The sequence below is a fragment of the Lygodium microphyllum genome, chromosome 23 (genome assembly GCF_053477565.2).
Source record: "Lygodium microphyllum isolate KBCC chromosome 23, Lygodium_microphyllum_v1.1.10, whole genome shotgun sequence".
NCBI lineage: Eukaryota > Viridiplantae > Streptophyta > Polypodiopsida > Schizaeales > Lygodiaceae > Lygodium > Lygodium microphyllum.
This window is the reverse complement of record NC_141157.1, coordinates 64067497-64139585: the sequence shown is the minus strand read 5'-3', so window position 1 is coordinate 64139585 and position 72089 is coordinate 64067497. Positions and strand designations below refer to the sequence as shown.

Here is a 72089-nt window from a genome sequence, read left to right as displayed (position 1 = left end):
GCCTATGGAGGGAGGTTGTAAACGCTGCACACAGTAGCCTATGGAGTCCTTAAAGCACTGCTTTTGATCTTATGAGCTTGGATATTTTTCATGGGGAGCTTTCTACTGGCAGGCAGTCAGCCAAGGTTGTCACCTTTTATATGAGGCTGGGATGCAGGACACAATATTCATTATTGAGGCAGGGTCGTGCACAGTGGTTGGTCCGGAGGCTCTACCTATCCACTAGGTATTGGAGCCCATAGTAGACCACTCTGAGGTATGGGAGATCATTGGGAGTCTTACTGGATGGCATATCTGGAAGGTGTGGTGTCAGGAGGTTTTTAGCGGGGACAGACTTTCGGTAAAATCGACTTTAGAAGAGCTCTGGACTTTCATCATCCACTCCCTCCGTGGTTGATGGGACCAGGTGTAGGGTGAGTCTCGAACTTGGTAAGAGCTCCGATCTCATTTCATGCGCACTTGGGGCAGCCAGGACCTATTTTTCGTGATGCAAGCAGGCAGTCTTAGATGGCGATACACCCCCCTCCATTGCTTCTTTCCCCCATCCCCCCCTAGACCGCCCTGAGAGGCTTGTATACTTGATATATCTATGACTCCGATCAGCTCCAGTTAGTCTATTGAGCATGAGCACATCCTTATACTCAAGGTTTTTTCTGAAGTGATATTATTAGCCACATTTTATTTGCAACAAAAAAAAAGATTGAATAATGCTGAAAAATGGGTTTAGAAAGATGCCACTTGGCAAAAATACCCATGCGAACTGAGAAAACGTTTTGGAAACTAGGTCTTAGCCATTTAGTCAGTTTATAGCTTTGGGGCAAAGAGAGAGAGAGAGAGAGAGAGAGAGAGAGAGAGAGAGAGAGAGAGAGAGAGAGAGAGAGAGAGAGAGAGAGAGAGAGAGAGAGAGAGAGAGAGAGAGAGAGAGATGCTAGTCCATTTTCTAATCAAAGAAAAACTTGCTGCAAAAGACAACCATCTAGGGGCCTCACCAGGCAAGGGACAACAAGGAGTCACCTTCGCAAGTCTGGCAACAAAATTGTTGATTAGGTGATAGCATTTTGAATGTGCCTCGTAGTAGGTGACTGCACTCAATGCAGGCCGGAGTAGGTAGTTGGTAGAATTTAGGGTTTTCTTGTGAAAATCGTTTTCTCTCTTATCTTGGCTTTCTCTCACCTTCTCCAACCCATTCTCAAAAGATCCCAACCAAATTTGGTCCCAGCCAAAAGGTCCCAGTGCAGGCCGGAGTAGGTAGTTGGTAGAATTTAGGGTTTTCTTGTGAAAATCGTTTTCTCTCTTATCTTGGCTTTCTCTCACCTTCTCCAACCCATTCTCAAAAGATCCCAACCAAATTTGGTCCCAGCCAAAAGGTCCCAGGGCAGGCGCGAATGGGGGGGGGGGAGGGGAGGGGAGGAGAGGAGGGAGGGAAGAGAGGAGAGGACTGTCACTGCGATGGCAGGAGCTGTCAGTGGCTCAAAGAACGCGATGGTGGATGGCAAGCGAGAGAGACGGGGGACGCGTTGTGTCAACTGGGGGGTTCGACGGGTTGCGATGGCGAGGACGGGAGCAACGGTGTGTCGGTCGGGAGTTTCCTAATAATTCTACCACTCTCTCTCTCTCTCTTGTCAAGTGAATGTCTTGGCGCCTCCTATGGGATAGCTAGAGGCCAAGAAGAGTATCGTATTTTCTATGGCTGGTGGCACATGGAGACCTGGCAGTGGGGAGTTGGTTAGCCCAGATGCATAAGGAGGGAGGTTGTAAACGCTGCACACAGTAGCCTATGGAGTCCTTAAAGCACTGCTTTTGATCTTATGAGCTTGGATATTTTTCATGGGGAGCTTTCTACTGGCAAGCAGTCAACCAATGTTGTCACCTTTTATATGAGGCTGGGATGCAGGACACAATATTCATTATTGAGGCAGGTTCGTGCACAGTGGTCGGTCCGGAGGCTCTACCTATCCACTAGGTATTGGAGCCCATAGTAGACCGCTCTGAGGTATGGGAGATCATTGGGAGTCTTACTGGATGGCATATTTGGAAGGTGCGGTGTCAGGAGGTTTTTAGCGGGGACAGACTTTCAATACAATCGACTTTAGAAGAGCTTTGGACTTTCATCATCCACTCCCTTCGTGGTTGATGGGACCAGGTGCAGGGCGAGTCTCGAGCTCAGTAAGAGCTCCGATCTCATTTCATGCGCACTTGGGGCGGCCAGGACGTATTTTTCGTGATGCAAGCATGCAGTCTTAGATGGCGATACACCCCCTCCATTGCTTCTTTTCCCCATCCCCCCCTAGACCGCCCTGAGAGGCTTGTATACTTGAAATATCTATGACTCCGATCAGCTCCAGCTAGTCTATTGAGCATGAGCACATCCTTGTACTCAAGGTTTTTTCTGAAGTGATATTATTAGCCACATTTTATTTGCAACAAAAAAAAAGATTGAATAATGCTGAAAAATGGGTTTAGAAAGCTGCCACTTGGCAAAAATACCCATGCTAACTGAGAAAACGTTTTGGAAACTAGGTCTTAGCCATTTAGTCAGTTTACAGCTTTGCAGAGAGAGAGAGAGAGAGAGAGAGAGAGAGAGAGAGAGAGAGGGAGAGAGAGAGAGATGCTAGTCCATTTTCTGATCAAAGAACAACTTGCTGCAAAAGACAGCCATCTAGGGGCCTCACCAGGCAAGGGACAACAAGGAGTCACCTTCCCAAGGCTAGCAACATAATTGTTGATTAGGTGATAGCATTTTGAATGTGCCTGGCAATAGGTGACTGCATTAAATGTAAGCCGGAGTAGGTAATAGGTAGAATTCAGGGTTTTCTTGTGAAAATCAGATTGATTTCTCTCTCATCTTAGCTTTCTCTCACCTTCTCCAATCCATTCTCAGAAGATCCCAGCCAAATTTGGTGGATAGCATGTTGGGAAAAAAGGCCCTCATGCCTTTTAATGTGCTTGGGTGTTAACACATCCTTAGCACTTGTACTTACACATATATATCTATCTAAAAACCTAAAGAGGTACACTCGTCATTCTACCCACAAATCGTGCACACTCTCTACTCTACTCTCTCTCTCTCTCTCTCTCTCTCTCTCTCTCTCTCTCTCTCTCTCTCTCTCTCTCTCTCTCTCTCTCTCTCTCTCTCTCTCTCTCTCTTCGCGTGTAAGAAACACCGACTTTCTCAATCTTTGTGCCTCCCGGTCACTACAAACTGGTATCAAAGCTGCAGTTGAGGCGTTTTGTACTTTTCAGAGTTCGTGCAGGTCAACAGGTCACATCTCTCTTAGGCCACAGTTCCAGGGTGCAAGTGCAAGACCAAAATATCATCTTTAGACAGACAACAGGTCATTTTGTGACCGGGCAAGCAACCGTGAATCAGGCAGCATCTTTTCTATAACACGACTGTAGACGACTGGCGGGAGCTATAGGCGTGAAGCAAGCGGCACTTTTTTTTCTACAATGTGACTATAGTGGGGAGTTGTAGGCGTGGCGTCAGGCGGCACGTTTTCTGCATGGTGACTGCAAGGTGATAGATCATGATGACTACGGTTAGTTAACGAGAGCAAATGACAGCAACCCTCCCACGACAGAAAATGAACATGAAACCAAGGTAGAAGCGTGCAAAATCTATGCACATGGCTGAGCCATTAATCTCAAAACTGAAAAGAAACCATAAATCTTCCACTTAATAATGAACAAACTTGTTATCTTCATCATCTTCATCCATAGCTTTAACCATTATACAAGAACAAAAAGGAAAAGAGGAATTTCTGCATGAAAGACAGAGGAGAGAGGAGAGAGAACAACATTTTGCACCACCAAAAAGGAGAATATGCAATTGGACAAGAGAGGGAAGGGAAAGAGGCACATAACCACTTGTGCACTCCACCCCACCTCTTCCCCAAAAAGCACACCTCTTCGTATTTTATTATTTCTTTGAAACTTTTGATACATTTGATATTATAAGGCCTTTGGCCTTTAATTTTGAGTATTCCTACCCTTCACCAATGCATGCACGTAACACTTTTGTGTATACTATTTATTAATTATGGATGTTGATGTGGCCCCCCTCCCCCTCATGTGGGATATTATTTTAGTGATTTTGTAACAATGTAAATGTTATCCCTTTTACCAAAGATGAAATTGTGATATGTGCATGGACATTTTTGTGCCTTGTTTTTATGCTTCTTTTGAGTGTCATCATATTCCTCCCACACTGAGATGTGAAGCGTCCTTGTGAACCTTGTCAAAGAAGAACCAATGTCTAACATAAACAACTTCCAAAATTGTTAGTAATACAACTTCGATCATAAGGCCTAGCCATGGTAGGGTATGGGACTCCAAATCCATGACCACTAGAGTAAGGGAACTCTTGCCTCCATCATACTCCCACACTGAAAAACTTTACTAGTCTTCAAAGAATAGGGTTTTGTTGTTGACAAGGGATCACAAGCACAACTTTCTCCATCCCAATAGAGGAAAGAAAGAAAACTCCATCACTTAGCTCAGAAACACTCAAGGGAATTGGGTTTGGTTTTTCATTTGAGCCTTTGCAAAAGTGCTTTCATTTTAAATGTTACGAATAGATTATGAGGGGTTTTAAGCATTAGCATTTCATTTGACACTTGATTTTGTTGTGTTTTTAAAATGGATTTGTTTTAAAGGATATATTTCTTGTCAAAATAGTGGGGCTTTATTTCAAATTACTCTCTCCTATGGGTATATGTGTGAGGGGAGAGAAAGAAAATGTGGGTTACCATCCTAGGGAGGATGGAATTAAGAAGTATAGAATTAGCGGAGATGGGGATGGAAGGGTAGATGGTGGTAATGTTAGAGGTGAAGGTTAAAGCTACTCTTTTTTTTTTCACTTGTCACATAAAGGAAAAAGCACATTCTTTTTAAAAAAACATTATCTATTATGTTAATTAAATCAATAAGAAACCCTATCCTCCCTATATTGTGGCCACCATGGTTGTCAAAGCCACACTGTAATGAAGGATGAGGAGAAATGTAGGGACCGCTGAGAGGCATTCTCGAAGAGGAAGGAGGCATCTTCTTTTGTTTCTTCTTGTCTTTGTGGATGGGTCCGAAAGGGTGTGGGTTCAATAGATGCTCACCCCTAATGAGGGTAGTTGAAAAATGGGGGGAAAATAAAAAAGGAAAGCAAAGGGGAGAAGATGATAGGTAGAGGGGACCAAGGGCAAAGGGTGTTGATTGCAGACAGAGGATATAATAAATGAGTATTAGGGTTTCTCCTTCTTGTTAATCATCTTCTTTTCCCTTTCTTTTGCTGCATCAGGAACTTTGAGATCCTGGCTATGGCCGCATGAAAGGGTGAGACCTATTGGGTCTATTGCATATTCTTACTTTCTCCTCTCTCATTTCTTATGATGCCATTTCACAACGATCGAATGCTACTCTCCATCTCTCTTGCTCTCTCGCTTTTGTGTATACGATGTTTCTCCCTCTCTCTGCCTACCTATCTCTGTTATAATTTGACCCTCTCTCTCTATCCACAGAATCTATCTCTGCCTTTCTGTGTGTATTGATGACGCGCCCTCGCATTCGCACTCCCCTCTTACCTACCTCTCTCTCTCTCTCTCTCTCTCTCTCTCTCTCTCTCTCTCTCTCTCTCTCTCTCTCTCTCTCTCTCTCTCTCTCTCTCTCTCTCTCTCTCTCTCTCTCTCTCTCTCTCTCTCTCTCTCTCTCTCTCTCTCTCTCGTGCACGGCAAAGGGAAGACAATAGGACCCAATGTTCTCGTGCTCTCTCTCACTTTGCTTTATGGCTCTAACAACAATGGTAATTCCTAGTGCAGTAGACAAAGGGTGAACGGTGGCTCACCAGAAAGAGCCAGAGGTCCAATGACCTCTCACAGTTCAGCAGTAGATGGAGATCTCGCAGATCAAGAGGAGGACGTTGTGACTGAGCTTTGGCAACAAGGGCACCTCTTTTATCATCTTCACAATTCTGAAATAGAACAGAGAGAGTAGCCGTTGAGGGGGTGCGGTTTTCTTCTTCTTTTCTTTTCTCTCTACATGTGATGCATGGAGGCCAAGAGGTTGTGGCGAGGAGGGGAAGATGATGATTGAAGGCATCAACTACTTTGGAAGCCCCCTCATAAACCTATGTCTCTCTATTTGTTTGTGCACGCTATATGTCATTACCTAGTCGAGGACCATGAGGGTAACTTTACACTGGTGGGGGAGGGTCTGGATGGCAGGTGGTGTGGTGGAAGAGGGCAGGGCGAATAGGTGATGGACAACCATGTGTCCTCCGTTGGTAGGTCCCCCAGTAGCATGTGGATGCTGCTCTCCATGTCCTCCTTGTCTCTGCTCATGCACACGTCATCCATTATCTCTCTCTCATTTTGGAGGTAAGGGCCCTATTCTATGGCGGCGATATGCATCTTGATGTCACCCAAGATCTTGCAATTGCAAAGGTTATTATAATTGATGGCTGTGAGGAGACTTGATCGATAGCCATGGACGATGGTCCAGGTATCCGCGCCATGGATGCTGAAGGTCAATGCCTCAAAGCCATGCATAATTTTCTTGGCATCATTTTCTTCTTCTTTTGCTTCTTCTACATCTATTTTTTCTCTCTTAGAGGCACAGTTTTTCTTGTTTGATATAGGCCCCACAACATACCGTGTGCAATCCAGAAGGCCGTCAGGTTGTTGGCCATCATTTATTGTATATCGTCTCTATCACATAGGATTAACTTCATCCCCTCTATTTCTCTCTTTGTCCATCAAAGTATGATGTCAGATGAAGTGTGCGTCTATCTGCCTACTTTTCGATTCTGGGACGCTTCTTCTTCTTCTTCACAATAAGAAACATGAGTCTTCCTCTCATGCTCAAAAGATCTGTGTCATCTGTGTCATCTTCTCTTTCTCCTTCTTCTCCCTCTGTCAGGACCAGTGCTCGTGTCAGGACCAGTGCTCTTGTGCCTCCATGCTAAGAAATGTGATGTAGATAATACAAAGAGCAACATTGTGTTAATTCTGAGCCTTTCACACATAAAGGAAGGATTGTGCTCTGCTATTGGGGTTGTAACACCACCCATGTCTTCCTCCTCTCTTCTTATCCTTGAAAGCATCCCTTATCCTTTCTAGGGCATGAGGACATGAAGACAGAGAGGAGGGCGTCTCGATTTGCCATGTTGGCTACCATATGGCGGCTACCTTCTAGGCCCATCTTGGGCTTTCCACTGAGTGTCACATCCACATTAATCCACCATATAATTTTCCATGTTGTTGGACCAAACTAATGGGGAAGAATCTCTGCTTTGCTAGGTGCTCCAATACTCCACCTATTTACTGAAGAAGGTGGCCAAACATGCCTATGCCAAAACACTGCTGGAGGAATTCTAAGCACCATAGCTAGCCTGTTTCTACTGCTTCTTTGTCCTCCTCTATTTTTTTTAATAAATAGATTTCTTCTTCCTTCTTGAGGCTTCTTCCCCGACCGCTCACCAAAAATGATAGCAACCCTCCCACGGCACAAAATGAACATGAAACCAAGGTAGAAGCGTGCAAAATCTATGCACATGGCTGAGCCATTAATCTCAAAACTGAAAAGAAACCATAAATCTTCCACTTAATAATGAAAAAACTTGTTATCTTCATCATCTTCATCCATAGCTTCAACCATTATACAAAAACAAAAAGGAAAAGAGGAATTTCTGCACGAAAGACAAAGGAGAGAGGAGAGAGAACAACTTTTTGCACCACCAAAAAGGAGAATATGTAATTGGACAAGAGGGGGAAGGGAAAGAGACACATAACCACTCGTGCACTCCACCCCACCTCTTCCCCAAAAAGCACACCTCTTCGTATTTTATTATTTCTTTGAAACTTTTGATACATTTGATATTATAAGGCCTTTGGCCTTTAATTTTGAGTATTCCTACCCTTCACCAATGCATGCACATAACACTTTTGTGTATACTATTTATTAATTATGGATGTGGATATGGATGTGGCCCCCCTCCCCCTTATGTGGGATATTATTTTAGTGATTTTGTAACAATGTAAATGTTATCCCCTTTACCAAAGATGAAATTGTGATATGTGCATGGACATCTTTGTGCCTTGTTTTTATGCTTCTTTTGAGTGTCATCAGCAGATCCATCATTTTTCCTTGCAAAATTTTATTTTTTCAAAGGTTTCCTGCAAAGAAGCCCTTTGCCCCACTGACGGGCATTCGTGCGTGTAGGCACAGTCAAGAATTTGGGTAGATTTAGGCCCAAAAATATGGGGCTTTTCCCGAATTCGGGGATCTTAATGCAGAACTGGACAATCTAACTCAAAAATTACAAAGTCGGTGCACATTTTCTTGGGAATTTTGGGGCTTTTCACATTTTAGTAAAATTCTTTCAATTTCACTGAAATTAGTGCACACAGGACTTGGAAAATTTCGGGATTTGTCCAGATTTGGTGCGAGCAAGATATAACAGTGATATCTGTCTCAAAAATTGCAGAAATTTGTGACATTTTGCATCTAACATTTGGGGCTTTTCATGTACATGCAAAAATTGGGTTGAAATTTACCCAGTTTCTCGACATTGATGCACATTGGACCCCGTGCAATTTGGGGCTTTTGCAGTTTGGGCAAAACTTGTGTGCCATTTGGTCATTTTATGTACATGCAGGTTCAATTCCATATAATTTGGACATCCAACACTCAAAAAATTTGGGGGTTTTGCTGAAATTGCTCTATTTTGGCAAAACTGGCATGTTCTATGCATGAAAAGAAAATGCAGATGTGTGGTTGATGCTTTGAGCACAAAAATTTTGGGGCTTTTGACCGTGCATGTCAAATTTTATGCTCGTGGATACATATACAACATAAATTGCAACTAATATTTGGGATTTCTCATGTTATATGATGTATATGCCCTTGGAACAGCTCTAATCAGTTGTGGAATGCTGTAGCACATGGTTTGGTGCTTCTGAAATTAATTATAGATCTGAAATCTCTGCATCTACGTGGTCATTTATTGTTGATTGATACTTGGTTGTACCTTGGTCACCTATGTGACAGTTTAGGCCTGCATTTGCTGATTTTTTTGTCACATCTGGGCTGCAAATCATTGCTGGCAAAAGTGATAGCAGTAATCTCATGCACATAAAGAAGCTTGAAGTGCACATAACTTTGCATTTTGGCAAAAATAGTGCTACAATATCATGTGGCAAAAGAACCAAGCAAAGCCAATTAAAACCAAAAGGGCAAAGCCCGCGGACATGGAACAAGAAGATTGGGATGAGTTAAATGAGCTTGCATGCTCAACCATCGAGCTATCGATTTCTGATGCCTTGCTATTTAACATTGAAGGTTTGGATTCTACATATGCTATATGGACTCGTGCTACAAGTAAAGTGTATTAGCTGAAAAAGCTTATGTGTATGAAAGAGGGAACATCAATGTCTACTCACTTGAGTGAGTTTAACTCCATTTTCCGCCAGCTGGTTGCCTTGAAGTTCTTGATTGATGAAGAATTTAAGGCTACGTTCTTGCTTTCCACTCTTCCAGAGAGTTTAGATACATTCAGGACAGCTATGAGCAATTCCAATGCAATTCTTTTGTATGGTGATGTAGAGAGTGCTCTACTCATGGAAGAAATGAATCGGCAAAACAATGCATCCAGTAAGTCCTGTAGTGCTTTGCATACTAAGGGTAGATCACAGCAGAAAGGCAAATCTGATAGCAAGGGACGCAGTAAATCACGTGGCAAAGATGTTGAATGCCACCATTGTGGTAAGAAGGGTCACTTTAAACGTGATTGGTACAAATGGAAGAAAGAGAAAGGAAAATGCAAGAATATAGATTATAGCAAGGAAGAGAAGAAAGAGGATCAACCCAAGAAGAGCAATGTCAAAATTGAAGAGGTGAATGTAGTCACTCATGATAGTGAGGACAGTGAGAATGACGTACTTTTGGTCTATTCACACTTTGGTGCACATGCTGTAGTTGCAGATACAGATGAGGACATGCATACCTGGATTCTTGATTCAGGTGCTTCCTTTCATGTCACCCCTCATCGAGAGTGGTTTTCTACCTATACAACGGGTCGACATGGTGTTGTCCATCTTGGGGACAATTATGCATGTGACATTGCAAGTATTAGTAGTGTGTAGTTGCAGTTTCAGCATGGCTCTATCTTCAAACTTCAGCATGTATGGCATGTACGTCTACTCAAGACGAGCTCGATTAGCACAGGGCAGCTAGATGATGATGGTTTTCATATCACCTTTGGTGATGGAAAATGGAAGATTGATAAGGGATCTAGAGTGATTGCCAGAGGTTGTAAAAGTGATACTTTGTATTCTCTCCATGTATCTAGTGTGAGTGATCATGTTGTTGCCGTGACCCAGCAGCCAAGTGTTTCTTTGTGGCAAGGCCAGTTGGGATACATGAGTCAAACAGGAATGAAAGTGCTTTCTCGTTTGAATTACTTGCCTTGTCTTTGTTATGCTAATTTTGAGCATTGTGATCATTGTATTTATGGTAAACATGCAGAGACGTCTCACAAAAAATTTCTTTCGTTGAAATCTTCTCCTCTAGAGTTAGTACATTCAGATGTATGTCAGATGCTAGGATTATCTTAAGGGGGATAGAAATATTTTGTCACCTTTGTCGATGATGCTACACGGAAGGTATGGGTTTATTCTATTCGTAGCAAGGATGAAGTGCTTGACAAGTTTAAAAAATTCTTGGCATTGGTTGAAAATCAAACTGATAAGACACTCAAGTCTCTTTGCCTTGATAATGGTGGGGAACATGTGTCCAAGGCCTTTCATGCATTTTGTGACAACAAAGGGATAAAGAGGGAGCTCATTGCCCCTCATAATTCACCCCAAAATGGAGTTGCAGAGCATATGAATCGGACTGTACAGGATAAGATCCATATGATGGTGTCTGGCTGCGAGGCTTTCGTGCACATTCGTAAAGAAAAACACAACAAACTTGAGCCAAAGTCTTGTAAATGCATCGTCCTAGGATATGGTGACAAGGGTGAGATGGAGTATAGACTATGGGATCCCAAGAAAAGGAAAGTAGTACGTAGCAATGATGTTATCTTTCGCGAAGATCGCATGCATAAACAACCCGAAGAGACTGAGGAGGTCCGTGGAGTTATATTCCGGGAAGAAATACCTTTTGGACAACATAATGTGCCTGCTATACAGCAGGAAATACATGTTATAAATGAACCTGTAAATGCAGAAAATAATGCTAGAAATGATCAGCTAGCTATTGCCCATGATAATGAGCCACTACATGTGCAGCAACAGCCAGGACAACAAGCTGTTAATGCTGATTTGCATGCTAAAATGCCATGACAGCAAACTGAAAATGCTGATTTCCTAGAGGGCACCATGGTGAGGTTGGGTTTCCCCCATGCGTGGATTCACGGTGTTGCCGCACTTTACAGATAGACCACCAGCAAGGTTCTGATAGGTGGTAGGCAAGGGGGGGAGTTTCGGCTGGAGAGATCGGTCTCGCAGGGCTGCCCCCTAGCCCCGTACCTGTTCCTACTCTTTGTAGAGGCGAGGTCTCACTTCCTCAAGTCCCGCGTGAACAGATTACGGGGCCTCCGACTTCTCGTGAGAGAGGAGGCTGAGTTGCTAGACTCATAGTATATAGATGATGCAACACTCTACATAGAGGACGATGAGTTGATGCTAGAGAGAGTGAGGCTGGCTCTTGAGGTATTCTGTTCTGTGCGGGAGCGAAAATCATCTGGCAAAAGTTGGTTGGTTTCCTCACAGACCCGGACTCTAGCATGAAGTGGGGCGTCCACCTAGCATTTAGATAGGTGAGCAGAGGGCAGAGCGTCCGGTACCTAGGGTCTAGGTGGGACTTGACATTACTCCCACCCAGTAGTTTCTTCCAGTCCTCGATTCTATTCAGAGGAAGCTGACCTACTGGAGCACAGCTCGCCTCTCACTAGCCAGCCGAGCCCTGGTGGTTAACCAGGTCCTCCTAGCAACGGCATGGTACATCGCCTCGTGTTGGTGCTTCTCATCTTGGGTAGTGTAGTTGCGCGGCCTAGTGTGGAACTTCCTTTGGTCTGGGTCAAACGGCTCCAGGGATTCCCGGGCCAAGATGGGATGGGCAACCATCATACGGCATCGGTCATAGGGAGGGCTTGGGATCATAGAGCGAGAGTTTCAGAGTATGACCCTCTTGGGTAAGCTAGTTGTCCACGGCCTCACACCGGGAGGGCAGACTTGGAAGGTCCTATTGCAGGAGGGTCTTCAAGATTGTAGACCGAGACTTGGCGGTGAGTGGAGGCTGTCCCTGAGATGGATCTTCACGTCAGTTCAGATCACACCTCCAGATCACCTTTCCTACGCCACCATAATTTTGTAATCATATCACATAGTGTCCCCATCTATATAAGACAACTTTGTAATCAAATTGAGAACTCAATATCAAAGGTGCACATTGGGCCAAGTTGTTAATGAGTATATGAAAGAAATATACTCATCTTTGTATTTATTGTTGTTTTGTTTACAACTGGCACATATATGTCATTGACATAGAAGCTTAGTTTCATGTTGTCGTAATTTCTTTCATATAGGTTGTGGAAAGAGGAAAAGTTGTTTTGTGATAATGTCTTTACATGTAATATTTCTCTCCTTTTTTGTTGAAGGAACCTACACATAAATCTCACAATGATTAATCAATAACAATACTTGTATTTAAATTTATCTAATGTAGTTTTGTATTATGTACTTTGCTTGCGTTGCAACCGTTGTAGTTGAACAAATACATAGTCGGGATAGCTCCTCCCCACTTGCCAGGTTTGTTCGCATGACATAAAGAGATGTTTGCTCTTACACTAACCATTGTTAAGAGCTCATCCTTCAATTAAACCTCTAACATCATAAGAGTATTATCATTGCCATTCTCCAAGTCTTAATCAATCACCAAATATTTCCACTCACATAATGCTATCTCATGTAATAGAAAGTCAAAATAAATTTTTGCAATCATGCACCAAAATCCCAACTATGCTTTTGATAGGTTGCCAATCTTCGAGGTTTGAAGGATATATATTTACAAACATAGATATAAACTCTAGTAATTTGGTTTAAAAGATGTGGCCTTGTTTGAAGCCTTATTGTTATACCTTGACTTATAGTTTGGGCTAGTACATGATATGTTAATGGGCCATTTCTTCAAGCGTAATTTTGAGTGCATATGTACATGTTACAAAAAAAAACTTCCTTGAAATTCTTATATTAGTCCTTTGAGCATGAAATCTTTGACTCTACCCTAGATAAACTTTGTTTTAAATTAAATTTGTACTGATGCATTGAAAAACCATAGGAAAAATTATGTTAGATGATTTCAACTTACTAAAAAATTTAGTTATATCTTGATTTTAAATGAATAGTTTTTAGAAACTTATAAATTGATTATCGTTGCAATGAAGTGAGAAGAATGATACTAATTATGTTCGTGGCTAGTAGTCACATAGGCATGAGGGGATCTCAATGGATGTATCTAAAGTAAAATATGTCTAGAATTTCCTATATTGTCTATGAAATTCGAAGATTCTTAGGGCTCACAATATGGTACTGTATTTTCATAAAGGATTATGCCCTTATTGCCACTCCCTTGACTGAACTCCTCTGGAAAACATACCAAGATAATATTAACTCCTATAGAGTAGGAGAGCTTTGACAAACTAAAGGCATGCCTTACTACTACACTAATATTAAAGCTTCCTGACTTCTCTTAGGTATTCGAAGTCATCATCGATACTATCGTTATTGCAGTGTGTTGTGTGCTTTCCCAAGAGGGTCATTCTTCTCAAAAACTCAAGCCTTATGAGAAGAATTATGCTATGCATGATTTAGAGCTTTTAGTAGACATCCACACTCTCAAACTTTGGTGTGATTATCTACTTGGTCATCTTTGCAGATTCACCCTCATCACCAATCACAAAAGGCTAAAATGGATCTTCACTCAACAAGATCTCAATATGAGGCAAAGAAGGTGGATCGAAGTCTTGCAAGAATTTGATTTCAAGATTTGATCTCGTGCTGGCAAAGAGAATGTGGTGGGCTGATGCTCTTTGCACAATTAGAAAGCCTTCCTGAATGCTCTAATAATTGATGACCTACAAGCCAAGAAAGTCTTAGAAGCCTCATCTCAATGCCTAGTAATCCCATTTTGGATATAGTTTTTGCCGAAGCTCCAAAAGATCTAGATTACCTAGAAGTAAAAAGGATTATTTGTCTAGAAAAGAAAAGCCTGAAAGAGAAGTCCCCGAGAAGGCCAAGTTCAAGGACCATGTCATTCAAAATGAGCTGCTATATTATCACTAGGGGCTTTATATACCCAAAAGCTAGGAGTTGAAGAAGAAAATTATGTGGAAAGCTTATGGCTGCCTCATGGCTAGGCACCCAAGTTATACAAAACCCTAAGTGTGGTTAGGAAAAGCTACTATTGACCAGGAATGAAATCAGACATCCTTAGATACGTAACCCAATGTTCGAGATGTCAAAGGATCAAGGTTGAAATGGTCAAGCTCCCTAGGCAAATTACATCCCCTTGATTTTCCTTAGATAAAATGGGAATATATTAGCATGGATTTTATAATAAGCGTCAATGAATCTATTTCCACATATTCTCCTCTTCTTTGTCAATAACATAACCTAAGTTTTGTGGAAATTCACCTTTAGTTATTAAGTTTAAAAGCAGTAGTAGTGGTGATAGTGGTTGTACTAGTAGTGATAGTGGTTGTAATGATGGTGTTCATGTTAGCTATGGTAGTGGTAGTGGTAGTATTGTCGGTCATGGTAGTGGTCGTAGTGATGGTTGTGGTGGTGGTGGTGTTAGTGAAAACACTTGCACTAGGTATTCTATTAGTATAAAGGGAGGGATCAATTATCATGTGTGCAATTATAATCAATGTGGCAAGCGGTGATAGCAATGATTTTCTTATTTTATTTTTCAAATTGAAAAATTTTAGAAATCAAGGAGCACCATGCTTAAGTTTAGGTTAATTCTCCTATTTTAGGCACAACATTAATTAGTTAATGCATGTGCATGTGCGTACCCGCGCGCGTATGCACACACACATACAAGGATCGTAGAATAATGCCTATTGCAAGCATAAGAACATGATGCCATGTATTATGTAGGACACCTTGGTAAGTACTCAAACTAACAAAATCATACTAGAAAATCAAAGGATGGTTATTGGTGCAAAAGCCTCTTCCTGAAGTAACTATGTGCTTTTGTTCAGCTCATATAAATGCATACTCCAATAGGACTTCCATATTAGAGCTAGTGTTAATTACTAAAGAGTTCCTACTCGTGCATTCTATCTTTTCCAAATAATGAATAGTCTACTTCTGGTTAAAAGACCCATGATTGTACAACTAATTTGCGTCAAAAGTAATCTCTAGTTCATACACTTTCTCAAACTTTTCAAATTGCTAGTGAGAAGCCTTTTGCAATTCATCTAGGTGGCTTTGAATAAAGTTGTCTCTGACAATTCATATAGGCGGCCCTACAAAATTAAGTTGTTCAATTATTGGAGGAAAAGTTGGGTCTCTTCCATATAGCATCCTAAGGAGACTTACATTTTTTGACGCTATTTGACACATGAAGGTTTAAAAATGATCAAGCTCATCTTTTTATGCTTGTTTGATTTACCATATAATCTCAAGGTGTTTTGGACAAAATAGCTTAACGTTTCAAGAAAATTTCCTAAATCAAATTCAACACCCCTAAAATGAGCATGAAAATGATCTACATGTTAAGATCGTAAGGCTTTACAACATTATTTTTCTAATGAACTTCTGTCTTAAAACTTCATTTAGGTCTCGTAAGATTATTTTATCTATTGCATCTAAATTATATAGTATAATTTGTGGTAACAAAATCAAATGTTCTAAACAAGTCACCTACTATCATATTCTTTATATGTTACAATGTTTTATTTTTAAAAATAAAAAATCTTAAGTTAAAACCAATAAAGTTTCTACCCTAAAGGGTGAAACTTTTATATCAATGATATAATTGGTCATTGGTGTTTGAATTGTTAATTTAGCGCCATATATGTAGGCGTACAATCTTGAATAGCACATACAACATTAGACATTTCTTTCACAAGCAAAATCATCTTGTATTTTGCAAAGGTTACACCTAATCAAGCATTCGACACCATTTCCTATTTTATATTGTAAAAGCAATAGGAATCCAATGAGTGTCTATTTGTTACAATGCTCGTTTGGTATAGTTGAGATAACCTATTAAGTGTTTTCAATGGTGACCTAGTCATTAATTCTTGAAACTATTTTGTACACTTTTCTATCCAACCAAACTTCTTTGTTTGTTGGATAACTTTTTAAAGGTGTAGTTATCTTGGCTACATGCAATAAACGTGTTACCAAGTTCATCATTCCTAACAACAATAGGATTTTGAACTACTGTAAGTGCTGGAGATTGATTAACTATAGCTACTTTTGAGGGGCCAATTTGACATCTCCTCTAGATACTGTAGATCCTAAGAATTTTCACTAGTTAATTTTGTATCAAAGGAGGTTTCGAATTTTCATTAGTAAATTCATCCCATAGGTGATGGCCAATTGAAACTTGGGCTCATAACAATGACATTGTGGATTCCAATCTTAATAGGTATTCCTTGGCTAGATGCCCAGGTTCACATGGTGTATTCATGAAAGTTTGGGCCCACACAAACACTTGGTTGGTCTTGGTGGGTCATCACATAGGAGGGTCGTAATGCCATCAATATCCACTATTCACTTGACTCGTGAGCTATCCTATTTGCACATACAAGCAATGCCAACATGACTTTGGATCTGGCCTGTTTGCTAGAAAGTGCTCAGCAACACAGCTAACTGTCCTATACCTGAGTTTTTGCATCATGTGGAACAATAAATGCATCACCAGTTTTGTGAACAGTAACCTTGTGCCACAATTAAGTCTGTTTGGTGATGTGAAAATGGAACCCCCTGTCAATCCTGCACTCTCAGTTGTTGCTTTGTTAATGTCAAAATCCACGTTGTAAGCATCTCAGTTGTGAACAAAACTCTGAAGTGATGTACTAATTTTAACAATGAAACCAGAAGGCTCGAATGCTTTGATAAAATAGCATGGAGATTTTCTAATCAGGGAATCCAAGTTCATTGCAGGTCCATTTATGCATCAAAGCACAATAGCTGGAACTGTTTGTCAACATGCACAACAGGTGGTTGCCACCGGCTCACCAAAGGCAAGGGAAAAGATCCTGAACAAGAATTCAACAAATGCCCAGTTCCACCCGGATTTGCTGGCATAATTATATTGGGCAGCAGTGTGAACAATAGTGCTTGCGTAAGAACAAACATAACATATAATTGCCTAAACAGCAGGTGCTTGCTTGGGTAAGAACAAAGATGTAATTGCCTCGAAATCAGTTTCATCTAGAAAACACCATTATACTTTTTCCAAATATTAACATTTACATGTGAACAACTCATTGTATAGCTTGGACAAGTTTGGTTCAAACTGACAAATACTATTATGAACCACACTTCATTTATTACCCACTAATAGGCTAGGCATGAAATTTCAACCATATGACCCACAACCTCTGAGATCCATTTCTAAATCTTCAGTAAATTTGAAACCACTTCTTGACTTATATAACTATACAGAAATTTGATGTGTGCATTTTCAAGAATTCCTTTTACAAATGATGTCCATCTGAATGAGCAGTTGGACTCTACAAAACTCAAACTTGAAAATCTGAATTCAGGGCAGAGGTAAGTCAGGAGCATGTGAGCATCCTTCAGATGTATAGCCAAGAAGACTTGAGCCTGTACATAAATCAGCAGCTTCCTCTTACTTTTCAACCTGAGCTAACAAAGTATTCACCACAGCCTTGATCACCTTGCCATTGAAACCTCGATACTGCAACCAATGGATTATTCTCCTTACTTTGGTATCTTTGGTTATATTCTTTCCTCGGTTCCAATGTTTTTCAGCCTGCATCATTAGTCGATCCATTGCACTCTTTGACATGTCAGTCAAAGTTGACTCCAGAAGTTCAGAATCAAACTGACCATTTGGAACAATGTTATTTTCATAATCATTTTCCTCATGGAACACACTGTGTATGGCCATGTCAATCAAGTCACTGCTTATTCCTCTCTGCTTCAAACCCTGTTGTGAAATTCTGTATTTTTAAAAACACATTTGACAAATACAAAGAGCAATATATATTTGAAATTCCAGCCAATGCATGAGTGAACATGGTCAGCAGAAAGCCCAAGTGTGGCAATGCCACCTCAGAGAGATGAGTGTAGTGCTGTCATGAGACATCATGGCACACACTAACAAAACTCTCAGATTCAAGCCTACATGTCACAACTCATGAGTTTGAAGAGATGCTTATATAAAGAAGTTCCTCTTAATTAAGTGCTAATTGAACTGTTTCTTGAATTATATCAGTTGAATACAAGAATGTGCTCCATGAAGTGTACATATTCATGTGTATAAGATTACAGATTGCATTGAATGGCATGCAAAAGAGTACAAGCAAGCTCCTATGAAGAACGTGGATTATACGTGTGGTATGGTTGAGTACACATTCCCATAAAAGAGGGTGGAATGGAATCACATATATGAAAGTGTGAGGACAATTGCTGAAGGGGGAATTCTCAATGATTGCATTCAATCATATGCATCAAATGTAGATTTTTCTGCATGCTATTTGATAATGATGAGGGATGAAGGAGGGATGCCCACACCATGTCCTTGTACATATATTTGGGCATTTGTCCTTCTACCCAAAACAAAATGCATTTTTCCCGCACTCCGACTGGTGGTCACAGCACTTGGGATCTCTCTTTGTTAGACATCACTCTCCAACACTGCATTGCTTTGCCCTTGGGCATTCTGTACACTCTTACATTCATTTATAGCATTCATTCACTTTAGAGTTTTTTCTCTCTATGTTTGAGTTTTGCATTTTGCATTTTGCGTTTAGGGTTTGAGTTTTGCTTGTCTCTGTCTGAGTCTTTGTGTTTCAATCTTGGTCATACATGCTGTGTTTCCTCAATGCAAACCCTAGCATATCTTCACAACAGGAGAATGTTATAGATATTTTCACCAACACACTATCACATGAAAAGTTTGAGAAATTTCGAAAATCTTTGAACTTACTACCTTGTGATGATTGATTCACTTCTTGTATACCATCACATTGGCACTATAGGGGGGTGTTAGAATTGGACAATTATGGGTAGTGCCCAATGTAATTTGTATAGTGTGGACACTTATTAAGGTGTCGAAGTATAGTGTATCTAGGACTTTAAAAGTAGTGACACTAGACTCTAGTATTAAATTAACTCTAGTTGAATTAGAGATAGATCTAACTTACTTTTTAAAGCCTATTGTACTTTCATTCAATCACTTTTAGTTTACCAAGTACAATCTATCATTTTCAACTCCCCCCCCCCCCCCACCCCACACACTCTCTCTCTCTCTCTCTCTCTCTAATTTCCGACACATCATGGTGATGAGTGAATTTTTGCCCTGATGTATATTATGTTTTAAATTTTTCAAGTTTTGGTACATCAATTTTAAGACTAGTTCAGAAAAACAACCTTTTTCTAATCCAGCTTGTTTATTAAGAGTGCTTACAAGCTTCATCACAAGCTAAAAACTGTCAGGCCTCTAAATAATTTTTAGAATTTGATAAAAAAGAGCCAGGTTGGGTTTACTACCAGCCTAATCCGTTGCGGTCCCCAACTTGAATGGGTCCATCTCGAGCGTGCAAATGTCTCTGCGTATGCTAAATCACTCTGCAATCCACTGTTCAAAACAACAATCAGCAAGCATAGAAGTGGAGAACAAAAGGTAAGTAGCAAGTGGCAACATTTTCAAAACACTTTACATTTGGCACTGCAACAAGCTTTAGAAGGTAACCCCCTATTGCCCCACCCAGCCTCCCCCCCAATATATGTATAGATATATATAGACACACCCACACACACACAAAATACAAAACAAACAGAAAAAGGAAAAAAAAGAGACGATAACTTAATCCAAACAAACAAAAAGTCTGCCCTAATGCTTGCTCAAAGTAAACAAAAACCTTGTCCTTTAATTTAACCAAAAAATCTCAAAATAAATGAGAGGAAAGAAACTCAAAATTGTGGTCTCACAAGCTGTAATGTTGGATAATGTTGCAACACACTAGGGAATGACACAGTACACTACCATGAACTGTTTGAGGTAAGCATGACAAACTCTATAGGACAAAATCAGAGACCTCCAAGTTAAATGCTCTAAACAGTACCCATGTCTAAATTTGAGATAGTCATGTTTTAGCTAAATCGTTGAGATAGAGGGATGCAGGGCAAGATCAAGCTCCTTATTTGATAAAGGGGATCAAGGGTTGGAGAAAACGTGTCTTAGACCATGCCTCGTACCTTTTGAAAAGGAGAAAAGGCATCTTAGACCATGGCTCATACCTTTTGAAAAGTAGAAGGCCACTAGTATCCCAAAAACCTCAAATAAACATGAAGAAAGACACACGGATGTTGGAGCAAGCACAAAGCTAGTAGGCATCAGCCCTAGAAAGACCCTAGAAAGAGACTGAGGGGAGAGCTTGTAGGGCATCCTATGACATCTCTATCCAACGAACTCATATATCATATCTACGATGTTGCAAAGGCAAACAATTCAACTATGATAGCACCATTTTGAATATTGGTATTTTTCAACGTAGAGTTCCAAGGTCTGAGCACAGATACATAGATCTAGGCTTTAGCCCAACATACATCCCTAGTATCCTTGTTGCCACTAGGAATCCACACAATCCTACTACTACTGAGAGTAGGATCTAACAAATGTTTGATGGTTGCCTTAGAAAAATTGTACATTTGTTGGGACTCAAAAAAGCCTTAGGAAAAATGATCCACACTAACATCTTTGACCACATCAATGGTGAACTTGAAATTTGTCAAATAGAACTGTTCTATAACTACACTAAATAGAGACGCAATTTGCTGCTGTTTGCAAAGATCCTTGCTGATGTATTCTTAAGAAGCAAATCAAGAGGAGTCCTAAAACCAACCTTCCTTCTCAGATAGGACGGTAAAACCTGATCATGCACTTAATTACACCAATTAATTAAAGAGCATAAATTGAAATACACACTTTACCTTAACAATCTTGGACATTGGATACCCTACTGGCCCCAAAAATGGCACCCTTTGTGGTTTCTTTAACTTGAATTGCTAATGGATTGAGTACAAGCTGAGATTCCACAATCTCCTTTGTTGATCCAAATGCCCCTTGCTCTACAAACAATCAGCAAGCAATTCGGGCCCATTGCCCCTCGATTTTGACAATGCTTTCCAAAACAAGCTAGTCATTCTTGGGTCTCTATCACTGACAATTGACTGTGGCATTCCATGGTATTTGAAGATATTATGCATAAATATATTTACCATGTGTTCTGACTTAACCTTTTTCCTTACAGGGATGAAATGTGCCTATTTGCTGAATCTGCAAATGATAGTCTAGATTCTCATTCCTTGAAGAAGTTCTTGGAAGATCAAAAATGAAATCCATGGCAATACTTTCCCATGGCCTTTCTGGAATAGGCAGTGGTTGCAATAACCCGGTGTCTTCTGTCTATCAAATTTGACCTTTTGGCATACAAAGCAAGATCTGACATATGCATCAACATTAGATCTCAAGGCTGGCCAATAGAAGAAAGTCCTACATATGCATCAATACCACGATCTGACATACGCATCAATACCACAATGTCTTGCATACGGTGGAGCATGACTTTCTAATAAAACTTTTGGCCTTAGTTGTTTTGTAACGCATAGTCTTCCATGCATCATGATAAAGCCTTCTTTAAACACATAATGATCATGATGTTAGCCATCGATCAACTATTCATAGATCCAAACGGTATAACTAAAAATTCATAGAGACCAAATGTCGTTCTAAAAGCAGTCTTATGGATATCCTCTAGCTTGATTCTAATATGATGGTATCCACTTTTCAAATCTATCATGCTAAACATTGTTGCTCCCTGTAATCGATCAAGAATGTCATCTATCCTCGGAATCGGAAACCTATTCTTGATCGTGTTCTTGTTCAAGGCTCTGTAGTCAATACACATTCGCCAAGAGCCATCCTTTTTCTGAACTAGCAACACAGGTGAACAAAACGGAGAACTGCTGGGCTGAATTAGTCCCTTCTCTAAAAGCTCATTAACCTGTGTCATAATCTCTTTTTGTTGCGCTGCACTAACCCTATACGGTGGCCTATTGGGCGGACTAGTCCCTGGAATAAGATCTATGGTATGATCTTCAAGCCTCTCAGAGGGTAACTCTCCTGGTAACGAATCTGAGAAACAATCACTGAATTTATCCAAGAAATCCCTTCTACTTTCATCTAGTACAAACACATTACTGTCAACTTCATTAACTTGCTTTGCAAAAACCAAATACGCAGAAATATGATTTTTCATTACAGAAGGAATTGCAAAAGCAAAAACAACTGGGATAGCTCTCCTTTAAGCTTCACATCTAACACATGAGTCTTGGCCTTACGTACAAGAGTAATCATTCTGTTGTAAGTATCCAAGATAGCATGCTTCCTGCGGCACCATGGAATACCCAATAACATCACAGCCCTCTAAAGGCATAATATGGAACTCCTCTGTGTCCGCATAGCTCTGAATGTGCATACGGAATTTGCCAAGAATGGGGGTGACAAGTTCAATATGTCTTGGGCATGCCAAATCAGCTTGTCCAACTGGTCCCATTTCCTCGGGACGTATACCCAGCTTAGCTACCAATGTCGGTGAGATAAAGTTTGCACGAGCTCCAGGATCAAAGAAAATAAGCACTGTGGAATCTTTGATCTTTCCCCAAGCTCTGCACAATTCTGTAGCATCATCATCTCATTGATCTCCCACCATATCAGGCACTAAGCCAATGTTGGGCTTCTTTTTACTTGGCGCATCTTTATCCTCCGCATCTTTAGAAGATTGTTGTGGGCACTTAGAAGCAATATGGCCTTTTTGTTCACATATAAAACATTTCCCAACCATCATTAAAGCCTTTCTTTCTTCAAATGAATTGCCAAAAAGTGGCCTCTTTTGTCCTTTTCCTTGTTTAAAAGAAGTCTGAGGTTGCTGCTGAAATCTTTTCTTCCAAAAAGACTTCTTTGTAAAGCTGGTCCTTTCTGGAAATTGCTTCTTCTTCTTGCCAGGATCCTGCTTAAACTGAGAATCCTTCTTTTCAGTTCCTTTAAAGCTGTCAGCTTTTCCTTTCAACAATGCATTTGCCACACCATCATTTTCAATTAACTGTACCATATTTGTAACCCTAGTCTTGGTACAATAATCCCTGATGGCTTCCGGCAAACCGCAGCAGTACTTTTCAATTTGTTCTGACAAGGGCACTGTCTTGTAAGAACTCACGGGTAAAAGTGCTTCCCAAATTTCTTATTGTACTCTTCTAAATCCGCACAATTTGCTGCGTCCAAGTTATGCCATACAGTCATGAAATCTACTTCAAACGTGTTAGTTAACCATGAGACTGCAAACAACTGTTTAAAATGGACCCAAGTGGCAGGTGCATGTCCTTGCATCAACAATATGTTCTACCACTGCAAAGCATTACCTTTCAAAAAAGTTGCAGCCTTGCGCACCTTAGAAGTCTCAATAAAATTCCCTCAAGTGTAGGCTGCATCAAACTGCTGTATAAATATCAAAGCTTTCAGCTTATCTTGCATACCACTGAAGGTTTCAAACTTTATTGCCTGACCACCCTCTTTATAGTCTTTAGGCTTTGCACTTTTTGGTGTCAGGTTGTTATAGACAAGTGGCCGTAAAAAGGGGAATCCCTTAGGCGCATTATCAGCATTCATTTCACCTGTCTTAGCTGCCATATGCCCACTAGGCCCAAAAAAACCAGCCGCTGCATTTTGTACTCCAGGCATCAAATAAGGACTCTGCAAAGTCTGATAACCGAACTGTAGACCAATATTAGCATAAAGTGGGTTCACTGCCTCAATAGGCATAATTCTTGGTGGCCCTCTGGGCAAGTATCCCTGATAACCAGTGGGTAATCCAGCCATTGCTTGAAAAACTGACCCACCACCAAAGTAACCAAGATAAGTAGCAAACTGAGGAGGAAAAGTTTGCTCTGCCACTTGTGCATAACTGCCTTGACCATTCACTCCCTAATCCTGTGCTTGTGCTTCTTGTTGCATTGGACTTGTCTCCATGTTTGGTGTCTTTTCCACATGCTCACGCACTTTAGAGGTTTGCCTTTTTGAGCGCTCCATGGTATGGTGTGATGACTCAGCCTGAGAATCCTCATTATATGACTTCAAAAATTTTTGCATTCGAGGATTCTTTACAAGTTGGAAAGAGCCAACCATACTGAGAAGATGTGCCATAAACAAGTCCTCATGTTCTTGCTCCTCATCCTGTGGTTCAATGTCGATTCTAGAAGGTGCTGACAACTGTGTACCAATACTCTCTTCGGTGTATATGAGCAAGAGAAGAACTCTCTTCTTCATGAGGGAGTTTTCCTTTGCCTTTATCCATGTCTGTCATCTCTCTAGTCCTGTAATCTCTATAAAACCTGTGTGTATGGCCTTTTCACCCAAAACTGTCCGAGCTTAAATTCTTACAGAAAAGAATTCAAATCCCGGGGATGGAACCATGAAACCGTCCTATGACTCTCATAAAGCGGTAGTTCCTTCAATTAATACCTGGTCTTTTCTCACACAAACACAAACAGAGACCTCACTCCCTCGCTCATCACCGAATTGGCCCCAAAGACCGTCGCCCCTCTCGGTATTTCTTTATCAATTAAAAGATGGAAAATTACAAAAATGAAAAGTTCCAAAATACATAACATGTGAACATTCGGTTTTCATCTTTTCTGAGTAAATCCCATCTACATAAGGACAGTTTAGCATGACCAGATCAACATCCCATAAGGACAGTTCAGCATGGCCAGATCAACATCCCATCTGCATAAGGACAGTTTGCAGATCTCTGAATTCACTGTTCTTACTGCCCAGCATGTCCAAAACAACATCCCTTTTAGGAAAGCATTTTCTGTGACCAAAATTCAATGATTCGTGTGCAGAATTACAATCTGCACATCTCCGAATTCACTGTTATTACTGTCCAACATGTGCAAAACAACATCCCTTTTTGGAAAGCATTTTCTATTCATGTGCAGAATTACAATTTGCAGACCTCTGAATTCACTATTCTTACTGTCCAGATCTCTGAATTCACTATTCTTACGGTCCAGCATGTCCAGAACAACATCCCTTTTAGGAAAGCATTTTCTGTGACCAAAACTCAATGATTCGTGTGCAAAATTACACTCTGCAGATCTCTAAATTCGTTGTTCTTATTGTCCAGCATGTGCAGAACATCCCTTTTAGGAAAGCATCATTCCAGCATTAAAAGAGTCCCACAAACAGCACTAAATCAGAGATGAAAAACCCTTCGATGGAATCAGCCCATCATGCAGAGCATTTCCTTTGAGAATAGAGAGAGAGTTGACCAAAGGGAGCAAGCTCTACCTCCGTATATGAGTCAGAGACGAAGAAGTACTCTCCATAGCTGATGAAACTGCAGCAATCTGCCCTCAACTCCTCAAAACTTCATTCTCAGATTTGCCCCTCATGCCTATTACGTTTTTTTTTATGTCTCTCTCTCTCTCTCTCTCTCTCTCTCTCTCTCTCTCTCTCTCTCTGTGGAATTTGTGCCACATTGCATACATGTAACAATTTTCCCGTTTAAAACTTCCGATCTAAAATTCTCCATGATCGATGGAAATTTTGACCTCGGCACAGACCAAAGAATTAATCCTTGTGCAAAAACAAAGATAATGATGTGAATAGATTCTGGGGTCCAAAAAATAGTAACTCCCTAAATTTTAGGGATGTTGACACTTGCATTCCTCAAGTTGTTCTGAGTAACTTTTATCATTGCACCAACATCAAAAAGTATAATGTGGCTCAGTTACAGTGACTTTTATTCCATGATCATTCTCACATGTGCATCTTCTGTCTTGGTCAGGCTCATTGTCCTGCACCTTCTCCTGTGGCTAAGCACACAGTCCCAAACCACTGGCATTCTTCTCTTCAATGCCCATTCAATATGGAACCAGTCCCAAGGCTCAAACAAACCATTAGCCCAATTTGTCCCAATGGCTGCCTCTTCAAGTCATGCAAAGATCCCGGCTTAATCCAAGAGAATTCTGGGGGTAAAAAGCAACAGCAACTAAAGAAAAGAAAAATAAAATATTTATATAAGTAAATAAGGAAAGCAATTGTCAAAAGTATCACCACCTGGTAACAATATGCATGAATTTCTCTCTTCAGATGTTGCACATAAATCTGATGATATGGTAGGACCGTCGAGACCTCCTCAAGGATGGGCCCCCCTGTTGAAGAAAGAGATCTGCAGTATGTTCCATTCTGATACTCTCTGAGTTACCCTACCCTTAAATCTGTTCTTTTATCAATCCGTGCTTTGTCGTACAATTGTTATTTGTGTTTCTATGTCAGAGTATTTCTTTACATGGTATTAGAGCTTAGTACTCTCTCAGAAACCTAGGCCTTTGATCTGAAAGCTATCCGCAAGAAACAAGAACAATAGTAGATTCAAATGACTTTGAACACATCAACATTAATTTAGTCTCCAAAACAACATATGCCAAGAACCGAGCAAGAGTGGGCAGAACAGCTTGCTCCACAAAGTTCTAACATGGTGGAAGACACTTCTGACAACACGGAAGAAAGACTATACAAGCTTTCCACTAAAGAATATCATGTGATCATGGACTTGAGATGAAAGAAGATTGAGGAGCTTGATCGAAGGATTGCCCTTCAAAAGAAGCTACTCAATGAAGATATGCATGAATTTCTCTCTTCAAATGTTGCGCATAAATCTGATGATATTGCAGGACTGTCAAGACCTCTCTCGAGGATAGGCCCCCTTGTTGGAGAAAGAGATCTAGAGTATGTTCCATTCTTTCATCCTCTTCCATCCACTCCGGTGCAAGGTACTTTAGATTCGTCTTTTGTTCCTTCATCTTTTACTTCTTCTACTTTGCAATATACTGGTAGAAATCATGAGGAAGATAGAGTATAATCCGTTGACTATGGAAAAGGTTCTCTTGAGGACCAATTCTTGTATGTTAACACACGTCGCGGGGATTATAAGAAAAGGCCAGGTACCTCCTCTTCTACCCTTCCTTCTTTCAGTTTACTTCTCAAAATCAGAATGAATTTGGTGTTCCTATTTCTACATTGCATGGTGCATCATCATCATCATCATTTTATTTTCAATTATTAAATGGTAAAAATGAACAAAATGCATCTACACCTTTCGCACCACAAATTAAAATCCCACCCATCGCACCACATTCTTCCGCTGCTTCCCCACTTCTCTTCACACAATTTACATTCCCCTATCAAACACCTCATATTGCACATCACACCACACCGGGAGTTATGGAATCATAGGCACCGCCTTTAAGACCTCATCCTTTTCTCTACCAGGTGGTGTTCCACCTACTTCTCACACACTTTCGGGATCATTGCAGCTTGAGTATCCCCCCCAATCTCTCCCAAGTGTGGATCAGTTGGTACCACAACTTGCCTCTATAGCATTACCTAGTGGACCTCTTGGTCATTCTGCCTATGCCCTAGCCAAGCTTTGGACAAGGCTTTCATATCCCAATGCCTCCACCTCCATCAGCACCTTATGAAAACATTCATGTTCTAGTGGCTCCATATCAATCGGCACTCATTGGACACTCCCAGCTTATTTCTACCTACCCACCTTTTTCTCCTCATTCTTCCTATCAGACACACCCACCACCACTATCTTACCCTCCACCTCCATCTTATCCCATTTTCCCGACACCTCATGGTTCCGTCTCATCTTCTACCAAGCATGCTTTCAATGATAAGACTCGTTTTAACGAGTCAAACTTTGCTACTTGGTCAAACTTGATGAGACATGTCATTGACTCCCAGAACCTATGGAATCTTGTGTAGGGGTTGGAACCCCAAACCTGATCCCGCACTTGTTCCATACGAGGTTGTCTGCTCATGGAAGGCTAGGAATGCCTCCGCTATTATCGAGCCGATACAGGGCTTATTGCATGAGTTTCAGGCTCGACTTCAGCATTTTGACTTAGCCTCAGAACGGTCGGCACATTTGACTGACCACTATGCAGCTCAGGATTGAACCCATCGTATAAATCTTGACCATGAGCTCCAACTTTTAAAATCACTGACCGGGATGACTTGAAAGTCAAGTTGGCCGAGTATCGGCAACTTCTTGCCGAATTCTCCACTGCAGCGACTCCCAAGTCCTTTGACGATCAAGTCACATTGTTTCTTAACAAACTTTTCAGAAAATACTTCAATTTTGTGGAAGGTATAGTTTCAAAGCCTACCATGCCTACTTTCTATGAATTTAAGTGTCAGTTGTTGCGTTACGCACGGTTGTTAGATCAATTTCATATGAATTCTTTCTCAGAGAGGGCTCTTGTTGCTCATTCTCAGAAGGGGCAATAAGGGAAGGGCAAACTAAATCAAACATCCACTCAAAATCAAAAACAAAATCAATCCGAGAATCCCAAGGAAACTTCCAATCACTACTCAAACAAGGGTGGCAGAATGTACCTTTAAAAAATAGGTATTGTCAACATTGTCAAAAGGTTGGTCATTTTGACGACGAGTGTCGCTCAAAGGCCAGAGGCACAGCACCCAAATCTAAGTCTCAGACCCCAACCCCTCAGTCGTGCACCCCCAGCAAGGGAGGCAAGGTGATGGCAAGGGGCAGTTTAAAGATCAGACTCATACTACCACCGCTCAGTCACCTCAGTCGACAACATTCTCAACTCTCGAGGGATTGTCTGACTGGTCTACAGAGGCCCACATCATCTCCATAGAGACATCAGATGCGAGTCTCGTCCACATCTATGAGTTCCCTCTCGACGAGGTTGCCGCAGAGGCCCACTCGTCACAGCCGAGCACTTTAGCTCCTGTTTGGATTGTGGACAGTGAAGCTACACATCATATGACTCCTATAGCCGACATTTTCCGTTCCTGATCCCTTGTAGCCGAGCAGATTCACGTAGGAAACAACTCCTCGGTCAAGATTCAGACTCAAGGTAGCCTCAGTTTTGCCACTAACAAGGGTCCGTATCCGGCTTCGCTAGACAATGTATACCATGACCCCAGCTTGGGGTGAACTTGTTATCTGTTCAACAAGTTTGCCAGTTGGGGTGAGCAGTTTTCTTTATAGCAACCACAGTCGAGATCCTTGACTCTCAAACTAATTTAGTTATTACTCGCGGCGAGGCAAAGCCTAATGGCCTTTACCACATGACTCACTTTCTGACCGAGCCGACAACCAAGGGCTCCGTGTTCCACAACTTCCAAGCATTAACCACATCTCGAGAGCCTACGAATAATGAGCATCTTTGGCACTTTCACTTAGGACATATTGGTTATGACTCTCTGTATGAGTTATCCCACCATCAACTGGTTGAGGACCTTCCCCATCTAAAACTAGCTCGCGATGTCTGTAAAGCTTGTCAGCTCGGAAAGCAGCACTGTATCCCATTCCCTCAGTATTCCACACATCGTGCTAAGGAGTCTCTTAGACCGATTCATGTTGATCTTTGCAGGCCGACATCCATTGTCGTCTTGAATGGCGCGTTGTACTTCTTTTTTATAGTGGATGATCATTCTCGATATATGTGGGTATACTTCCTCAAGCATAAGTCCAATGCTTTCACATATTTTTCTACTTGGGTGCTGTCGTTTCATAACCAAACTAGACGTCGTGTTGGTTGCATGAGGAGTAATAGCGGTGGTGAGTTTATCTCCCACGAGTTTTCCGAGTTTCTACTAAAGCATGGCATCTCTCGCCAGCTCACCTCTACTAACTCCCCCTCTTAGAATGGAGTCGTAGAGCATAGGAACCGGACAATCATGGAAATGGCGCGCTCTATGTTGTTCACAGCCAAGCTTTCTGAGCGCCTTTGGATCACACTTCGGCGTACATCCTCAACCTGTGACCGACTGCAGCTCTTCTTCAAAAGACCCCGTATGAGGCATTTTTGGACTCTCGGTTTGTCATTTTCCACTTCAGAGTCTTTGAGTGTCGTGTCTACGCACACCGCCTAATGATAAGATAGGAAAGCTCACTCCCCAAGCTAATCTCCTTATTTTTGTCGGATATTTCTATGAAGCGAAAGCCTATCGTCTATTTGATCCTCAGACAAACAAGGTGATCGTTAAGAGGGACATCGGTTTTGACAAGAGGGATATCGTGCAATCCTCTGCACCGGATTCCGATCCTATTCCTCCTTCCACATCATCGGAGATCGTGCCTCCTGAGCCTGGTCTACTTCTTGTTCCTAACATTCCTGCACATTCTTCATCTCCCAAGCTCCCTTCGCGAGACCCGTTACCTCATTGGTACCAACAGACCATGCGAGATCCGCAGATCCTACCACCGGAGAGACCTAGAAGATCTGCCCGGTTTGCTCCTCAAACTTCATTTGCATCTTTATTTACAGCCGATTGCATAGCGCATTCTGAGTTGGATACATGGCAGGAGGCTCTTCAACACCCTCAATGGCGAGAGGCCATGGAGAAGGAGCTAGAGAGTATTGACCGAAATGAGACTTGGACATTAGTGGATCGTCCAAGCCACAAGAAAGTCATCAAGACAAAGTGGATTTTCAGGACCAAGCTAAAAGTTGATAGGACTTTAGATAAGTACAAGGCTCGCCTTGTTGTGCAAGGGTTTCGACAGAAGCATGGCATTAATTATGAAGAGATCTTTGCTCCTACTATGCGGTTGACATCTTTCCAATTGCTTCTCGCGCTAGCTGCTCACCACGGTTGGCTGATATATCAGATGGATGTCAAGAGTGCATTCCTAAATGGTTATTTGGAGGAGGAAGTCTATGTGGAGCAGCCACCGAGCTTTCCTTCAAGGAACTTGAGGGATAAGGTATTCCGCTTACAAAAAGCTCTTTATGGGTTGAAACAAGCACCGCGATCTTGGTTTCATAGGATGGATGAGTTCTCACGGACTCATGGATACCATTCTACCCCTTATGACTCGAACTTATATGTTCAATCTACTACAAAGGGGGTCAACTATATCCTGCTATACATTGACGACTTACTCATCACAGACTCAGATTCTGCTGCCCTAGCAGACATTAAGCCCAAGCTTAGTGGTACTTTTGAGATGACTTTTAGGGATGGAGATAGTTCATTCTAGGGGATGCATTTTTATGTCACAACAGAAGTACGCACTTTAGCTAGTGGAACAACACACTTCATATCAGACACGGCCAGTGGCCATGCCTCTTGATCCTACTGTCCACTTATGGAAGGATACCCTAGAACAGCCCTTCGATGCACATACCTATCGCTCTATTGTAGGAAAACTTCTTTGGTTAATTCATACTAGGCTAGATTTAGCTAACTCGGATAGCATACTCAGTCAGTATTTCACAACACCTAGGATGTCACATTGGATTGCATGTCTTCGTGTGTTGCATTATTTACGGTGTACTTATTCTTATGGCTTGACATATGGTTCTGGTTTATGCTTGCAGGGGTACACTGATCTAATTGGGCAGGAGATCCCGACACCCGGCGTTCTCATGGCAGCTACTTCTTTACCTTGGGCACAGCTCCCATTTCTTGGTCAAGCCGTAAGCAGGAGACGGTGGCAGCTTCCACAGCCGAGGCTGAGTACTAGGCTCTATTCGATGGCACCACTGAGGCCATCTACCTGAGGAGTTTACTGGCGGCACTTCATTTCCCATGCAACTCTCCCACCATTGTCTATTGCAACAACTAGAGTGCCATTGCCCTTCTGGGCAATCCGATCATTACACCATGAACGCGGCATGTGGGAGTCCACTTCCACTTTTCCAAGGAGCAGGTTGAGCTACGCACTATCCGCCTAGAGTTTATACCCACATCCGACAATTTTACAGATATTTTGACCAACGCGGTTAACCGGCTGGTTCTTCAATACCTGGATACACCCTCCCCTACTTCTTCAGCTTGATAGGGAGAGGGTGTTTCCCTCTTGCTTTCCCTTCCAGTTTGAGACGAAGCGGCTTCTACTCTTGATAGTGATAGTGATAATGCTTACAGTTTTTTAGACATTCATTCATTTATTTTTCTGTATTGTATTATGGACATTTGCAACTTTATATGCACTGTCAGGATGATATGATTGTAAAAGGGCGCTTGGGCAAGTGAACAATTCCCTTGCGAGGGCACTGTCCAAGTGGCACCATTGCATTGCATCTTGCATGAGCATGGCATCTTGCATCACCCTTTGCATTACCCCATGCATTAGCATTCTATTCATGTAAACATGCATCTGTGCATATTTATCCCTTTTCGGTCTTTTGGAGTGGTCGACTCTGGATCCACCATATTTGTGGCATTTCCCATGGCAGTCTCCAAGGCAGTTTTTTTTTCCTTAGCTTGCTTGCTTGCTTCACATATTTGCTATACCCACAACCATTTTCCTTGTTCACTGACACCCAGTAATGATAGGGATAGTATCCTTGTTTTGTGAACGTCTTGGATCTGAACATCCTTTATCATTCTCCCGTTTGGGACACTGATACTCAATAGGACGAAAATTGATTTGAACCCCCACTAAATGCTACATCTATCAAATTTTCAAAAAAAAAAAACAAATAAACTAACAAACACAGTCCATAGCTGATTCCATCCACCTTTATAGGGCTTGGTAGGCCACTGGACAACCGACGTGCACCTTGTCCGATGCCCTGTCCTCTCTCGAGTGATCACTTGGGCTCCCTTGGTAAGATAACCATCACCTTTGTAGACTTAGTAGGTCACTGGGCAGTCGATGCGCACCCTTTGTCTAATGCTCTGTTTGCTTTGGGGTGGGACGCCTTTGAGTAAAAGATCTTTCTTGTGGCACCGTTGTTGGGCTTGAGAAGGGGTGTTGAGCTAAAAATGCATTAGCTTTACTTAAACAACCCCAAAACTTGCTTAATTAATGAAGAAACCTTGTTTATTTAAAAGAAACCCGATCCTAGAGAGTTTCTGTGTCTCATAAGCACAAATCCACTTGGAAAGGCCCAAACTTTCTATAAATACCATAGTAAAATGGAACGGGGGACGAGAACGGAGACGAGCACGGGGTCGAGGACGGGGAACGGCTAAAAGCGAGGAACGAGGACAGGGGGTGGGACGCGGGAGGGAATGACATGCATAAATAGCATTTGAAAATGTATGCATATGATGTGGTGGATGGATGTGTGGGCATAGTAATAGGAGATGCCCGTTTTGTAGCTTCTCGCCATCCCCATGTTAGAGCCCCCTCTCATGGTAACAAGGGATGGCAATTTATTAGTCTTGTCCCCGTGGGCCCGTCCCTATTCCCATCCCTATCCCCAAAACCGGTCCCATGTTATAGTGTGTGTGGATGAATGTATACTACCAAAGAACATGCAAAAAAACCACCCCCTAAAAGACACACACTCCCAAAAAGAAAATGTCAAAAACGTCCCCTAACAAGGAATGTGATAAGGGGACAAGGTAGGGGATGGGACGGGACAAGGGACGTCCCCACCCCATTTTGGCGTCCCAATTCAGCCCATCCGTTTGAGACAGCGTTCCCACATTCTGGGGCCTTGGGACAGCCGTTCCCTGTTACTATGAAAAATACATATGCTACCCTCCATTCAGCCTACAATCTCGTTTTTGCAGATTTCAAGTGTTTCAGCTTGCTGCCCACACCCCGTTCGCGAATGACATCTCAGCAGAGGCTGTCCATTGCTGTCTACATCAGTTGGTGCCTGATTTCCAGCCCTCTTCACGCAGTTTGGAGCTGATCCCAGCTGATCCCAACCAAACGACTGTTGTTCCTGCACAGACCTCCTACCGTATTGCCTGGCACTTCATCTATAGCTTGCGTTTGGTAGTTTTCTCTCTCCTCCAGCTGTAGCCCACCTCCTACAAGCTGTTCTACTTGCGTTTGGCAATTTTCTCTCTCCTGTAAGCTGTTCTGCCTGCGTTTTTAGTCTTTCTCTCTCCTCACTATTATTTGCATCAAATCCAACTTCTCACTACTACGTTTGCTGGTGTTCAATATCCGAGGACTACCTTGTTGCGATTCGAGATCCGTTTGGAGTACGACACACTCTCCAACTCATTACCCCTACCCTAATCCTTGAGATACAGGAGTTCGAGGTTTAGTATTCATTCACTACAAAGTGAGTTTGCTGCATGAGCATTGTATATTCCGCAGTTATATCACTTCAGTTATTTTCTTGTTCATTGTCTCTGAGTTAACCTAACCCTGACTGTGTTTTTTTATCAGTCTGTGCTTTGTCGTACGATTGTTATTTGTGTTTCTGTGTCAGAGTATTTCTTTACACAAATCACATCAACAACCTCTACTTGCTCTCTAACAACATCCTTCTCTCTCACAATGGCTTGAATAGACTTCCATCAACCCCATGGGTAATTTTGCCAAGTGGCAGACTTCTAATCTCATTTTCCAACATTATCCAACTTATTAAAATAATTTTCAAAGTATTAATTCTAAAAATTAATTTAATAATTATTCTAGTGTCCAAAAGAATAATTCCACCAACCAATAAGTCGGCTAGCCAATTTGTCTTCCAAGTATCTCTGAGCAATGAATCACCCTTAGACTGGTATTGATTAATTAATCAATGCCTAGTCTCTAATGTCACCACCAACATTAGTGGCCAATAAATTGGTCTAGGCCAAAATCTAATACCAAGTACTACCTAGTACCTAGCAGACATAACTTATTACAACTCTTGCCTTTGGCACCAACTCATATCTGGAAGTCTTGGGTTCCATACTATGAAATAATTGACTTGCACCTCACATGTACAAGTCACATTAGTACATTTGATTAAATTTTAATCAAATGCTAAGCAAAGTAATAAAATTTCACGTCCTCGAAACAAACCACCCCCTTGAAATCTCTGCAATCCTCCTCGATTACATTGCATTATGCCAAAGGAAAAGCATACTGCACTAGAATTTCTAGAAGGCATCACAGTCACAACATTGGCCATTGTTGTTCAACTGTGCCATATGCCCCAAACCTATTGAAAATTTCCAGCCAGCATATATATAACATAAAACTGAAAATTAGTCCAGAAATATTGCTAGAGACCCATTGGATACATCCATAACTCATGTTTACCGATTGTTCTGACTTCAGAACCATAGTAAAGTGTATTCTAAGCAAAAACCATGGTTGAAACTGTCAAAGGCATTTACTAACATGGTATTGTCCATGGAACCAGCTATAAACTATCAAAAACTGAGTATCAACTGATCATAAACCAGCCTTCCTTCTCGAATAGGGTAGTGAATAACCTAATTAAGCACTTAATTGTAACAATTAACAAATTCACAAAATTGAAATACACACTTTACCATACAATCTTGGATATTGATACTTGTAGGTCCCAAAACTAGCACCCCTTGCGGTATTTCTTTCACTTTTATTACAAATGGATGAAGTACAACTGAATCCTCTGACCTCCTCCACTAATCCAAGTGCCTCTTGTTGTCAAAACTATCAACAAGTCTCCAAACCAATTTGCCCCTTGGTTTGCTTGGAGATTGGCATTTTTAATCCTAAAGATCCACTTGGTCCCAATGACTTTCTTGTGCCACAAACAATCCACCAAGGTCCAAGTCTCATTTTGGTCAATGCTCTCAAGCTTCTTTTCCATGGCCTCATGCCATTGGGAATGCTCAAGAGCCTCTTGTTCAGAATACACTATATAATCTGTTGTAAAGACAAATGCAAGTAATACACTAGGTGCAAGTAAGCAAATCTTCTAGGGCCCTCCAAAGTGGAATATGGTAGAAGGATCCCCAAATCCCGCAAGGTCTGCTAGTACCAGCAAGGTAGCAGGTCCGCAAACGAGATCTAGGTACTAAAGATTTTGCAGGTGCGTAAGAGGGAGTAGCAAACGCAGCTCAATGGCATTATCTCTAACATGATAGGTGGAGGAATCAACTGCAAGGCTGATGTAATGGAGTACATAATATCCCTCTCATCAAAAACAATATCTCATTAAACGATCACCTTGCTTGTCCAAGGATCAAGTAAACCATAGCATTTCTCCTCCAAGGAATAGCCAATAAAAATCTAGAGATCAGCTCCCAAAGTAAGCTTTCCTATCGTCTCATTAGAAGTATACGTGTAAGCACGACAATGAAAAACTTAAAAGTGGGGAAATAACAGGTCGAGTGCCAAAAAATGCCTCGAAGGGAGTCATCTAAGGGACAACCACTATCAAGTGGGCACCAATTGAGAGTGTATATTAAAGTGTTAACAACCTCACCCCACAGGGAGGGGACTCCAGAAGCTCCACTATGAATAGCATAGAGCATGTCATGTTCATCATAGTCCAGTTCCTATGCTCTACAACTCTATTCTGAGAGGGCAAGTTAGTAGAGGTAAGCTGGTGAGAAATGTTATGCTCCTATAGAAGCTTAGTACGCTCGTGAGAGATAAACTCACCATCACTATTACTCTTCATACAATCCACCCAACGACCTGTCTAGTTATGCACCAAAAGCACCCATGAAGAGAGTACACCCACATGTATCATGAAAAATCATCCAGTATCAAAAAGAAGTATAACGCCCCATGAAGGGCGATAGTGAATGTCTATCATAAGGACATGAAATTTTTGAGATGCTTTGCTTTAGCTAGAAACATTTGATTAATTTAATAATCAAATGTGCAATATTGTAATACATATATGATACACATGGCAGTTATTTCACGATAATAGGCCAAGGACCCCAAGAAAGCAATGGGTGTCATAGGCAAAAGTTGTCAAAAGTTACGCTAACTGGGTTTTAAGTGACAATTGGTATCAATTTGGCCCTATGACAATTAATTGGCTAATAACTGTCAGAGGTGACACTAGGGACTAAGCATTAATTAATTAATTAATTCTTGTCCGAGGGTCAATTAAGGCTTGGGAACACTTAGGTTTCAAATGGCCTAGCCAATTAAATTGTGAATGGATACATCTAATTTTAGGCAAGATCAGAAGGGCTGAAAATAATTTTCAAAATAATTAATTCTTAAAATTAATTAAATGGTAAAATCGCTTGGCGAAAATATCCATGCAATGAGGGAGAAGGCTGTTTTGGGGCTATAGAGGCTCATTTTGTGTATTCAGCCTGTGAGAGAGAGAGAAAGGAGAAGATGCTGATCAAATTTTAAAACTAGAAAGAAGCCATTCCCAACAGCTGCCTAAGCTCTCCAAGAGATAGGCGACAACAGGTTGGAGCTTCCCAAGACTGCATTTCTAGGCAGTCTGGCAATAGAGGTGACAGCATCCTGGCAGTCTTTGATAGGGCAGCAATCATTGTCAAGGGTTTTCCCACGTGAAAACTCGGAAATTTCTCTCTCCTCAGCATTCTCTCACCTTTTTCAGCTCATTCTCTAATTATCTCAGTAAATCTCAGCCATTTGAAAAAGTTCTCAGCTAGATTTGGTAGGCAGCTGTGAAATTTCTGCAATAAACCCTAATTTACAACAGAAATTTCCAGTTGCAATTCAAATTAAAGAAATACTACAAGCAACGCCAATTTTAAGGCCAGCAAGGTATCCAATGTCCAAGAATGTAATGGGAAAGTGTGCATTTTCAATTTATTGTATTTGTTAATTGTTGTAATTGAGTGCTTGATCAGGTTTTACCACCCTCTCCAAGAAGGAAGGCCAGTTTCTTGGTTCCATTACCACAATACCATCAAATCTCTTGCCTTGGTGGACCAAAGGCACCTGATTGCAAGCCAAAAGCATTGTGCTAGTGATGAATTTGTGCTTAGCTAAGTAATTACAACAATATGTCATCATATAGTGAGATGGAATCAAGTATTGATGATGCCTCTCAGTATGGACATTCACATGGGGAAGAAGGAAATGCAATGCCTAATCTTGGACAAGGCTCACATGATGGACAGCAAAGCTGAAAATGTTGTTGTTGGTCAAGATGCAAGGTGTTCAAGGCAAAATGATGTTGATGACCAACAAGGGGAAGAGGAATTTGGTAATCGATTCAAAAATCGAATGAGGGCAGCAGCAAATCTCTTTACTGAGTTGGCAAAGGATCCTCAATTCACTCGATTTTTGAATGCTCCAAAGAAGGACAACAAGGGCAAGAAGAATAAGTCATCTTCTACACCTCTGGGGCAGCATGATGCACCAAAGAAAATGCTAAAGCCTTCTCATGAAGCTCCCAATGATACTAATGAAGAAAAGTTGTCAGTACCAACAGGGCAAGGCATGCAAATGCAAGGCCATCATGTGCCAATCCAATGGATTTTGGACAGCCGAGCATGCATACAATGATGGGGCAGCCAGGATACTTTGGTGGCAATACTATTTTCCATGCAATGGTTGGATAGGGATCGCATACAAGAATGTATGTTACACCTCCTTATGGTATGTGTATTCAAGTATGGTTGCTAATATGCATAACCTTATGTATGGCAGCATTGGGTTGATGCCTGGAGCACAAAGTGGCATGTTTGGTAGTGCATCTGCACCTGAATGCTTATGGGGCTCAAGGAATGAGTGTTAGTCATGCAAATGCTTCCTTTGGTATTGGTCATGATGCAAATACAACAAATGCACCCTTTTTGCAACAACCAGAGTATAACAACTTGACTCCCAAAGGGACAGCAAAAGACTATGATGAGGGTGGAAAAGAGGTGAAGTTTGAGTCCCTCGGTGGTACACAAGATAGATTGAAAGCTTCAACTTTTATTCAGTGGTTTGATGCAGCCTATTTAGAGAGACACTTCACCAAATTCTCTAAGATTCAGAAGGCAGCCACTTTATTGAAGGTGGACATAATGACAACTTGGAATAAGCTAGATGCAAAGGAATACAAAAATTTGGAGCAATACAATAAGAAGTTTTGGGATCCATTGCTGCCCGTCACTTCTTATCGTCCGGTTTCTCTTCATGAGCAAGTGGAAAAGTATGTATATAGGCTGCCTAAAGGAATTAGGGATTTTGCATAAAATACATTCTCTAGCATGTCTCAGCTCATAGAGATTGTTGCTACAGCGGATGCTTGAGAAAAGGGGCAAATCTGAAAATCAGCCAAAAAAGAGGTCTAAACAGCAAAGAAAGGGCTGGAAATCACTTACACAACATAGGGAATCGATGGCTGCAGATAAATACTTTGTTTGTCAATAGGAGGGTCACATAGCTAAGGACTATCCCAACAAGAAGCAAGCTAAAAAATCAGAAAATCAGGAAGATCCCAAGGGGAAGAAGCCCAAAACATCACTTAGTTTGATACCAAATGTTGTTTGTTTAGTGATCAGCCCAATGATGATGCTACTAAGTTATGTAAAGCATAGGATAAAATCAAAGATCAATATACTTTGATTTTCTTTGATAACGAAGCAACACGAGCCAACTCCATCTCTTCAAATATAGCAATCCGTCTAAACATCAAAGAGGATGAGATTAAACCCATGGGGAACATCACCAAAATGAGAAATGAACTTAATGATTTAATTAAACTTCACAAAGATTTTTAATTAAAATGAAGCATAGTAACAGGGGACCGAGGGGACGGCAGCGTGGGACAAGGGGATGCAGTCCCAGGGATGGGACCAAGGGGGACATTCCGGAACGGACAGACGTCCCGTCTCCGAGTGGGGACGCCGGTGAGCCAAGCGGGGACGCGTTCCTGGAACGCATGTGTGTCAAAGACGGCCCAGGGAGCCGTTGGGCCATTTTTGAAAAAAAAAATTTGACTGTTTGGCTGCCAACGGCCATTTCCGCCGTGCTCTTGCCAATGTTTCCTATATAATGCTCCACTCTCAAGCTACACTCACACTCCAAGGCCAAGAGTCTCGACTTCTCAAGGCTCTTTCTCTCCCTCTCAAGTCTCAAGTCTCAAGGTTGAAGACCGGCGTGCTCAAGGCTCTTCCTCTCCCTCTCAAGTCTCAAGTCTCCACTCTCTCCTCCCTTGGGCCTCAAGCCTCAAGGCTCAAGGCTACCCTCTACATTGTACAAGCTCTCTCTCTCTCTCTCTCTCTCTCTCTCTCTCTTGGGCCTCAAGCCTCAAGGCTACCCTCTAAGGCTTAAGCTCTACTATCTACATACATTGTACAATGTACATGTATTATGCTACATGTTCATTGTTACTACATACTACATAGTACATAGACTATACTACTTAGTACTATAGTCTATAGTACATACTACATGCTCATTGCTCTACTATCTACTCTCTCTCCCTCTGAAGTCTCTAGAGTCTAGACTCTACTCTCCCTCCCTTGGGCCTCATAATTCATTGCTCAAGCCTCAACTTTCAAGGCTCCAGGAGTCAAGCCTCAAGGGCAAACTTCAAAGGCTACTTCTCATCAAACTTTCAAAGTTTCTATCATTTATGGCATCTTCATCGGCTTCCCCATCTACAAACCAACCCACATCTACCACGGCATCCACCTCTTCACAAAATGATAATCATGAAGAAACCACCGGCCCCACTCAAAGGAGAAGACCCGCGATACATCAATGGTCATGGTGGGATGAGGTCGATTGCCCTATGTATGGTTCAGGAGGCGGTGCTAGAGCATGGACATGCAAACTTTGTGGATACAAATGTAGTGGTGGTGCCAACAAGGTGCGAGCTCATCTCTTGAGCGAACCCGAGAATGAGATGAGATATTGCACAAAGGTGACCTCAGAGAAAAGACAAGAGCTTCTTGATAAGCTCGCAATCTATGAGGTGGCCGAAGCGGCAAGGCGATCTCCACAAGTGGCCATTGATCCCAATCTCATGGTGGGGTCATGAGGATGTCCTATGGAGGCTAGCGGTAACTTGGGTAGAGGTGTGCCATCACATACCTTCCCATCGACACCTTTTGCATGTGGCCCATCCGCATGGACCACCCCATCTTCTCATCCTCGCCAAAGTACCCTCAAGGAAAATTGAAATCCTCGCTTGAAAGAAGAGACGGACATGGCCGTGGCTCGTTTCTTCTTTCATGATCACATTGCTTTTCGTGCAGCTCGGTGAGTTTCTACTATCTAGTGTCAAGTGATAAATAATAAATTATTATGTTCATTTAACATTATTATTTATCATCGTATTAATTCTTAACATGCTCTCTTTGATTTATGAACATTGAATAGGTCTCCATACTTTAGAGCCATGGTTACGAAGATTGGGGAATCTGGTTCTTCCTATGTTCCCCCCTCTTCGGAAACCCTTCGCACCACCCTTCTCGAAAAGGAGAAGAGGAGTGTTGAGGCTGCTGCGCCAAATATGAAGGAGCTATGGGCCAATAATGGTGTCACACTTATGGTGGATGGATGGAGTGACACCCGCAAACGGTCTATTCATGGACTCACATGACGCCTTCGGCTCCGGAAAGTCCACCGATGTGCTTGCTCCGGAGTGGGCAACAACTTTAGAAACAATGGAAGCAAAGAATGTGGTGACCATTTGTGCAAATGGCGAACCGGCAAATCGAGCAGCAGGGAACATACTTCAAGCCACATATCCTCACATCACCGTCTCTTTTTGCATGGCCCATTGTCTTAACAATCTCATCAAAGACATTGGGGCCCTACCATGGATAGCTCTTGTCATGGATGAAGCCAACAAAATTGTCACCTTTGTCCTCAATCATGGGAGGATTCACCATGAGTTCACCAAGAGGCCAAACCTCTCTCTGCTCAAATATTCAAAGATATGGTTTGCTTTCAACTTTCTCATGTTAGGCCGCTTGTCCACATGTAGCGGGGCATTACGAGGACTCTTCCTTAATGATGAGTTTTCTAGCATGCCAGAGGCTTCCACAGCAAGGGGGCAAGAGTGCAAAGCACAAGCAAATGACATGGCATGGTGGGAAAGTGTAAAGCGCATTGACACCATGATCAAATCAATCATGGACCTCTTGAGGATTGTCGATGGCATGTTGCCATGCATCGGCAAGGTATATGAGGCCATGGATCGGATGATAGAGCGCCTCAAGGTTTATGTTCCTGATGAGGACTACGATGAGATCAAATCCATGTGTGTGACAAGGTGGGATGCCTACTACTCCCCTCTCCATGCAGCAGCCTACATGGTGGATCCCGAATTTCAAGGTTGCAAGCAGGAAAAGGACAGAGAGGTTAGCAATGGCTTCAGGATTAACTTGGATCGTCTAGTGCCAGACGTAGGTATCAGGCACAAAAACAGAGATCAATTGCAATTATATCGTGAGAAGAGGGGTAGTTATGGATTACCAAATGCACATATGGATCGCTTCAAGATCGGCTCAACACTTTGGTGGGAGGATTATGGTGCAGATGGTCCAAAGTTGCAGCGATTTGCCATCCGCATTCTCTCACAGTGTTGTAGCTCCAGTTGCTTGGAGCAACTTTGGTCAGTGTATAGCCACATCGCCTCTAAGAAGAGGAACCGCCTTGGAGTGCACCGTGCCAATGATTTGGTCTTTGCGAACGCTTTGCAAAGGCATGGTGAAGAAAGCAGACTCATTCACAGAATGGGAGCAAGCACAACAGGATCTAGAGGTTGATCCACTTCACACAGTTGAGATTTTGGAGGACCTTGAGGGCATAGGTGAGGAGAACCCACAGGTTGTCGAGGACTTCACATAGTCCGTGGAGATTCCGCTTCATCCCACTGTCCAATCCACTACTTAGTCTCGACCCTCGACTCTCTAGAGCACTCTAGACTCTTGAGTCTTACGATTTACCCTCATACTTAGCATTTGCCATTATGTCATGTGGCATTTTAACATTTTGTATTTATTTTTGGCTTTAGTGTTACCTCCCATCTTCTATGTACATTTATCATGTGGAGTTCCTCCTCCATTAGAATCTTATCCAAGTATGGGTGAAGCAAATTATACCACTTGCGTAAGAAATTGGACTCAGATTCAATGAGTCATTGGAGTTCAGAAAGCTCTTGTGATGGCATGGAAATTTTATTTTTGTGATAGGATGTGATCAAGCATTGGATTGCGGACTTTTCTCGCAAAATTTCATTATCAATAATCTTTTTTGCAATGGTGGAAGTATTAATAAAAATAAATTTGTATTCTTCCCAATAACACGGCAAAGGAACATACCTCGGTTGCTATGAGTTCGCGTCAAGTAGGCCTAGGTCTAAACATTCATAACTTCTAGCAAACAATGTGAAAGTTGAATCCTGTCTTTGGATGCATGTAGCCAAGTCCTCCCTATGTCCATGGCCATATTGGATGCCACTTCAGGAATGGATCTTCATGGCTGTGGTGGCTTAATGTGTGCTGGTGGCTTGGGTTTAGTTGAACATGACAAGTTGATGCGGGGTACTTCCACTTGAAGATTCTCAATGGGTGTGCGGCAGGCTTGGATTGTGAGGTTTGCAATTCAATTGACACTTTCTTGTCGCGTTTTGTGTAGTTTGAGCCTTGGCTCTTGACTTTTGAGTGACTAGTGGTCATGAGTCTTTTGGATTTCCTAATATGATGCTCTATTTTCTTCTATTTGGTGCAAATGTGTCCTTCAAATGTTCCTCTCTTAGAGTAGATTAAGTGTAATCTTAAAATACTAAAAAAAACTACTTTTTAATTGTCGTTTCTTCCCCCGTCCCCGGAACGGTCATTTACCCAACCCCGTTCCCGTTCCCTGTCCCCGTTCCCGTTCCCCGTCCCATGTTACTATGAATGAAGTTTAATTCTGGTACCACTAGCTCTTAGCATGGTGACATTGCATTGGCAATGAAGGATTTGACACTCAAACATGTGGTGGATAAGTGTGCGGGCCATGTGGTACATGGCCAAGGCTAAAAGAACAAGGTGCAACGTGAAACTTTCATTAAATTGAAAGTTTTCACTTTAGAATCGAGTTACATTGAAAGTTTCGCCCGATAGCAACTCACTTAAGGCACTTAAGTTATTAAGCAAGCCCTGAACTAAAGTTTCACCCAATGAGCAACTCACTAATAATTAATGACTAAGTCATTAATTAATGACTAAGTCATTAATTAGCCCTTAATCAAAAAAATCATATGGTTAAAGAGCAACTAGTTACTCATTTGAAAAGCTTATCTTGGCTATTAGGGGCTTCTTCTCTCTCATTTGGAAAAACCCAAGTTTGGAGGCAGCCACTCTTTTCTTTCTTGTTGCAAAAAATTGCAGATTTCAGCCATGGAATGAGCTTACAACATAGATGGTGTATAAACAACAACCAACTTTTCTCCTCTTAGCATGGGGATTCCATTGGACAGCCTCGTAACTCCATATATAACAAGGTATGCTGTTGTTTTTTAGCTAAATGTTAAAAAAACAGGTTATGAAAGCACTATAGAGTGAGATTATTTCTTCTTCTTTAAGATCTCAAGCCTAGTACACTTTCTAAAAAAAGAATGTCACATTCTCACAATTTCATCACAAGAAACCCCCCTTATTTGTGAGAGAAACAGTGTGGGACTGCATGGGGACTATGCAAGAGAGTTATCTCAACAAATGCTCTATAAAATTGGATTCAAATCCTTGCTATCATTTTGAGGATTTACTGAAGTGTTCATTCACAGTTTTGAACACTTTACAACTGCTTGAAGGCCAACAGTGAACCCATTTGTAACCAATTTTGAGCGTATTTCAGTAATCTTAAAAAATGCCGAAAGAGATACCAAGCTTTAAGACCAACAAGTATCAATGTGTGGTGCAAGAGCACTCTAGCTCAAATTGTGTGTGGAGTTTTCTTGCTGAATTTACTCTAAAGCTGAATTGAGTGTTTACTAAAATGTGGTTTACTACCCTTTGGGCTTCCAAAGGCCAATTTTAGGGAAAGTTTGTATGGCATACAAGGGCCATGCAAAGCCTATCACACCGCTCATTGGAAATCTCGTTTGCACAATCAAGGATATGTGGACAGCGAAGAGTTCTTTATTGCTCCACTTGAGGATTGTGATGTCTTGCTTGATATGCTTTGGTGTCATCATATGCATGCAATGATTGATTCACATGCTAAGTGATCACTATTCACCATAAGGACAAGACCCATACTTTGGATGTGAAGTTGAAAGGAAAAATCTGTCCCCACTGTATCAGTTGTTTGCTATTTCTAAAGTAATGAAAAATCACCTTTCAGCATACTTAGTTAGATTGATAATGAGAATGTTGGAAACATGTCAAAGTTAGAAAAGTATCGCATTTCATTTCGAAAAATATATGCCAATTGCTTCTATCAATCACTTTTAGGGTAGCTACCGCCTAAAAGGCCAGAAGATCATGGCATAGATCTTATCCTTGGAAGTAGCCCACCTAATTAGCCACCCTACAAGGTCAGTCCAACCTAGCAAGAGATTATAAGCCAAGTGAATGAGCTATTAGGAAAATGGTTGATTCAGCCCAACTCTTCACAGTTTTGCTCTCTAGTGCTTTTGGTGCAAAAAAAAAGATGGTTCATGGCGTATTTGCATTGACTATCGTACTTTGAATAAAATCACGATAAAGAATCGGATCCTAATCCCTCAATTCAATGATATTACGGAAAGATTGCAAGAAGCAACTATATTCAGCCGTATAGATTTGAAAAGCGAGTATCATCAAATACGCATTAGACTAGAGGATATGCCTAAGACATCTTTTGAGTTTGAGTTTTTTGCTATGCCTTTTGGACTTACGAATGCTCCTACCACTTTTAATTCAATAATGGATCACATCTTTTAGCCACGTAAGGGATTTTTGAGCATCTTCTTTAATGACATGATTGTCTACTCAAAGAATGTTTCAATCTTGGTCGTACATGTTGTGTTTCCTCAATGCAAACCCTAGCATATCTTCACATGGTATCATAGCCAGTGCATCTTGCATAGATTGTGGAGGCTAGTCTTTATGCAAGACACATATGTGACTAGATTCTGACTCATAATGTCTCATGCACCTTTTTCTAGGGATCCCATAATGCCCTATCGGACTTCTCTATCATTGGAGACTCTAAGAAGGTATTATGGGCTCGAGGAAGAGGTAGATACACCTTCACCTTTACCATCTTCTTCTTCACATTTTGGTCATCCTACAGATGAGGAGTTTGAGGAGTACTTGCGCATCATGTACAATTCGATTTACACCCCCCCCAACAAGTGCTACTACTACATCTAGACCAATTGGTGAGACAGGTCATCTCTCTAATCTAGGAGGAACCACGACATTTGGCATGTTCGGTGATCCATCTCCATCTCCTCAGCCAGGCCTTTTGTCAGATTCGTATAACCCTTTTGAGTCGTGTGAGCCAAAACCCTCTCTTGTTTCTTCTTTTGTTGTGCAAGATCCGGATGGTTTTTCAATATGTTAACTTTAACACAAGGGGCTCTCAAAGCAAACACCCTTCATCGGTATATCTCTACCATTTGTCTTATTTGAGCAAGTAAATCACACTTCTCAACTCCCTTCCATCCCACCATTATCTTCTCCACATTCTAATCTACTCAGATCTTTCTTCCAAACCCTAAGATTACACTCCACTTCCGCTCAAAGCACTCTAGGGATTGGATCTTCAATCACTGCTCCTAGCAATTTCTCATTCTCCACCCTCCATTCACTCCACCTCTTGATACATCATTAGGGGGAATGCCACCCTTTAACATTGTATCTTTCCCATACCTCCACTTTACCATATCCACTCTGAGACGACTGTGATAGGCATTCCCCTCACTATCCCTGGACACTCACAACCCCTCCACATGACCTTTCAGACGCAAAGATATCAATCCTCAACTTATGGACTATCGTCACACATCCCTTGGGTTACTCCTACGCAAAGATTTCCATTCTCTCAAGTTGCCTATACAAATACTTTCATTTTATCTAGCACATTATCTCACTACCTAGATTGCCGACCTTCTACGAGTTCGAGTGCTAGTTCTTGTAATACCCAAGGCTACACAATCAAGTCCACAAGAAAGCCTCCACACAGCCTTACTCTAAGATGTGAGGATTGGTCATCTCTTCTTCGGGAGGAAAAACTAACAATGACAAGAATTTGCAAGATGTGAAGGCAAGCCAAAACAAGGATAGCACCCCTTCCTCTGACGGAACCAAAGACACACGACCCCTTTAGCAGTAAATTCCTAAGAAGAATAGATTTTGCACACACTACCAGAGGTCAGGTCATGTGGACAAGGAGTGCCATGCCAAGTCCCAAGGTCTTCCACTTAGAAAACCATAGTAGATTACTACGATTGCCTCCACTCTAGTTGGCCAGTCAAGTGGGGCTACGCCTTTGGTTGCTACACCATCTGCACCAGTGGCTACTGGACATGTGGCACGCAGACAACCTCAACAACTTATATCTTTTACTGCTCCTGAAGGATTAGCTGATCGGTCTACTAGTGGCTCACCTATTACACTTTACACATCTATTCCTAGGGCATCCATTGCACCTTCTAGAACCACTTCTCCACCTTGATATACGCAATGATGACCACACACTTACCCTTTCCCTTTTTAGACTTCCAAAATAAATAAACATGTAAATAGCTCATGTATAATATGGACTGAGTCAAGTTGCAACATCATGATTCTCATTCCAAAATAAACTAACAAAATGTCATAATCCAAAATAAATCATAATATATCATAAATAACTTGTAAATGAGACTAAAGTCGTATCGTATAATAATCAACTCTCAAGACAAGAATAGAATCTAGATACTAGATTAGTAAAGTCCAATAACTAAACAAAATCCCATAAAAGTAATTCTATCATCCATAATCTTGAGTCCTCATGAATCATTACTCATCATCATGATCATGTTCAACATCGCCCAGTAGTTTTTGTCAGAGAACTGATGTTTTTGGGTCCCCTCTCCCACAAAAAAAACCCACATTTTTACTATCAGAAATGTTTCTTACTTTAAAAAACATTTCATAAGTTTCAAACTCAAAGAAACTCATTTCTTTGCTACTATGATCTTGATTTTGAGTTTTCTTACCTTGCCCTTGTCACTCATTTTGAGAAGAAATAATGAGAGCCCTCTCCACAAATGATGCACTATGAAACTAGTTGACCAAGCAAGCGTAACACAGCTAGCTGACACTCAAATTCGTAAAGCTAGGTGCGGTAGGTTGTGAGATCACCTGTTGCACAAAAGTGAAGTATTTTCTAGACAGCTTATTCAAGTACAAACTAACTTGGTTATCAGAGGATTTAGGAGCCCCTGTATTGGAGAATTGAGCAAGAAGTCACCGATACTTAGCCAACTCAACCTTAAGGTCATCCCAATCAGTGATTTTAAAATTTTGAAGCTCATGGTCGAGGTTTATATAGCCACATAGTAATCAGTCAAGTGTTCCCAACACTCAAAAGTGTTGGAATTGTGAGTGAAATTCTAGAACTAGACCGTAACTCAACTGTAGTGGAGGTATTTCCGACCTTCCACAAGCAGACAACCTTTGGTGGAACTAGACACGGATCTGGTTGGGGTTCCAACCCCTAGACAAGGTCCCACAAGTTCTAAGAATCAAGCACGTGTCTCATCAAATATTGACCAAGGGATATAGTTGGACTCGTTAAAATGAGTTTTATCAGTTAAAGCATACTTGGTTAATGAGAACAATGAATTGTGATGTGTCTAAAAAGAAGGATAAGAGGGATAGGAAGGAACCTTAAACACAGACATATCTAATAAAAACATCATAAGGACTCCATTTCTATGACATTTTATATTGACCATCCATTGCCATTATCAACCTCTAAAACTATAGTCAATCGAATAACTACAACCTGAGTAATTTTCTATCATGCCTATAAACAATTTAAGGCCTATATTCATCTATCCTCAAATAGTTATTCAGCTAAGGACGGTGTTGCATGTAAATCTTCTTCAAAAAACCATATTGAATGCATTATGAACAAGCATCACTTCCAGAGCAAAGTCATTATCAACTATGAGAGGATCCTCAATATCATCAAACGATTACATGATCAGCCAGGTAAACATAGCCACCCTTACACAAATTCAAGCACTTCCAATAATGCAAAGTTGCTTTCTCATGAAAACTCCCTATAAATAGATTGTGCCACCGTACAATTCCATTGAAATTACAATTCTTATCTCTTTACTTCTATGGGCAAGGACATAGAAATACCAACTCTGCACTGCAGACAATGCGTAATCAACAAGATCTTGAGAGAGATTCCGACTTAGCAGCTTCTTCTTCAATTGAAAAGCTGTATAAGGTCTGCAAGGGAAGAGGGAAGTATTAGTGTGTTTCCTTATGGCCCCCCAAAAAAGAAAAGGTGTATGCACTGGCATATACAAAGTTTATATGCATTCATGCATTGCTCACTAGAGCGCCTCTCTTCATTGGTGCAGCCCAGAAAAGGATAGCTGATAAATAGATAAGAGTTAATGAAACATGCACCTCATAGCAAGGTACCGAAGTGCATGGTTTTTTGCAATCTCTTGGGCTGTACTACTGGCCCCTTCTACTTTAGTAAAAGTGGATAATTGAGCTGGATATGCTCTATGAGAAAATTTACTTTCCCCCTTGATTTCATCTTCTAAAGATGTACCCTCGTCTGAATCCTCAATTTTCAAATCCTCATCCGATGGATCGTCATCATTTCTTAGATAGGAGTCATCGGCTTGAGAGAAAAGCCGAACACCAGTACCATAGATGCCTGTTGATTGTTTGCTCAAACCTGAGATATTCCCTGTCTTTGCAGATGCTATTTGTGCCCCTGCAACAAATCTCTCCGTAACTTCACCAGATGATATAACACCCGTAGCTTTTTCCCTCAACATAGTGTTCTCTTCATCCTTCTTGACAGAGCAGGAACCTCCAGTATCATTACTCCGCAACTTCCTGGGCAATCCACTTGATGAGGCAGTGGACTGTGCATCATTGGCATGACACTTCCCCTTCATTGAAGTAACCAGTCCATGTGACATAATGTCAGAATCTCCTGAGTTTCGTGTCCCAGACCTCGCACTGATGGTTGCACTTTCACAACCATTTTCTGAGTTGTCATAGTTCCAAAAATGCTGCTGGCTCTCAGGGCAGACGCTCCTGCGCTGCTGTCTCGAAAATTTGGATGATGACTGGTGCACTGCATCTGAAATCCATGGCTGACGAGAATCTTGCTGCCAGGTAGTTTCCGCCTTAGACAATTCCTCATCGCAACGCCCTGTACGACCACGATCACAGGACTCGCTTTGCTTCTTGATGGGAACCGAACCAATACTTTTAGGTATGTAGCGCTGCGGACCAGAAGAACTGGAGAAACTGCAGGATGGAGGCCTGCAGATATGGCCAATCCTACAGTGTCCTAGCATCATACACTGTCAGCCATCAGTACCTGAACGAGGAGTTTCAATATGCGCAATGCTTCGACCCAGACAAGCAACCAAGCTTACCGTGGATTAAGAAAACGTAAGCCGAGCTGCTTCTGCATACTGCCGAAGTGTTTACAAAACCATTTTAGTGGGTTTTATTCGAGTCTTGTATGAAGCGTCAGGTGTGTCTAGTAAGCATATGTCAGCTATTTTATGGTTTTTGTAGTGGGGCATTGGGCAAATTCGAGAATAGGAGAGGGGTACTCCGGTAGTGAGTTGAGGGTTTTTCTAATTTACCCACCACCCTTGGTTATGTGAGTCTATAAAGAGATCCAATACCAGTTTTTAGAATACATATTTTGTTTGACACGACTCTTGAATTGCTTTATGCCCAAGGGGGGACCATTGCAACTACATGCTTGTAGTGATTCAGATTGGGCTGGTGATTTTAGTTCATATCACTCTATGAGTGACTCTACGAGTGGAAATTGTTTCTTTCCTGGCTCTTCTTGCATCTCCTTGCTTAGCAAAGCAACTTTCACTACCATAGTTGAATGTGTATAGCTGAGACATTTGTTGGTTGATCTTAATGTATCTGTCAGCTTGCTTCTTTGTTTACTGACAATCAAAGTGCCATTGTAGTGGCACGAAACCCAATGTTTCATGCACACACAAAACACATAGAGATCCACTAACATGCTTTGTGGCAAGAGTGAAATTCACATGGTGTAATTTGATCTATTTTCTAAAACCCAAACTCCAACCAATACCAAGTATATACGTGAGGTAAGGGGAAACAATCCACTTCATAGGGTGCATCATGACAATTCAATAGTCTGTCCTAGTGTTTGACTTTGTTCAATCTCCTTAATGGCAAAGCCTTATAAGGTGAATCGTGATCGAGTAAAAGACCTGACATATTATGGGCTTTTGGGTGGCTCGGACTCGAAAGTGCTAATATTTACCTAACATGCCCCATCTACTAAGCTCTAGAGGTCCATCATTCACACTTTGAAAGGTTGTTGGGATCCATTGTGGAGTGACTCACCATCAAACAAGTAGTCCAACTTAGGCATTTCCCACTATGAGTATCCTCTTTCAGTCTCTAGTTTGCAATCCTCATTAAAGATAAGCTTGTTAGCAAGATGACAAAAGAGTTGATCATCAATGAACTATTGGATGGAGGATAGGGCAACAACAAAAGAAGACAAAGATGAAGAAGCAAAGAGAGCCTATGTCCTTGAGAGTTGTAACAGAAGCAAGCAATTAACTCTTGTGCCTCGCATACACACACACACACACACACACACACACACCCTAACATTCTCTAGTAACCAAATATAATGCACTAGGGAACTCTTGGATTAACCATGAGTGACAATTTTATAATTAACCTCTTGTAAAAAGATTGGCAATACAATGCATATGGTTGAAATCTTGATTCAATTTAAATTCTTTCTTGGATGTTCCAAACCTTGGTCTCACTTTGAACCGTGGATTGGATATGTGGCTTCATTGTCTATGTGAAGAAGGCATAGCTATTGTTGTTGAGAAAATTTACCTCTCTAACACTAAAAGCAACTTCCTCTCTCTCTCTCTCTAAGACATTGATATTAAATGGGCCTATCACTATGGCTTCATTTGAATCTAGCAAATGTGCATCCGCACATGGGGTTTGCATAGTTGTTAAGGCTCCAAGGCCTTATGAAGAAAATTCAGAAGTGAAGTCACTCTATGGGGTATGCAATTACCTCCATCCATTAAGTGTTCTATTATGAGATCACATGCCACCACTCAAAACGCAAGAATAGTACAACGCTCTAGTTTGATCATGTCTTTGGTACATGATGCACATTATTGATACATTCAATTCAGGCATTAAGTCACTCCATGGGTCAATGCTACAGTTCTTCAAATGGATGGCAATTAAGCACATGAAGCAATTAAGGTAGCTTGGTGTTTGACTACTATAGAGAATTTGTTATCATCGCTACCAAGAATCTCATGATTTTCAAAAGCTGTGCCAACTTTTTTAACAATAGGAAGGGAGAAGCTATCAAACTCATTGAAAGAACTTTCAACCCATCCAAAGCTATACGTGGACTAATAGCAATTCCTCTATTAGGGCATCAAGGGGTCCTTCAAGAGATAGCACCCACATGAGCAATATCACCCGAGAGCTTTTGGAGGATGTTATTCCACATCATCATTTTTTGTGCAAGCTTCAAGTAGGCCTATGTCATACAATCTAAAAAGAAAGGGAGTGCTCTTAGAAGACTACGGCCCCACTGTTATGAAACTACTATTTGACTAAATGCAAGTGCCTATGGTACAACCACATGGTTGACTTAAGTTGTAGAATGTAACCTCATATAATCCCCCTAGCCCATCCATCATCCATCTTACATTTTGTAATTCACTACTTGAGAAAGTAACACCAAGGAAATGCTTCAAGGAGTTCTTCTTTTTGATAGATCAACCTCTCCCAGTGCATGTAATGGATTGAGTTATGTTTGGCTAGAGATTCCTCCCATCTTTGAAATCTCAATTTTGTGAATCTAGAGAAACATATATAACACTTGATCATGCATGTAATTGTAGCCATTTCTATTACTCTAGGAAATATTACTTTCTCAACTATGACCATGTGGGAAATACTGACTTAGATATTATGGCAAGTGAATTTTTAAGAAATCAGCTTGTAAAAGGTCTTAACCATATTCCATCTAGGCCTATAATATAGAAGAAGCCATTAGGGCTTTGACTCAAGAGTTTATGAATCTACTCTCACTACTTAAACTTGATGAAGTTAAGTACATGCAACAATTTGAAAACTATATCACAAAAAAACTCTTTAAGTACTACATTTGAAGTGTGAGATGTGGTTACAATGAATCAACATGCCAATGACATCTTGAATCTACTAAAAGATTTCTATGTCACTAGTATTGATATAGTATCAAATAACCCATCTGTCTTTTGTAAAAAGTTGCTTGTAAATCTAGCTAAGAACAGATTCAATGGTGAGGACTTTGTAGATACACAACTTGGACTTGACTACTTGAAAACACATATTCCATGACTAATCAAAGTTGCTAAGGTAGCATCTAATCTCTATGAAAAACTTCTCTTCCTAATGGGAATCTTTAAGGCACATAGATCTAGATTTAGATGGATAAAATATGCAACCAAATGTATCAGAGTGCACGCAAAAAATTGTAGCCATTTTAAAAGCATGCAAAGAAATATTTGCATATCAACTTAATGATAAGGTCTACCTCCTCTCAAGTTGTCACATCCAATCATTTTGGATGGTAGACTCATCTTTTGAAACATTTATCAACCTCATCATGGCAGCAATGGACTAATCGAAATAAAAGGAACTCATGTGCCATGCCTTTGCACATATGGGGCACATACCAATTCTACACACCTTGCCATCGCCTGTGACAATGAATAATCTTCTTGAACTAATCTGAATAAAGAAGTTTTCACTAGAGGAATGCATCACCCTCAATTCTTGGGTTATTGAGAACACTTGTATCACACTATGTGGACATACCAAGAGACATTGTTGAGGTATACCAATGGGGTTCAAATGTTCTCCCCTTTAGTGTAACCTGTATTTATTATTTCTTTGAATACAACTTTTGCAAATAACTCATAGTAGCCAATTGATTTGATATCCTTAAGCACTTCAACCACACCTTTTGGATTTACGATGATCTACTACTAGTCAATGTACCCAATCCTACAATATTTTTCAACCAAAACGATGCCAATCCTATCAAAGTATGAAAGGAATATGTCGGCCTCCAAATATGGTGATAAGAGTATTGAAGCAAGGCTCGAATATTGCTAATGTTTCGTTATCATGCCATTTTGAAACTCACTTAAAATAAACATTTTGAAATTTCTATTGGACAATTGCAACCTACAACTGGTGATATTCCATCAAAGCCATCCCATTTATCATATACTTTAATAAACTGATTCAAAAGGACACTTTGAGACAACAAATGGACAGCTTTGATGGAATATCATTACCTATTATACGTTGGCTTTGTCTAATTAAATTTTAAGCAATGCCTCTTTAGACGGAGTCCTCTCTTAAACATGGTAACAAAACTTAAGCACCTTTTGAGCCTTGCTTCAAGACTCGCCTAATGTATTCATAAGTTAGCACGTTCTTCCATACTTAGCTTATACAACCATGAGATGAACATGTGAAAATCTACCACTTCTGTTTCTCTCTATTCTCTCTTAGAATAGGGAGGAATCCTAAACCATGGTTTACTCTTTTAAAGCATATCAATTATTAAGATATCTATGGAGAAATTTAGCTAGACCTTTGATTGGAAGATGGTTAACTAGATTATTTAGCATTTCTAGATCAATAGTAAAAGTCTGATTGATTAGAAATGACTCTACATGCCCATCAAAGCCATATTTTATACATTTCTCTATTCTCTATTCTTTGCTCTCTCTCTCTCTCTCTCTCTCTCTCTCTCTCTCTCTCTCTCTCTCTCTCTCTCTCTCTCTCTCTCTCTCTCTCTCTCTCTCTCTCTCTCTCTCTCTCTCTCTCTCTGCTTTCAGTTGTAGCTACCCTCTCTTTTCACTTTCTAATCCATCTCTCTATTTTTGCTATTCTCTATTTAGTTTTTTCTCCTCTCCTCTCCTCTCTCTCTCTCTCTCTCTCTCTCTCTCTCTCTCTCTCTCTCTCTCTCTCTCTCTCTCTCTCTCTCTCTCTCTCTCTCTAATAATTGCTTATTTTGAGCTATTTTTACACTATTTTCATGCAAACTAAAGGGCTTTGGCTCTATATTACGCAATATTTTCATAAAAACTTAATACAAATAAGATTGTAATGCTGTATTTTATCATGCTGAGGTGGAGTTAGAAGTAGGGAGTTGAGATATTTTAGACGGAAAATTTTAGGGAGTGAAGAAAATTGTAAGTGATAGGAAGCGAATACACGGAAAGGTTTTTAGTGAAAAGCGTAGACATTTTAGAGAGAGGAAAAAATATAGGTATAACTTTGCCATGCATAGAATTCGAGTCAAGAAGCCATGAGTGGGGTCAAAAATAAGTTGAGAGATGTGGAAGGGTGCCAAATAGATCTAGTTCAAGTGGGAAAACCTTAAATTTTGAAAAGAGGGTATTCAAGAAGTTGGAGGAGGATGCCATGGGAAAGGGGGGTTGAGAAAGGAGTAAGAAAGTGAGCAAAAATTGGGCACCATATTGCATGAGGATGTTGATGAATTTGCTACAAAACTTGGCCTCATTTTTCAGTATCATATGTTGCAGACAATCCCTCTTCTCATCTCTTGCTCATCATTCCATTCTTGAAGAGCATTCTTGGGTGTAGGGAGAAATAATTTTCATCAAGATCAATGAAAATTTAGGGGATATTAGAGAAAAAAGTGGGAGATTAGAAGATTGCTGAGCATGAAGGGAGAGGAGTAGCAAGCATAAGCATCATCAAATATGTTTGAAGATCTTCCTTTCTCTCATTAATCATGTATGCCAAATTCTATTTAGATTGAATGAAAAATGCATAGTTTGAATGATTTGGTGTTGAATGCATTGAATTTATGATCTCTAATTTCAAATGAATGAAAAGGAGTTGAATGCTTGCATTGGATGGATTAAAATGATATAAAATAGGCTAAAAGTTTTAATTTTTAGGTCATTATTAAGGGATATTAAGAATTCTGAGTTGTATGAATGGAAAACGAATTGAAATAGAGTAAAAACACATCAAAATGAACTAGGGATGAAGTTTTACCTTTTGGAGATGAACCAATTAAGAGATATAAGCATTTTAGTGATAAAAATAACAAATTTTTACCATAATTAGAAAAAAATAAAAAGATTAGTGAAAGATTAAGGATAAAACATAAAAATAGAGTTAAATTACAATATGATATATCCCTCATCAATTCTTAGCTCAAATGGATCTCTAGAATTAGATATATCTAATTTTAGGGTTGAAAATGGTAGTTTTTAGTAAGTAATTAGTGAATATTAAGAGTAAATGAGAGAATTTATTGATGCCAAGTGGGGTATGGTGTGGATTAAGTGTGGAGAATATTTAGTTAAGAGGTTTTAAGGTTTTGAGTTCATAAATAATTATTATGAATATTTTTATTTTTTGAGCAGTAATAAAGAAAAATTAATAAGTCTTGATAATAAAGAAATTGGTGGAAAAAATAAAAATAGACTATAGTTTATTTTATGTGAAGAGTGTGCTGTTAAAATTTTGTGGCTAATGGAATTCCTTTGCAAGTAGTTCCTTCGTAAAATGCTATTCAAACTGAAGTAATGATTAGTGTATATTAGTGGTTTTATTGAAGTATCAACAAAATTTAATGGTGAATTAGGAGTTTTTAGATAATTTATTTCTTTTATTTAAATGTTGAATAAAATGGGTTTGATATGGTAGGAGTTGTAGTTCAAAATAAGGGTTAAGAAGTATTTAAAAGACAACAAGTAACTTAAAGGGGACCGTTGGGTGAGTTGATAGTTGGGACTACATAAGGGAAAGATAGAATGTCTTTTAAATTGATATTTTTGGGATAAAGAGAGCATATAACTCCACTTCCAATCCTTAATTAATACAATGACTTCACATATAGTCATCTTTCCTGTTTATTTGGGGGCGTCATTTTTATAGTTAATACAATGACTTCACATATAATCATCTTGCTTTTTATTTGGGGGCTTCTTAGGGGGCCGTCTCTCTCTCTCTCTCTCTCTCTCTCTCTCTCCACACACAATCTACTCTAGTTTCCCTCTCTTTTCTCTCTTCTCTCCTCTATCTTCTCTATTGTCTCCAATTTACTCTCTCCTCCCTATACTTTCTCTACTCTCGTCTCTCTAGTTTCTCTCTCCCCACTCCCCACTCTCTAATTTCTCTCTCTACTCCCTCTACTCTTTATGATCATCTCTCTCTAGTCTCTCTTTTATCTCCCTACTCTACTCTCTACTCTCTCTACCTTTTCTTTTAGCTCTCTTCTCTCTCTAGTTTCTCTCTCTTTCTCCCTACTCCCTACACTTTCCTCTCTCTACTCCCTCTTTGTCTACTATCTACTCTAGCTACCATTTTTCTTTCTCTATACTCTCTCCTATTTCTACTTTCTCTCTCCTCTCCCTCTACTTTTTCTTTCATCTCTCTATCTCTCTCCTCTATCCTCACTACTCTATTCACTTTACTCTCTCATGTCTTTTCTTTCTCTACTCTTTACTCTCTGCTCTCTTGACTTTCTCTCTCCTCCCTCTCTTTTCTCTCTCATATCTTCTCTTTTTTCTCTACTCATCTTAAATAATCCATGTGATATATTTTAATTAAATAAATGATAAATTATTTATTTAAACTTTAAAAAATGGATTTCATATTGATAATCTAAAAAGTAAATTCCTTTCTATTTTTATATTAAATAAATATTTATATATTTAAATTAATAAACTAATAGACAACATTCATTTCATATTAGACTAGTAATTTGAAAATAGTTAATTTACATACTTGGATATGCTTGTTGATGAGACTAACTCTACCAATTTAAAAATAGTTAATTTACATACATGGATATGCTCATTGACAACTAACTCCACCAACGAAGCACTCTTCTAGCCACCTCACCAATCACACTATATGCCTACATCTATATGTGTGTGTGTGTGTGTGTGTGTGTGTTCAAAAAATTAATATTTAATTCTTTTATCTTTAACATTCTCTCTCCTCTCTTCTTTATCCTCTCCCTCTCCCTCTCCCTCTCTCTCTCTCTCTCTCTCTCTCTCTCGACCTCTTTCCCCCTCTCTTCACTTCCTCTATCCTCTCCCTCCCCCTCTCTTCTCTACTTCTCTTGCCCTCCCTCCCCTCTCTCTCTCACAATCAACCAAAACAAAAACTTTAAGAAAATACGTAAACTTTCATAGGTATATTGATGGCATCGAAATGAGCAGAATAGTAAACCATTGCTCGAAATGTTTCTAAGTAGCATTGGTATGTGCCCCAAAGTGGAGAATATTTTAAATTACACTGGTATATACATCAATATGTGCATGGCATGTGCATTAGAGAACATTCTAAGCTACTAGTATATGTGTCGGTATGTGCCCCAAAGTGGAGAATATTTTAAATTACACTGGTATATACATCAATATGTGCATGGCATGTGCATTAGAGAACATTCTAAGCTACTAGTATATGTGTCGGTATGTGCACTAATGTGTTTAGCTATGAATACCAACCTAGCTATACCAATGAGTATACTAATGACAGCACCGATGCTTATATTGTGGTAGAGGCTTTCTTTTCGATCACGCATTGGAGCTTTTTGTTGGTGTTACTCTCATTCCTTATCCTATTATTAGCTAAATGCTATTTTGAATGAAATTGTCAATGTAGAAGCCTAACCCTACTATCGGTCTACTTAAACTCATGTTTCTCCTTAATGATCATTGTCAACACATTTTAGATATACAAATAGATGATTTTGCAAAATTCATATGATATTGTGATCAAGGCTCATTGTACTTTCTACTTAAGGTTAGTCTAAGGTTATTTTGAATTGGATATCTTTTGTAACATATTCGAGTGTTATGATGCCACCTAGATATTTACATCAAGTTATGTATATTTTGCAAACTCAACCATCCTTTCTAGGCGTGAAGTTTTATGAAGTTATATAAGTTTATATAAATTTCAAAAAGCATGCACACACACACACACACACACACAAGTGTGTGCGCGCACACATACACACATGCATATGTGTGTGTTAGCAAGAGCTAATACATGCACATACACATATGTGTATATATATGTGTGTGCTAGTAGGAGTTAATACTCATACACATATGTATGTATGTGTGTATGTTAGTGGGAGGGACACACACACGCGCGTGCATGCATGCGCGTGTGAATGGTGGTCTCTTGGGTTCCACCACCTGTTTGGCCTTCCACAAGTAGGGGTAAAAATGGTCTATCCTTAAAAAATATGAGTGGTTATATCCTCAAGAAGGTTTACCCCCTTTTTTCTTATGGCTCTTTTTGTGGCTCACTTTTTCTTTCCATGTTTTGGATCTTACATATTTAAAAACCCTAGTTTACTTCTTAGGATTTTCTCATTTATATTCTCTTTTATCTTATTCTTTTGTAATTTGGAGAAACACTACACTCTTTCCCTACTTAAACAATAATGAGAATGCTTGAGCATGATGCTGGTTTACTTGTTTACTTCCTCCCCTCTCTCTTTTTCCCATAGACATGAACTATGTAGATGCTTATGGTTTTATCCTATGGCTTGTTTGTGGCTACTATGTTTCATTTTTGAAGCTCATATACTAGATTCTTCTCATTTGAAGTTACTTGTACATGTTGTACACCCTTAACGTTGAGGGATGTTGCTTTGTAATGTTTCAATAATTATTATTGATTATGTTGATTACGAGATGCCCTTTTTTGGTGGTGCCTTGTACTTAATAAGCATTGCTTTCTACAAATAATCTAGGTGCTTGATTATCATTACAAAATGATGTGATTATGTGCCGCTTATTAGGGAAGTGTAGATCTATTGTTGGCTACATATTATTGAGTGCACATTAATGCATAAGCATTGCTTGTTTTCTAATCTGCATGCTAGTTTATCATCACAAGACACTGTGATATTGAGCATTTTGTGCCTCACAATTGAATGAGGAAGCATAGAAATGATAAATATGGTTGCATACTATATTATTGAGCATGGCAAGGGTGGTTTAATGATGCTTTATGCATATGTAATGAAGAACTATATTTCTTCTCTACCCCCGCTGAGGTGCCTACATCATGTTTTAGACTTTATGGTTGTTGGTAGGGTATTGATTTAAGGGTCTTTAACCAACCTATTTTTCTTTAACAAACCTACAAACCTATCTAACTACTTTTAGGGTTATTATCAAGTGAGCTTTTTAGCTCTACCACCAATCTTTTGGAGCTAGAATGAATATCTACCTATAATTAATGTCAATGATAAAGGATCTGTCATCATACATCATTTGATTTTTGTGCTCTTATCTTTTTTACCATCTCACAACTTTGTTCTACTCTATTCAACATACTAGTGCCCTAAGCCCTAGTTATATTAAATAACACCCCCTACTTAACTTGTAGGGATTTAAGTCCTATCATTCTTGATGATTTCATACCACTCTAATCAGTTCCAAGTGCTTGCTACTATTATCTTGAATCTAGATAGTGTTCATCCACCTCTCCTTTATTATAGATGATTTAGTTCTCACTAATGTAGGTAACAGATGGTCCCTCTCTCTTTTATGCATATGTATATCTTGCTTTATTGTATTTTATGGGTAATGTAACATTCCACATCTACTATGAGGTGTTTTTGGTTCTAATTATTGTATACACTCCCAAATAAGTTATCAAATGGTCTTTCATGATCACTTATTAGCTCTTTATTTCTATAAGGTTTCATGACTTATAATATTGCTTTGAAGTAGCACACACATATACATGTGTATGCATGTGTGCTAGGAGAAGGTAATACTTAGAAGAACTCTTGTAACTATAAAGAACATAAGAGATACTTAGAATAATAACCAACAACAAACCAAGTCTTCTTGAATTAGCTTGAATAATTGGATCACTACAACATTTGCATTGCAATTTTAGAGTCAACAAAGGAGTACAAAGCATGAAACTCAAACAACACAAATTGTGAAAGCTGGAAGAGTCAAGTTTGCTAGTTGCAAACCAAACAAAAACTAGTTAGTAAGAACTAATGAGGTTTAATTGTGTTGCAGGTGTTGTTGGCTTGGCCTAGGTGCTATTCCAGTCACCATTAGTATAAAAAACATATGAACTCTTGTCTTAATGAGCCTAGCTCAATGGACAAAATGTATATGGGAGAACCAAATATAATAGCATAACTAGGCCATTAATCAGTGGATACAATCATCCAATCAAATACATAGATGGATTATCAGAGCTTATAAGGCAGCCTATCATTTAAGAGCAGAGGGGGCACCTTAAATCCCATGATAGATAGGTAGGAGACAGCTATAGCCATGTCATTACTCCATAACACAAAGACTCTTAAAGAAGACACATTGAAGATAGTAGTGTAAATCCCAAGGGAGGGAGAAAACATAGCACTCTATAGGAAGTGGGTTGCATAAGGAAGCATCCAGGTAGGAGGGTAAAAGGGAGCTTAGGAAAGAGTAAGGCAAATGCTTGTCAAGCATCATTGCATAGCTAAGAAGCTATGCTCAAAGAGAGCCAAACGAAGAAAAGGGTTTGGTAAAGGAAGGTAGGTTGTATAAATAGAAGGGAAATCTCTAAAGTATATAAGAGAAGGAGGTATCCCACAGAGGGTCCAAAGCTCCATCCTCCCCTATTTTTTAGCTTGAGAAGATAGGCCATATGAAATGAAAAACATTTGTATACCTTAACAGAAAAAAAAAATCCTAACACTCAAGAATGAATCAAGGCAAGGGATTTAGTGTACTCACCGCTTCACCAATACCTATGGGAGTATGAACGGGTGGTAGTAACCAAGCGACCACTAGCCATTCAATGGTGGCATCTAGAGGTATACACCATTTCTACATTTTGAACAATATAAGTGAAGCTTGATGAGATCCAATTTGAGTATGGGGTGTTCATGTAAGAGATATGCATGTGTAAATCTTCAAAGCCAGATCCTTTTAAAACGATTCTTGGTGAATCTCCCTATCAAGAGTCATGTGCGGGTAGCCACATGACAAGCATCATTGTTTGAGAAAAGAACAGGGCCAATTTGAGAAAGTATGACTTTGTGTGCCCAAGAGCTTGGTCGATTGCCACTTCATTAGATGTACCTATGCATGGGAAATGAATTTGATATTTTTGTCATAAGTTTGCACTATGAAGTTGTGTGAATCGCACAAGAATTCCATATCTAGGTATTTTGTATTGTGTGATACAAAATGTCCAGTGTTGTAGTACACAAAGGAGTTGTCTTTATGATCAAAATCCAAAGGAGAATTCTGGTAGATGGAGAACATAGATGAGTCATATACTTGAGGAAGATGGTTGGATTAGGGACATGGCTAAAAGAAGGTCATCATGATACTAAAAGGTATGCTTGAAGCATTCGAGGATATCAAATCAATTGTTGGAGGCTAAATTCTTGCGAAACCCACCAGTAGGAGAAGATCCCAGGACATAAAAGGCTGATCGAATCCTCGAAAGTAAGACCAGGCAAATAACGCCGCCGAAGAGCTAGACATAGCAAGGACCGACCCAATCAAGGAAGTGGATCTAAGTGACCTCATTCACCTGATTGACAACTTGGTGCAATAGGAAGTCCTAGACATGGAAGAGGGCAGCTCAGACCGAAGAAGCTACGAGGAGCTTGACCTAGGAGACCTTCTTGAAGCTGTCCAACTGTTGATGAACAAATGTGATGCTCAAACCTGGCTAGAACACCACGGTAGACCTATAGAGGACATCATAGCAAACCTCGAGGAAGAGAGGAAGTTGGCTTGCAGGGCTCTACAAGGCCTAGCCGCATACAACTAGAACCAACAAACTAGGAGCTTGCGTCAGAGCTTGGAAATGTGAGAGATTCAGAGAGTGCTAGCCTTAGCAGGCAAGAATCGATTGGAGAGTGAGAGAGCACTAGAAGAGGACCTCACACTGAGCGAGCTTCTAACAAAATGGTTGCTAGATAATACGACAACAGAGCAAAGTGCTGCAGCATTAGCAATATCGCTATTAGTAGGGTTAGAGGTTAACCAAGGCTCTAAGAGCTAATCGAAAATTCATGTGGTGGCAAAGTAGCTAGACGAATATGACCCATACAACTTTGTGGAATAGTTCAAGCAGGTCTAAGAGGCCAACGGCCTTATCGATCTTAATGCTCCCAAGCTTTCGAACTGTGCTTAGATGACAAGGGCCAGACTTGGTACACGAGTTTGGATGCTACAGAGTGTGCCAATTTCAATGGCTTAAAAAATCTCTTCATTAAGAGATTTTCTGAACTTGGGTACTCCGATAACCTGCTAGTGCGACTCATGAACGTCAAGCAAAGAGAAAAAGAGGATTTTCGAGATTATGTAACCCATGTGAGGAGTCTCTTCAAGAGAATTCCCACGGGTGAGAGACCAATTGAAAGAGCGGTATCCATGGTATTCATTAATAGAATACGAAGCGAAGAGCCCTACAAAGCCCTATCCGACAACTCGAGCTTATAGCGAGATGCAATGGCAAGGGTCTTTGAAGAAGCTATTAGAGTGGACAATCAGCTCAAGGAACGAGGCTCGGATTGAGAAGAGTCCAGTGCCAGGAGTTTCGAGAGGGCCTTAATGCTGAGTGAGAGAGAAAACCCAAGTGCGTAGGACAAAGGGAAGGGCACTGATTTGGGACAAGAGCTAGCAAAGCTTAGGATGGACATAGCCAAACTATAGGAGATGATGAGATGGCCAACACACCCACACGTCCAATGTGTGCATTGTGGCGAAAACCACATGCCAGTAGAGTGTCACGACCCTAGGTCACACTTGTGCTAATTGTGGTAGGTTCGGCCATGACACCATGCATTGTCATTTACCTCGGAGGCTTCCATACCCGTAGCCTTACGGTTAACCCTACCTTGCAAAGAGGCCACTGAACTTCTTTGGAAGGGGAGCCCCATTGGCTCTCCCGGCACCTAACGATGCCAAGCCATCCATCCCTAGGATGGAAATAAATCCTACAAGTATCCCTAGACCACTTGGACCCTACGTGCCCCACCCACCGACCATTCCACTATGTGGACGAGCCTAGCAGCGACGAGCTATATGTTAACCCATATGTGTCATACAATGAGGAAGGCAATGCAATCCTTGTGGACTACCGACCAGTACTGGTGATGGCATTAGGAAGAGGGAGAGGTAGAGGCCTAGGAGCATAGACCCAAGAGCCAATCGTGTGTTGGATTTGCGGTCACCCAGGACACATTTCTTCACCTTGCCTCGAGAGGGAGCAAGAAAATAGAGATAAGGCTAACCTGAGATGCACTGAGTGTGGAATCACTAATCTCTTTGTCGATTGCCCTAGGCGGAGGCCACCTTATGGTTTTGCAAACAAGCCATCAGTTCCATTGGGGTTGTTTGATATCGAGACACTCGATGGGGAGGCCATGCCTATCTTGTTGCATGTCATGATCCATGTGCAGACAAAGTATGCCGACATATCATTGCCAGGGCCTAGCAACCTTGATGCAACCTTAGTTGGAAAAAAGAGCTAGAGACAAAGGAAGAAAAGACAAGACGCTAAGGTCACCCTCAAAACAGAAAGTGCCACAACACTATCAGTTGGAAGGAAAGTCATTGATGCAGAGGAAGAAACGTTGGCCCCACGGATGACTAAAAAGGGAAGTGCTAAGGTCGGGGAGTACCCCAACCTGAAGCGCCAACTCGAAGCCATTAAGAACGCGAAAGAGTGGGTGAAGGAGGCCCAAGAGCACCTAAAGGACATTGAGCCTATATTAGAAGATGAGATTGATGATCTCTCAAGCATAAGCATGCCAATCTCTCTCCCATGACCAAGATCAAGGGAGGCGATGGCACCACAAGTTGGGCCGCCTAGACAAAGTCTAAATGCTCCGAGCTAGCAAACCAGTCAGGGCCATTGGCCAAGAACCACATAATTAGGAGAGAGGCAAGTAACTAGCAACCTCCTCAATACACTGGTGACCACCCTTATAACTCTAAGCTTATGCGACCTGCTTAGACATCATCCAACGCTATGGCTAGAGCTGAAATAGTGGATTGAAGAACCAAATGAGCCGATTACCATAGACTTGCCTGAGCACAATGCAGAAACTCAAATACTGAGTTTGACGCTGCACTCCATACCTAAATCCTTGCACGTTAATGCCTTTTGGAAGACACAGAAATGCATGTAGTCTTGCTAGTCTTAGCACTGGGGGACGTCACCAGAAAGGGGATTGTGGACACGGGGGCAAGAGTGAGTGTGCTAAGCCATGTGGTACTCCAAACTTGGGATAAACCACTGGTCAAGATTTCTAGGTTCAATGTCACACTAGCTAACAGAATGAAGGTGAAACCGTTTGGAGTGTTGAAAAATTGGCAAGTGAAGATCACAGGAATCCAATTCTCTGTTGACTTCATAGTCATGAAGGGAGTGGACTACGACATCTTGCTAGGTCGACATTGGATGCGCAACGCGAGAGTCGTAGAGGAATGGGGCAACGGTCTTATCTTCTTGGGCAATCTAATGGATGCCGTAAGAGTGGAGATGGACACATGGAAGATTGCGTTTGTCGACCTGGATGCCATCTCCACCATGCTGAAGGGCGATAGATAGACTAGGGGATCCTATCAGGCCCTTACCAAGTATATCTCGTGCCCTGAGGATGAGCAATATTGGATGCATGTTCTTGCTACCATTGACCTACCATTCTCAGATATTGAGGAGTATGAACAAGCCATCAAGGCAACTGGCAAACTCGAGGACATACCCTCAATGCCAGTCTGCATGATAACTGAAAGCCTATACAGAAGACTACACCCGGTCATGTTTCAAGTCCCAAACAATAGATGAGATCTCTTGGAGATCTTAGGATATTTGACATACAAATTGAATGGCAATCTAGCCACAAATCTCAAGCGACTCCAAGACCTCTTAGACGAGCCTAAATGGAGATGGTCCAAGGTGCACGATTTAAACTTGAGGTACAATTGGGTCTTAATCCTCGACTATCAAAAAGAGAAATGTTAGAACTTGGAGAATGATGAGCAACCGAATAAAGATAGCTCTGACGATGAATATGAGGATTGTTGTTTCTTCAGTGATGAGAGCAAAAGGAAAATCAATACCATAGAATACGACACCGAGGGTTGTATAATTGAACAAATACAAGTAGACTCTAGACCACATAGGTAGAATGCCCTTAAAGTAGAGAAAGGAGTCAGACATAAGGACTACGATCGAACTTGATTAGAGCACACAGATGCAATCGACTACGAGCAAGTAGGCCTAACCCAACCGAGTGACACACCACTACTGCGAACGGACTCACCTTCTAAGCTACGACCACCAGGAGAGAGCCCCTCTTCTAGCAAAGATGGAGAGCTCGATTCTAAGTCGAAAGTCAAGTCAAATAGTGACCCTAAAATACATTGACCCTCCAAGACTAGACACACCAAGGGGGACCTACCCGTCCACCTAAGACACTGACAGTTAAGGGAGGAACGACGGAAGATACCTAAAGAAACACAGACATAAGAATAGCGAAAATCGCAAGACCTGTCAAAACGATTCATGAAGTTCAAAAAGGGAGATAGGATGGTGATTTTGTTGGGAGCCAAACGACATGGGCAAGCAAGAAAACCAATCGAGGGACCTGCCAAGGTCAAGGAGGTTAATTTAGCTAGGGAAGGGGAGACCCCATGTCCTGTCTTTATAGCCAATGACTTGAGTAAGGAAGAGGAAGGAGGTCTCATTGCTCTCTTGCGGGAGTATATAGACGTCTTTGCTTGGTCCCTAGAAGAGCTCAAAGGGGTAGACCCAAGTGTGGTGACTCACAACATACCCATGACACCTGATGCAACATCGGTCAAGCAGTGATCGTATCCCATGAATCCAAAGCATGCCCATGCTGTCAAGGAAGAAATTGACAAGCTAATGAGAGTAGGACTCATCTACGAAATTGAACACACGGACTGGGTTTTTCCCATGGCCATCGTATTAAAGAAAAATGGAAAGATTGGAGTGTGTATCAATTACAAGAAGGTAAACACAACTACAAAGAGAGATAACTACCCATTGTCATACATCGAGCACATGCTCGAGAGAGTGGCTATCAAAGAGGCCTATAGCTTCCTGGATGACTTCTCTGGATACAATCAGGTGCAAGTATATCCTAACGATAGACATAAAATCGCATTCTCCATTAAATGGGGCATCTTTGCCTACATAGTCATGCCTTTTGGGTTGACTAACACGCCAGCCACATTCTAACGACGACTGATGTGTACAATATTCAAATACATGCTGAGGAAGGAGTTAGAGGTCTTCGTGGACGACTTGTATGTTCACTCTTCTTGGCGAGAACACTTAGACAGACTCTGAGCAGTCTTTGAACAATGTCAACTATATCATCTCTCATTGAATCCCATGAAGTGCCAGTTTTGGGTGAAGCATGGATGTATCCTAGGACATATGTGAAAGGTGAGAAGGATCGAAGCTTGCACGCGAGCTATGGCAGGAGAGCAAGAGCAAGAAAGAGAGAGACAAGATGTGGGAACTCCAAAAGTCACAATGTGTGACTCGGCCTTCCTTTATTTACTAGTCACTAAAATGAATGTAAAGAATAAAGTGACGTGACGGGCGCCCGCCACCTGCAGTGTGCAGTGGCGGGTACTGTCAATGTAGTATTACATGGGGCGGCACGGTGGAGGCGCCTTTACCCCAACAACCTCTCACTTAAAGGCGAATCTGCCCCAGTGAGAGAGAAAAGAAAAGAAAAAGATAATACAACTGTACATAGGTACAAGGGATGAGGAAAGGCAACATCTCATCCAACGCCCATCAATTTCCAGAGGAAGGCAAAGCGCTTAGTAGTGAGGCTTTTCGTGAGCAGATCTGTAGGATTCTCATCAGTGGAGATCTTGACAAGGTCAACAAACTTGTCCTCCACGACACTACGTATGAAGTGATACCTCACCTCAATGTGTTTTGTCTTCGCATGGAAGACCGAATTCTTAGCCAACTGAATGGCACTCATAGAATCCGAATGCAGTGTAGGTATAGCATCAATCCCAAGGTCAGTAACTAGACAGCCTAGCCATATGGCCTCCTTGCAAGCCTTAGTGGCCGCAACATACTCGGCCTCAGTGGTAGACAAACCCGTACACTTCTGAACCCGGGACATCCAAGAGACAACACCTCCAGCATAGGTGAATACATAGCCAGAAGTGGACTTCCTACTATCTGCATGTCCTGCATAATCGGAGTCAGTGTACCCCATGACCCCTGTATCCTGGCTGCCATAGTAAATACATATATCTGTTGTGCCCTTCAGGTACCTCATGATACCCTTCACGGCATCCCAATGTTTCCTGCCAGGTGTAGCCATATAGCGTGCCACAACACCAACTGCAAAGGCAATATCTGGACGAGTGGCTATCATGGCATACATCAAACTGCCCACGGCTGAAGCATAAGGGATCTGGGCCATCTCGGCCCTTTGCTCATCTGTTTGCGGACAATTGGCCTGTGATATCTTCACATAACAAGGCAATGGACAGCCAATAGGCTTTACGTCCTGCATGAGGAAGCGCTCAAGGACTTTATGAATATACTCCCTCTGTGACAAGTAGAGGAGTCCCTGATGCCTGTCACGTCTAATGCGCATACCAAGGATGTGAGAGGCCTGTCCCAAATCCTTCATCTCAAAGCTCTTCTTCAGCTGCGATTAAGAGCATCTAGCTCATCATGAGCTTTCCCTGCTATCAGCATATCATCCACATAGATTACCAAAATAAGCAATGAACCATCACGGGCTTTCTTCGTGTAAAGACACGGATCCATAGCACTCCTGCTGTAGCCCTGTGACTACATAAAGGCATCAAACTTATGATACCATTCCCTAGGTGCCTGCTTCAAGCCATAAAGACTTTTCTTCAACTTGCACACTAGGTGCTCCCTGCCAGATTCTGCAAAGCCCTTAGGCTGCTCCATATAGATCTCATCATGCAAGTCCCCATGCCGTCTTGACATCCATCTGATATAGATCTAAGTCAAGTTGAGCAACCAAAGCCAAGACCAAGCGCAGGTTGGTCATCTTAACCACAGGAGAAAAGACCTCATCAAAGTCTACACCATGCTCCTGCTTAAAACCCTTTGCTACCAATCTAGCCTTGTATGCCGGCTTGGGGTGTCCAGGGGTACTTTTCAGCTTGTACACCCACTTGCATGGCAAAGCCTTCTTGCCCTTAGGCAAGGCAACCAAATCCCAAGTTTCATTCTTATGCAAGGAGTCGATCTCAGACTGCATAGCCCTCTCCCAGGAGTGACTGTCACCCCTGCGCATAGCCTCATCATAAGTGAAAGGCTCTCCTGCATCTGTAACCAAAACATAATGCATAGAGGGCTGAAATCTATCAGGTGGACGTCTGTCTCTAGCAGATCACCTCACTGCAGGCTCTGCTGCCTGCCCAGTTGCCTGGCCAACACCCTGACCATGAGTATCTGCTGCAGTTGTAGGCTGTCCAACTCGCTGTGCAGGAGCTCTAGGCTCCTCCTGAAAGATCACTCTGCGGATCTCAACCACCTTCTCAGGCTGCCTGTGCATCTTGTCTTCATGGAAGACTACATCATGGCTGCATACTATTTTCCGCGCCTGTGGATCCCATAGGCGATAGCCCATCTCTCCTGAATCACCATAACCAAGAAATATGCATTTAATGCTCTTTGGATCCAACTTACTCCTCTTGTCCTTGGGCACATGGGAGAATGCCTCACATCCAAAGACACGGAGATGCGCATAAGAGGGTGGCTTACCAACCCAAACTTCCTCTGCAACCTGGAAATTTAATCCACTTGAAGGCGATCGGTTTATGACATGCACTGCCGTACTAACTGCCTCAGCCCAAAAGCTCTGTGGTAGGCCTGCATGGCTAAGCATAGAGCGGACACGCTCCTGAATAGTCATGTTCATGCGCTCAGGCAAACCATTCTGGGGTGGGTGTAAGGGGCGGTCAACTGATGCTTAATACCCCTGTCATCACAAAACTGCTCAAAAGCACGTGAGACATATTCTCCCCCATTGTCAGTCCTAAGACATTTCAGCCTATACCCAGTCTGGTTCTCAACAAGAGCAAGCCAACGCTGAAAGACTGCCAAGACATCGGACTTTTGCTTTATGGGATAAGCCCACACTTTCCTAGAAAAATCATCAACGAAGGTAACAAAGTACTTCGCGCCACCCATAGACATACATGGCATGGGCCCACAAACATCTGAATGCACCAAAGCCAAGGGCTCACTCATGCATGGCCTACCCGATTTCTTATGCATAGACCTATTCTGCTTATCATAAAGACAATGATCACACGAGTCAAAACGTGCATAGTCCAAAGGCGGAAGATACTGCAAACCAGATAACATTTTCATTCCCTTCAAAGACATATACCCCAAACGGGCATGCCAAAGTGATACATGTGGGATAGAACCCACTGCCAAAACATGGTCTACAGAAGACCCAGATACAACAAGAGGATAGAGGCTGCCAGCCTTTGCACCTCTAGCAAGCACAAGTCTGCCTCTGGTAATCTTCCAGGCAGAATCCCCAAAACAAACATGAAACCCTGCATCATCCAACTGTCCTGCAAACATAAGACTGTGCGTAAGCGTAGGTACATGACGTACATCCTTGAGCAAAAAGGAACTGCCAGTGGAAAACTGCAACTGAATATCTCCACAGCCCACAATATCAAGAGACCTGTCATCTCCAAGTTTGACTGATCCAGATACAGTACGGTAAGAGTAAAACCACTCACAGTAAGGCGTCACATGGAAGGACGCACCTGAATCCAATAACCAGCACTGTGCATACATATTAGGTGTCTCAGTCAAGTGTGAGGCATTAGAAGAACTAGCTGCAAGTATGAACTCATCACCACCATCAGAATCCTCGGTCTGCGTGACATTAATTTCCTCAATCTTGATGCTGGACTTCGTAGGTACTATGCTGTGATCAGAGGACTTCTCCTGCACTTTCTCTTTCCCCTTGTCCTTGCGCTTCTCATTGCGCAACTCATGACATTGTGGTCTGATATGGCCCTTTTTCCCACAATGATGACAAGTGACATTAGCGTTGCGCCCACGCGACTTACTACGCGACTTTCCATGAGATTTAGACCGACCCTTCTGCGAGTCACGGCCATGGCCATGACCACGATCATTCCTGTCATTCCTGCCTCTAACTGTCAAAGCATGTGAAACATGAGAGGCATCCAAGTTTTTGCGATTAACCTCTTCCTGTAGAAGAACACTCTCAATATCATTCAATTTCAGACTAGCACTAGAGGCACATAGGGCAGTGCGGAATACATCCCATGACTCATTCAGAGTCCCAAGCAAGAAAAGAGGAGTTACTTCCTCTCCAAAGGTGATATCCTACGAAGTCAGGTTCTTCACTATAGTATGGAACTGGCTCAAGTGAGCAGACATAGTCGCATTATCCTTCATGCGCAGATCCATAAGCTGCTTCAACCAGTACATCTGACTCGCCGGACTTTTCTTATCATAAAGATTTTGGATCTTATTCCATAGATCCCATGCACTCTGTGCTTCCTCAAATACATTATAATGTACTTGTTCAGTGAGAGACAATACAATCGTGGACTTGCATAGCTCATCAAGTTCAAGCCAGTCGTCATTGTCCATAGTTTCAGGCTGCTCCTCGCTCAACCAAAGTGGCTTAATCTGAGATTTCTGCACCAAGACCTGCCAAATTTGACTCTTCCAATAAGAGTAATTGGTACCATCCAACTTTGTGATGTTAAATATGGCATTATCAGTCGAAGAGGACGCCATAATGCAAGCTGGAAATGCACAGACAATGTAAAACT

The 72089-nt window shown here is 41.2% G+C and overlaps 1 protein-coding gene and 2 pseudogenes across 2 annotated transcripts; 1 reads left to right on the top strand and 2 right to left on the bottom strand.

The window, feature by feature from the left end:
* Positions 1 to 17547: 17547 nt before the first annotated feature.
* LOC148016265 (regulatory protein RecX family protein) lies at positions 17548 to 50657 on the bottom strand. 2 transcript variants are annotated; one of them, XM_087664358.1, is made up of 5 exons: positions 50541 to 50657; positions 49546 to 50442; positions 49270 to 49362; positions 19749 to 19836; positions 17548 to 18183 (listed from the first exon to the last, which is right to left on the bottom strand). In XM_087664358.1, the coding sequence occupies exons 1-5, from the start codon at positions 50576 to 50578 to the stop codon at positions 17863 to 17865; spliced, it is 1437 nt and encodes a 478-aa protein (XP_087520484.1). In that variant the 5' UTR covers positions 50579 to 50657; the 3' UTR covers positions 17548 to 17862. The 2 variants fall into 2 exon arrangements, with proteins under 2 accessions (XP_087520484.1, XP_087520485.1); XM_087664359.1 differs by having other exon boundaries at positions 17549 to 18183; positions 49546 to 50465; positions 50541 to 50642.
* On the bottom strand, positions 19891 to 25033 carry LOC148016267 (uncharacterized; annotated as a pseudogene).
* LOC148016266 (uncharacterized) lies at positions 40563 to 42787 on the top strand (annotated as a pseudogene).
* Positions 50658 to 72089: the final 21432 nt, after the last annotated feature.

Excerpts from the sequence above, each read along its gene's own strand:
- LOC148016265 (XM_087664358.1), bottom strand. The coding sequence starts at position 50,578 with ATGCAGAAGCAGCTCGGCTTACGTTTTCTTAATCCACG. Across the intron at positions 50,443-50,540 it reads TTACGTTTTCTTAATCCACG|GATTGGCCATATCTGCAGGC; the intron begins GTAAGCTTGGTT and ends AGGACACTGTAG. Across the intron at positions 19,837-49,269 it reads TTGTCTGCAGTGCAGAGTTG|TGGATTGCAGAGTGATTTAG; the intron begins GTATTTCTATGT and ends TGTTTTGAACAG.